We start from the raw sequence: 71,909 nt of genomic DNA on the forward strand, positions 1-71,909 counted from the left end.
GCGGGGAGCGCCCGCGCGCACTGCATATTTGTTTGAAGCCTAAAAATGCAACATAAAAATGTTAATGTCCGTGCTCACAAAAACCCGTAAAAAATGGAGCGAGTGTTAGAGGTTGCAGCCTTAAACCATTTTCGTCCCGCGAAAAAAGTGTGGGCGAAATAGATGCTAGACGAACTGTACCCGTTTTGCCACCCTAATGGAATTTTTAAATTTTAAAACATCTTTTTGTGTCAAGCTTTATTTTATGAACCAAAAGAAGCCCAACAAAGAAGGTTTTTTTGGGAAGCCATTTTCTCCAAATTTGATGAAACTGCTTTTCTTGTGAGCACTAATCAAGTTAGAGTCAACTCATTACTTCAACCATAGTGTAGAATTTTTAAAGTTCAAATAGCATTGTTAATGGTATACATCATACTCCATGGAAAAATCAATGAGAGTCTTCCACACGACAACATACACTCATCATCAAAGATTCAAAATGCATGAGTGCATGTCTCACCTTGCGTTCAAAGTGAGGGGCAATTGAATCCTTTTGGGTCAATAATGAATACTATATAGTTGGTTATGTTGGAGGATAATATCATAAAAAGAGAGAGAAAGAGGGAGAGAGAGAGAGAGATTTGAATAATGAAAAGGTGAAACTAAAATAGAAAAAGTGAAGGTGAGTGTGTGTGTGAGATTTGAAAACAACAGAATCATGAGTGTTGCATACAACAAAGGCAAAGGCATGCTAAAAAGTATTCCAACTCATCACTCATCAACCACACTTCAGTTCAATCTTCATCACTCTCTTAAATCAACGGTTCGAAATGGTTTATGTTATATTCCATTCATCTCTATATATAGGTTACACTCTTCCTTCTTTTTCTTCCTTCCTTCCTTAGTGAAGTGAACATGACTGGAGAAGGAGCTCTATACGAGAAACTCGCGACGATGATGACCTCAGACCACGCTTCCGTAGTGTCGCTAAACATATTTGTCGCTCTTCTTTGTACTTGCATCGTCATTGGTCATTTGTTAGAGGAGAATCGTTGGATTAATGAATCCATCACTGCTCTTCTCATTGTAAGTACTAAGTACTATATTGTTGTTAATGTTCTTTCTGTTATTTCCTTTCGTTTCGTTGTATGATATATTATCGATGGCGTGTGATCGTGTGATCGCAGGGTTTGTGTACTGGAGTGTTAATATTGTTTACGACCGGAGGAAGAAGCTCGCATATAATGGTGTTCAGTGAAGATCTTTTCTTTATCTACCTTCTCCCCCCCATCATTTTCAATGCCGGGTCCGTCTCTTTTTCTACTACTTTAAACTCTAACCGTAATCTTTTAAGAGATTGCATGCTTCTTACTTGCTGTTATTCTTTATCTGTCATAGGTTTCAGGTCAAGAAGAAACAATTTTTCCGCAATTTTATGACTATAATGCTTTTCGGGGCAATTGGTACACTCATATCATTCTGCATCATATCATTAGGTAACTTACTCTATGCCTCCACTTTCTACTGTCAACCGATTTTTGAAATCGAGAAATAATAATTCATTTATCATCTCTTATTTTGTTCGCCTAGGTGCCATACACTTCTTTGAAAAATTAAATATCGGCTCCCTCAAGATCGGAGATTATCTCGGTATATATATATGTCCTTATGTCCTTATGTTAAATAGTGTTATGCTGAACTTATGTACAAATATGAACACTTGCATGATTCTGCTGAATACAGCAATTGGAGCAATATTTTCAGCAACAGATTCTGTTTGCACATTGCAGGTATAATAAATTTCAACACATTTTGCATCTCTTTTTACGCGACGTTTCTTTAATATTATCGATACATTTGCATCAGGTTCTTAACCAGGACGAGACGCCTTTACTATACAGTTTAGTGTTTGGAGAAGGAGTAGTAAATGATGCAACTTCTGTAGTACTCTTCAAAGCAATTCAGAATTTCGACCTCTCCCACATTGATTTAACCACTGCTTTAGACTTAATCGGAAACTTTTTGTATCTATTCATAGCGAGCACTGTGTTAGGAATCTTTGTAAGTGTTTCTATCGAATCTCTAATTCTGTCTTTTCTGATATTTGCTTGGGACTCAAGTAATTTTCTTGTCTAATGTTTTTCAGGTTGGATTGCTTAGTGCATATATCATTAAAAAGCTCTACTTTGGAAAGTTGATAAGGTTGACTAAGCATATTCAAACATATTTCAGAAATTGTTAATCATAGTGATTTTCTAATTCATTTTTATGACACGTGTCAGACACTCTACCGATCGCGAGGTTGCTCTGATGATACTAATGGCTTACCTTTCCTATATGCTAGCTGAAGTAAGATCTTTTTTTCTTGAATTTGAGCCTAAGTGATGATTCTAGTACTGATCATTTTAAGTATCTATTTGGCAGTTATTTTCGTTAAGTGCGATTTTGACTGTGTTCTTCTGCGGCATTCTTATGTCGCATTATACCTGGCATAATGTGACAGAAAGTTCAAGAGTAACAACAAAGTAAGTGAAATTTCTCAACATTTTTTATACTTGTATGAAGATTACTACTAATTACACTGTTGCAGGCATACTTTTGCGACTATGTCATTCATTGCTGAAATCTTTATCTTCCTTTATGTTGGGATGGATGCACTAGATATCGAGAAATGGCGTTTTGTAAGTCAGAGGTAAAAAGATTCTTAGATGGATAAAGTTGTTCAACTATATTGAAGTTACTGTCAATGTGAAATTAACATTGCGATGATTTCATTAGTCCGGGAAAATCAATTGGAGTCAGTTCGTTGTTGTTGGCGCTTATTCTAGTGGGAAGAGCTGCATTTGTTTTCCCTCTTTCCTTCATATCCAACTTGACTAAGAAGTCTCAATCTGAGAAAATTGAGTTTAAGCAACAAGTATGTATTTTTCTCATTTCCATTTCAAGATCTTCACAGCTGAATAAATTGATGTGTTACATTCCGCTGACAATTTGTTTCACAGGTGACGATTTGGTGGGCTGGTCTGATGCGTGGCGCTGTTTCCATTGCACTTGCTTACAATCAGGTGAAATATCAAACTTCATAGCTTCCAATTCAACATCCTGGAATTCTTTGTACTAATAAATACTTTTTTGCATGCAGTTTACTAGGCTCGGACATACGAAATTGCGTGAAAATGCGATCATGATCACTAGTACTATTAGTGTTGTACTCTTCAGCACAATGGTTAGACTCTACTCTACTCTACTAAAACAAAATGGCACATTAGTAGAGATTAGGAGAAGTGTCATTTTCAAATATTATTTTGAACATCTGAAATGTGCAGGTGTTTGGGTTATTGACGAAGCCACTTGTGAGGTTGTTGCTTCCTTCATCTAAACACAATATAATCAGCATACAGTCAACACCATCGAGCCCCAAATCATTCAGTGTGCCACTTCTTGGCAATGAAGAGGATGATGTAGGGGGCAATGATGGGACACAGAGACCAAACAGATTGCGTTTGCTCCTTCGGATTCCAAGCCATGGGGTGCATCACTACTGGCGCAAATTCGACAATTGTTTCATGCGACCTGTCTTTGGTGGCCGGGGTTTTGTACCATATGTTCCTGGTTCTCCCATTTAACAAAGTGTCCATCAATGGCATTAACATACTAATCATGTGTGATAAATGGTGTGGTGTGGGTATGGCTTGAATTTGGCTTTGATTGTGTAGTTTTGTCAATTGTTAGAAGATTTCAACTTTCTATATGATGCCAATTGGGAAAAGAGAAGAAAAAAAATGAAAGATACAAAGAAAGAAAGGATTTGTAGGAGGATACTTACAGACATAAAGAGAGGAGTTGTTTGCTTGTGAACTCAAATTTTTGGTTTGTACATGTTGTGGGGGAAAACACCGAGCGTCACGACAGATATAGATTTTAGATTTGCTTGATTGTGTAATAAGAATTTCTACGTTACTGTTATGAAAATATCATAAGGCTGCTTATTATGCTTTCTATTGATAGTTGTAGTTCACTTTACACACATTTTCATGTCACATATTAACACATCGCTCAAGTAAAACTATCATAATAAACAATTATAGAGAAACCATAGATGTCAGAACGTCTGCTATCTTACGCAAGCAATTCTATGCCTTATGGCTGAATATAGTATCCAACTGCCACACCGACAATAGCAACCATGCAGACAAACAGTAATGGAAAGCCTTGTTGAACTTTTGTGTTACTTCTCCTCTTCAGTGCCTCCTAACAAAACAAAGAAAATATGATATCAAGTATTGAGAAAAAAAACCATTGATCAATCATCTTCGTCAATAAAAAATGTATCGCAGCTCAAAACATAACTTCACTGCTTTAAAGAATCAGAAGATATGAACATTGAAACATTCAACAGACAGAAATCAAGTGCAGTCAATTAGAAAACTTCTAATGGTTATTTGAATAAAAGAATCACAACGTTGTAGACGTCAGGAAAATGTAAATCTTCCCCTCCCTCAAAGCTTTAAACTGCAGTAGCAGTTATGATGTTACCCTTAATATTGAGAAAAAAAAGCAGATAAATCGACTATGGTCACGATGCAATTGTGGAAGCCACAAATACATTTACATTGCACGCGCAATTACAACTGAAAACCTCAATTTAAAACTATGTCCCTACTGTTGGATATGAGAAGCAAAACTCATGCAATGATAACATCAACATAACATTAAAAATGACTAACAAACCTACCAATTCTTTCTTTAGCATGTCTTTTTCTTTATTGTATGTGCGTTTCTCCTCATTCAACTTCATCACTGCTACCTCAGCCTACAAAGATCAAAACTGAACATTATACTTGCTTCCATCTTTTTCAAAACTTAAAGAGTTGACTCCAGCCTCCAGGTCTTGGACCATACATAAGCTGAGATAACATCTTTATAAACCACACTGGCATAGAATAAGCATATTTCAACCTTTTAAGGCAACTTATGGCACTAGGGAATAATCATTACACAAACAAAAATGTGTTAACTTCAAATGAACTGTAGAATATTTGTGCATGTTTGATTTCACGGTGGGTTTGTCGAAATCATGGTGACTCGCCGTGATTTTACAATTCCACCGTGATACCTAACATGCATTAGTTGATGATAAAGTATCTTTTTATGGCTCATAGAGAACTAAACAATATGGCATTATGAAATTACGCGGGTTAATTCATTTTTTCCATCAACTCCCAATCTAGATACTAGCCTAATAACGTCCATGTTACCAACCAACAATTTGAGAAAAACACTTTTTAAGTATGACAGGCACATGGACTAGAAAACTTACATTCATAATGCTTAATCTAAATTCAGGAGCTCTAACCTCTCTTAACTTTGTATCCATCAAGCAAAGCCTTGATTTCAACTCCTCACAACCCTTTGCTAAATTCAACTGCACATCATCAGCTATTGTTGGCTTCATGTCACTCTCGTTTTCAGCATGCCTTACATCATTATTCCCATCTGTTTTATTCTCTCCCATATCCATGACCGGTTCCAAACCCTTAACTTCCACAGAAGCCTGTTAAAAGCAAATAAACAATGAAAGAGTCGTTAATTCATTATTGACCATCCAATGTTTATAACATTATATGCCACCACCATGTTTGAAACTTCGAAGGAGAAGAGCTCACTCTTAGAGGTGGAGGAGGTACATTTTCAATTCCACTGATCACCCTATCTTTAAGCGCATTAATTTGGTACGACGGATCTTGTTTCACATCACCGTTTACAGGAAGCAAAACCGGCGAAGACGGGGGACTAATAAGAACTACCTTCAGTTTCTTCTCCTCAATATACTTTCCACTGTCTTTTACAAACTACAACGCGAAGAAAGAAAACCCGAACGAAACAAGTTAGACTATCAAACAACATCTTCAACCCTCAAAACAGAAAAACAAAATACAAAACAATTAAACAGCATGATCTCATCTCACCATATCAGATGTAATGTCATCATCAGTAGTTCCAAACGGAACAACCGTGCTTAGGATAAGAAACTTATCTTTGCAATTCATATCCGGCGGCGCGGTACGTTGAGCTTGCATAGTAACTAAATCCAACAAACAAACATAAACCAATAGTAATCTATCTTACTTTAATCAAATTAAAAAATGATAAGATACATGAAAAATAGTAAAATACCAGTAAAATCACATTTTTCGTTTGGCTTGATGAGGCCTATATTAGGTCTAACACAATATTTCTTCGGCGACGTCGTTTTAACCTACCAGTGAATTACAACAAAATTGCATAATCATAAACATACTATTCAAGATTCGAGAATGAAGAGATTTTGAGAAGAGTTAGTATTACAGTACCTTGAAAGCGATATAGTGATCGTTATTGTTTCCGAGTTGAATCAAGCATGAACTCTGTTTCTTCAATTCAACTAGACGAAAAGGAAAAGAAAGAGTAACAGCATTGTGAATGAAAGTTTAATCAATGAAGATGATGAGAAGAGAAGAACTTACAGACGAATCGGAGTTCGGAAGGATCGATTTGAAGAAGCTCAGTAGTCGTCATGAGTGTTGTTGTTGAAGAAGAAGATGATGAAGAATGAAGAATTGGAATTTGAAAAATGGAAGGAAAGAAAGGGAAGTTTGGAATGCAAGAGAGAAGAGAGAGTTGTTAGATTGAAGAATGGGATGGTTGGGGTCGGTTACGTTAGAGAGTGAGTGGGTGGGGCTCACATACCCTGCGGTTGTACCAAATCGTTTCAACTTTTTTTTATTTTTAACTTTTAACTTTTTTAGTACTTTATTTATTTCTACTAGCTACCGATGATAAAGGAGTTGAAAAAAAGTTTGAATCTATGACTGTGACTGATATTTTGAAGTTTTAGAAAATGGTGATTTGTGAGAGTACTGTGACTGATATTTTGAAGTTTTAGGTTATGTTTGAGAGTTTGGAGGAGAGGGGAGGGGAAGACTTCCAAAAACAAAATTTTAAAAAAATATAGAAAAATATTTGACATTTTTTGAAAAAATGATTTTGTTTAGAATGATAAAAGAGTCATTATCATTAATATATTTTTAATTTTGAGAATACTATAACAACCTAAAAGATATTTGAAACATTTATGTAAGCCTTTCAAAACCCTCCAAAACCCTCATTCAATACAATTTTTGAGTTCCCCCGTTTTATGGGGTTTTTGGTGTTGTGAATAAACTCAAACCCTCCAAAATCCTTCTACCCAAAATCTTTTTATCCTTTTCACCCAATTCTTCCTATTTTTCAAACTCTCCCCTCCCTTTCTCCCCAAACTCCCAAATATAGCCTTAGGGTTTAATTGATATAAATTGTCATCCAATAAAAACTATCAATATGTTATGTTATTAAAAAAATTAAATAAAAAAATGATTTTATTGAATATACGATGGTAATTGATTGATAGTGTAAAAAATCAATGTATTATCTATTTTATCTTGATTTTAAATTTGATTTATCATTATTTCTCTCTTTAGTAAATAATGTTTATTTAAATATGTAAAAAATTAAAATATTTTTATATTTTTATGAAAATTTGTGAAGTCTTTTATACATAAAAATCCTTTTTAAATAGGTAAAATTCAATACTTATTGTAGTATTTTAATATCTGGACCAAATGGGCCGATTCGATCAGAAATCGGACAGGTTATCGGTGTAATTTGATTGATAAATTGGGTAAATTTTTGAATCAGTGAAAATTTGTCGAAATCGATAAAAATCAATAAATCAACCGCTTTTGAAAATTGGCGGATTAAATGCTTGTTTTTTTCTTAGATAAAATGACGTTTTTCATTTTTTTTAAATAAAAATACTTTGTTCCAAATGTTTTGGTACAATTTTCTCTTTTTAAAATTATATTTACTAGACACTAATTTTATTATTCAATATACGTTAAAATTTATTTGAATTTGAAAGTAAAGGAAATATTGAGTTTGATTTTTAGTGGGAATAATATTTGACTAGTGCTATGACCTCTCGGCACGAATTCTAGATTATTAAGGTCCCATTTCCCTAGGAATCAGAGTGCGTAAAACAAAAAAAAATTAATTATTTGAATCTATTTTTTGATGATCGTATAACATAAACATACATTATTGAAGACCAAAACTTGGTCAAAATCGCAATTTTTTAAAAAAGTTGTGTTTCAAAAATAATTTTATATGAAAATATATTTGAAATAGCTTCAAAATTAAGTGATTTTTTGAAATTTTGATATCCAAATTTTTTTCTCATAAATAGATGAAATACATAAAATTATAAAATCATATTTTTTAAAAATAATTATTCAAATAAAAAATTTCTTTGAAGCTTTTATAAAAAAAAAATTCACAATATACTATAAAAATTATTTTTTTAAAAAAACCAAAACAAACTGGTCATAAGTATACTAATGATTTTTTTTTTTTTGTCTACTTTGCATTAATAGGAGGGATTTTAAAATTTAGTGGTTGTGTATTTAATCCAATAAAATAAATATAAATCATATTTAATTATAATCTATTTTAAAATTTTATTTAACTTAAAACCGTAATAGATTTTTGGCTTTGTATTGTAGTCTAAGGTAGACATCTTAAAACGTATACTTCTAAAGTTACTCGGTTTTTTTCAAGAGGAATATTAATAGATTTCATGCTACGGAAAAGGATGTATCACTATCCTTATTAGTTGAACCAACTTTTAAAGGGATTGTTATTTCCTTAACAGAGAAATTGAGTCAAACAAAATGCAATTTATCATTTATATAAACCTCTTATTAGTTGAACCAACTTTTAAAGGGATTTTTATTTCCTTAACAGAAAAATTGAGTCAAACAAAATTCAATTTATGATTTATATAAACCTGATAGAAAGGTAAATTTTAGTTTCATTTTTTATAAAATATATTTATATTTTTCGTATGTTCGTGAGTTTTATTTAGAAAGTTTTAGAAAGGAGAACTTTAGAGAATTATATTTAAAATTAAATTAAAAAATAATTATTAATATATTATATTAGAGGTGTTCCCGGACTGGTTTGCTTCGATTTTAAAAGAATCTGATATTTAAACCGATTATAATTAAATGAATTGGTTTCGATTGGATTTGTAAATTTTTGCGATAAAGTCCAAATCGAAAAACTACGAATTGATTTTGTTGGATTGATCGGATAGATAAAAAAACAAAAATATTTTTAAAAGTAACTTAAAAAAATAATTTTTTATAATAAATTAAAAATATAATATTTATAGTGTTTAATTGTAAATATTAGACTAGCAATTTTTTTAATAGATTCAAAAAAAACTCTAATAAGAAAAATATCTAATATAAAAAATTTTGAATCTATAATTAGTCACTTTAGTTAGTCTGTGTTTGGTTTCACGTTTGAGGCATCTATAATTGATTATGGACGTCTAGAATTGATTTTGACGTGTTTGGTTGATGTCGAGCAGAATTGATTATGTTTTCGAGGTAGTTTTTGATCAAACGTGATTTTTACACTAGAATTTATTGTTCAACTCACTTTTGTAAAAATTTCTTCAAACATAAACCACTTTATCTTTAACTCACTTTTATCCAAAATCAATTCATCCAAAATTAATTTTTTCCACTGCAGAACCAAACAAACGCTTTGTATGATAATGAATATGTTTTATAGCTTCATGTTCAGTTACCACATTACATTAAGAATTTTTTAATAACAAATAAAAATAATATACCTTGTCACATACGACATTTCTTTTTATTGAAGTTGAATATTTGATATGAATTTTATTTTTTTTAAGAAATGATGAAATGATTGTGTTTAACACGAAAAAATAATGAGAAAGTATGCACAAATGAATAATATCTTATCATAGTCGGGCTTATTTGTGGCTGATGACACACATAAAGAGTGAAATCAAAGTAAAAATAAAATAATCAGAATCAAAACTTACTCACTCTTTTGTCCAGAGCACATGAACTTCCACTGACTGTCTCCAAACTTCATTTACAATGCACTTGTTTGGTCAAGAATATAAGTCATTTTAAATCAAAAATATAAATATTAGAACATGTTAGGGAGACAAACATGGCAAAGACAAAAGAATAATTAATACAATGCTTTCCATTATATTTTGTACATTAAGTGCAAATTGTAATTCTGTCACCAGTAACCATCCATGATTTCTAATTTTCTAGCACAGGTAAAAGTACCTAACTATAAGTTCTTTCTCCTTTTTGATAGAAATTCACAAATGAGCATCTTGAAAGAAAAAAATGCTTATAGTAATCACTAATAAGAGTTCATCTACAGTCTACATTATCTAAAATGCAAACAATGATTTGTTTTATAGTAAAAGGCTACTTAGATTTTAGTGTAGTAGTTGCTAAACAGGATTGTGCCCTTTAAGACTATGTACAATGGTTACATTATTCAACACCATGCTTTTTCACTTTTTATCTTCCACATCATCTTCTCTCTCTTCCACCTAATAATTCAACACCTATTCAATTTTTTTCACTACAATGGTTTTGTTTGATAAAATTCAACACCCTACCCCACATCATATTCTTATTTTCTTTTAAAGTTTTGTTTTTATGATTATATATTAATATCTATTATCAATTAAAATTAAATTAAAATAATTAATATTTAAACTTTTTTTTTAAATTTAATAATTTATTTATTTTTTCTAATTTTCTATTCTTAATTTTTTTTCTTGCAAGTAATAAATAAGAGATGTAAAAATAGTTATTTTTTAAAAAAATAAAATTATAAAAAAACTTAAAAATGCAATAAATACACTAAACACACAACACACTAAAAAAGAAACACACAAAAAATGAAACACACATAATTTAATTAGTACAATAGACTCGGCTCACCAACAATTTATTTAATTATGAAATATTCCGAACTTTTCCCATATGTGTTTGACTAGATCTGCTTGCAATTCGTGATGTACATTTGAATCACGCATCACAGATCTAGCACGCACGTGATTCGCAAATGCAGGTAGCACCTCGGTCGAGAATGACTCCGGTGTACTAGACTCACTTGCCTCAGGGTGTTAAAAGGGTTATTGTTGGGATCCATTTCACTACAAAGATGTTTAGAGCTACAAACAATGATTTTTTTAAGGCTAAATGAAAAAAAAATTGAGAGAAAAAAGTGAATTTTTTTTTATGAGTCCAAATCAAATTAACCAAGTCTCTATTTATAGAGGAAAAAAATAATGAATTTTGATAAAAATAAAAATAAATAAAAAATTTATTTACTATATGAAATAATTAATTTTAAATGATTAAAAGAAAATAAAATCTAAATAATCACAACAACCAATAAAATTGTGTAAAGTGTTGCATGTGGCCCCACTTTTTTCTCATTCAACATGTTGAATCTTTTCAACACCAATTAATCCACATCACATTAAACACCTCATTCAACAAACCATTGTAGACATTCAACTATTGAATAATTTTTTCAACATCCCCATTGTAAATGGTCTAACAAAAGCTGGAATACATGGGATTTGGTGGGTTGCAGCTTCGCACAAATTCTAAACGAGCAAATCATTGAGAGGTGAAATACAAAGTGTTGTCATTACCATAGTTTAGCTGAAAAAGTATAATGGAAGTATATTTTGAATTTAGTCCAGAAATATACTTCTGAACTATTTTTTGGAAAAATGGAATGGGGGTTTCACATACGAAATGTTATGGTGTATTTTAGATGTGTTGTGAGTAGAGATGGCAACGAATCGGGTCGGGTGCGGATTTCATACTATCGAATCCGCATTTGAAATTGGCATCCGAACCCAAACTCAAACCCAAATGTTGTTCGAGTGGCAAAATAACATTTTCACCCAAACCCGAACCTGCAGTAAAGTACATAAAATACATTTTCCTACAACTTTCCACAAAATATATATATATATATATATATATATATATATATATATATATATATATATATATATATATATATATATATATATATATATATATATAGGAGGGATCAAATTACACCCGAAGAGTTACACCACGAGTTACACTCGTTCAATAACTACATCTCGAAATAATATTTTTTAAATTCAACCGTTGGATTGAAACATAATATCATATAGATCATTCCTATAAAGTTTGAGCTTAATCTATAATGATTTACTATGTCATTGAATAACATCAAAATTAACGTTATATGAAAGCTCATTTTGACGTTAATCTTTGGATATCTTGATGATATAGTAAATCATTATAGATTAAGCTCAAACTTTATAGGTATGATCTATATGATATTATGTTTCAATCCAACGGTTGAATTTAAAAAATATTATTTTGAGATGTAGTTATTGAACGAGTGTAACTCGTGGTGTAACTCTTCGGGTGTAATTTGATCCCTCCTCATATATATATATATATATATATATATATATATATATATATATATATATATATATATATATATATATATATATATATATATATATATATATATATATATATATATATATATATATATATATATATATATATATATATATATAAGGGCATATCATATGAGAATGACTTATCTATATGAGAATGAATCCGAACCATTGGATTTTAAAATAAATGGTGGAGATTATGAGTGAATCTTTTTTTTCTCTCTCCTACTTCATTTATTTCAAGATACAGGAGAGAGAGAAAAAAGATTCACTCATAATCTCCACCATTTATTTTAAAATCCAATGGTTCAGATTCATTCTCACATTCTCATATAAATATATCATTCTCATATGGTTCAGATTCATTCTCACATTCTCATATAAATATATCATTCTCATATGATATGCCTTATATATATATAAATAGATGTGGTTTCGGGTTTCGGGTATGGGTTTCATACTACCCAAACCCGCACCCGAAATATCGGGTGACACCCAAATCCAGTCAACGCGGGTGCGGGTACGTTTGTCATCCCTAGTTGTGAGGCAAATAATACTAATAGTAGCAACCAAAATAAATGTTCTAAATAGTATTCACAGTTCCCAAAGAACAAACCATATTTTCTACACAAGTGTTTACCAACCTCTTCAACTCTTAATATAAGAATCACTCAAACTCAAGGTGTTTAGAAGTATTTTCCAATTCTCTTAGATAACTCTAAAAGTTTCCCAAAAACTTTTGTCTTTCTAAGTTTCTCTTGAAATCCCGTAAACCGTTATTCTCCCTTGTTGCTATAAGCTCTGAGATTGTCACATTATAATAACAAAAGAGATACATATTTATAATAGCCAAAATCCAACAAATTCATAACAAATCTCAAACCATATCTCCTTGTTAGAATAAAAAATATTATTATATCTCTCAAACATTATAAATATCTTATAATATCTCTTAAACTATTATAAATATATATCTTATAATATCTTTTTATATTAGTTTATATGATCTCCAAATTAATATAAAATATTCTAACATTAATTAATGGATCAATGAATCGAACCGAACCGAACCGACCGAACCCGATACCCGTAACTCGCTTGAACTTGATTACTTTTCGGTTTTTTGATTTTTGGGAATTTCAAAATATATTTTATTTCTCTTCATCAACAAAGGTTTTAAGGCATACTTCAACAATCTCCACCTTGATTTCAAACTGTGTTGAAACCAATTTAACAATCATCAACATTGCTGCTCTCTATCAAGTTGAAACTTTAATCAATAACCTTGATCGAATTCAAGCAACCCTTAAATCTTAATCTTGCCACTTACATCCACTTGTTTCCAATTACCATTTTCTTCTTATGTAATTTAACAAGATTACAAGTATGATTTTTCAACCACCCTTGACTCCGTCTGTTTTCAAATGTCTCCCTGGAAGTTTTTCTTCTTTTATTTTGCAGTCCTTCAGCCACATTAAGAACATAATAGTCAACAAACAAATGTGCTTTCAACGTCTTTTTCAATTCAAAGAAGACATTCAAAATCAAACATTTTGATAGACTATTTTTTTAGCCAGCCAACAAGATCTGGAAGGTGCAATATTTGTTTCAGGGATAAGTTCGTCCGAACAGCTATAGAATATGCTAGGAAATACCTCATTGACTTTATGGATGTAATTACTAGTGGTAGGGTTTCCCTTTTGATTTTTTGGTAACACGTCTCTTGCCCGGCCAATTCCTTGGAGATGAATTACATCGAACTTTGTGAGGAATTTGGCTTCCTCATTAATATATAGTTGGCTACTTATTCAGATATGGCGAGGTAATGGTATAATATTTCTCCATTGGTCAGTTGTGTAAGGACCAGTATAATGGATAAATAGGTATTCAATGACCTGAAAGTCTTCTCGCATTCTGGTGACCACTTGAAATGTGCTTCCTTAGTAACTTGTAAGAGAGTAATGTTTGTTAAGTAAATTTTAAGATGAATCGGTTCAGAGTCGTTGGCAAGATGTTGAGCTTCATAACCTTTTTTTTGTTGATGGTGCATTCATCTTGATAATTGTCTCACATTTGTCGGGGTTAGCCTTGACCCATCTTTCTATCAGGTATTGTTTTAAACACTTGCTTGCTCATACTTTGAAAGTTCATTTTTTTGGGTTGAGCCTCATGTTATTCTGTCAGACTCTCCATAATACTCCATCGAGGCATTGGTTGCGTAAGCCCTCATCGATGGACTTTACAATCATATCATCCATGTAACCCTTAATGTTTCCCCTATTTCTTCCTATAAGATCATGTTCATCATCTTCTGGTAAGTGGCCTAATGTTTTTTAGCTCGAGGGGCATCATGTTATACTGATAGTTTTCCCATTTGGTCATGAAGGTAATTTTTTGTCTTTTTGGTTCATACACGAGTTTTTTATTGTAACCATTTCATTCATCCATAAACAACATTACTTTACAGCCAATTGAGTTGTCTACCAATTTTTATGTTCAATATAGGGTGAGAATATTTAGGGCACACCCAATTAAGATTCGTGTAATCTACACATGTTATTCACTTCCTTTAAGCTTTCTTTAGTAGTACGATGTTGGAGAGCTATTCAGTGTATTTTGCTTTAGAGATGAAATTGACATCTAACAGTCCTTGAAACATTGTAGTTATTGTGTTAAACGTCTGAGGGGATTGCGCCTTCTTTGTTAGGAGACGTATCGAGTTCTCAGATCAAAATTCAGCTTGTGGCATGCCACACTCAGGTTAATAACAGGCATTTCATGTAGTGAAATGGCGAAAAGATAAGCGGGCATTTTCAAGCATCAGATAAACTTTTCTCTTACTTCGTCTAGGAGGTCAACACTTATTTTTAGCGACCCAGAAGGATTTGTATAGAGCTGGATAACTTCAAATTCTACCTCTCACATTAACTTCACAACCTTTGCCCTAGTAAGTGAAACAAGTTCGTCTAGACTGGCATCGTCTTCTTGAGTGTTAAGGTCAACCACATTGACTTTCTATGGGGTTTTCTCCACGACTGCCAAAGTGGTGCTGAGTCTTGTGAGGATTACCTCGTGAATGCGACAAGCACCATGCAGGTCGACAACAATTGTAATCGGCTTATCGTCAGCAACATGGTATTTCATCTTGAGGTAGACCTGGGGGGGGCATCGGGTCCAATGATGCCAAGAAGGGCCTCCCAAGGATGAAGTTAAAGAAACCTTCACATGGAACTACGAAAGAAGTACATGCTTGTGCTTATTTCGCATTCTCATTCCTTGTGTGGCAGTTATGACCAACAACGTAGTATTGGGGATTCTATCTATCTTTTCATGGTCCCATAAATCTTATATATATATATATATATAGTCTTATAGCTATTCGATATGAATCACATGTTGGGTGAAGTTTAACACGAGTAGGTCTCATTGCCTCTATACATATCTTTGATCTCATCGACCTCATAGATTTAGAACAATGTTGGAGCATGTTCTTCGGAGGAAGGAAAAAGGTCAAAATCGTGAGTCGCTTTCTTTATGGAAAGGTTTAACTACAATGATTTAGATTTGGATCAACGACAATCTGATTGTGGAATTTCACGAGAATCAATAATCGATTTCCACAGACAGCGCCATTGTCCCGCATCAGAACAAGAACTATATTTATTGTGGTGTTGGACTCCTAATATTAAAAGTATGGATATACTTTTTTTCCTTTACACGTAAATTTATTTATATAGTTGGATCTAATAGTTGTTGAGCTCATTTGAAGTAATAAAAAACAATTATTCATTAAAAATATTTATAAGAAAACTCCTCTCAATCAAAGTTGGGTGATCAAACCACTAAATCCGCTATCAATGACTACAACATTTTATTAAATAGTAAAAATAATAAAAATGTTTTTACAAATACCTTTATTTTAATTAATAAAAATCTGGGTATGCTATTATGCACCGACTAGAAGGTTAGTTGGGGGTAACGGACGTTACGAGTTACACAAAAAAACGAAACGGAGAGAAAACGACGATATTTGACATAAGAAAAAATGTGTAAGAAAAAAAACTCTCTTCGAAAATAACGAAGCCAACTCTCAACAAACCACACCTCCCCTATAAAAGCCACACTTCTCTTTCTCTTTCCAACCACAACTCACACTCTTCGTCGCCTCCGTCCTTTTTTCCTCTCTTTCAAACTCCAGATCTCTCTATCTCTCTACAATGGCCTCCGTCACAGGAACTTCATTTTCCGTCACCGCATTCAAACAATCACCGGTAACTATTCTATTCAGTATTCACCTCTTCGATTCAATTAACTCTTTCATCACTTGCAAATCACTGGAATTTACGGTTTTTTTATGGATAATGATTTGAAACAGGTACTCGGTGTTGGTGCTAGATTCTCTAACGCGAATTCAGTTTCTCTTTCGATTAAAGGAAGAGCGTTTCCTTCACTTACATTGCAATCTAGGGTACATCGATTTCAAGTTACATGTGCAGTAAGTCTAAAACCCTTCAATTGCACTATCTTTTCTTTATTTTTTTATTGAATTGTATTTTTGGTACTCGTAAATCTATTATTTTATTTTTAGTCCTGTAATTTGATTTAATTTCATTTTCGTCCTTGCAAAAATACAAATTTTTATTTTGATTTTTGTTGTTTTGTTTTAGTGCTTCAGATAAGAGATTTTGATTACTTCTGATAAAAATGGATTTACTAAATAATCTACGTGATGAAAGCTATTGGTATTGTTGTAATTTATTGGAAAATAGATTTTCTGTTGGAATAACAGGGATTGCTTGTACTTGTAATTCTTGATTTTGGGTAGTGCTTATTTGGACTATATTTTGTATTATTTGTTATGATGTAACAGTGATTTTTTTTAACTATTTTTTATCAGGCCAAACCAGAAACTGTAACTAAGGTCAGTGACATTGTTAAAAAACAATTGGCCTTGGCAGATGGGACCGAGGTTAATGGAGAGTCCAAATTTTCTGCCCTTGGAGCTGATTCTCTCGACACGGTATGTCATATTGATAATTATTGTCTAGGTGTAAATTGTAACTCAAACATTCATTCACCCGACACATCTCAAATTGTATCTATTGTTGTTTAAATTTCTTATTAAAATGTGCGCTGTGCGATCAAGCACTTCTTGTTTTATAGACTCAAATGCCTGTCTGTAAAGCGCATACACTCCACACAACATTGACATGAACACGTTGGTAAAAATTTGTAAAAATGAATTAATTGATCGCAATTGGATGTGTTGGTGTCATGTCGGACAGCAGCACATATTAGAAACCAGACACACCTTCCATCAGAAGTGTTGGTGCTATAGGGTCAAATGCTATTTTCTAAAACGGAAAGCTTTCTTAGACAACAGTTTTGAAGAATATATTTTGTAGGCTATTAATTGTCTATTAATAGCCCGAAAAGAAAGGGTGCTACTACTGTGGTGACTGCATATGCATATTAACACGGCTGACCTATTAAAGTCCCTTCCCTTCTCTGGTTAGAGTAACATTTTGACATATGTATTCTTTAATCTACGTGGAAAATTGTAATGAAAATGTATCGAGTCCTTTCTTGCACTTATCACGTTGCCTGACGTACCACTTAAGCTGCCTAATTTGAATCTTAGGCATGATTCTGCATGTGAGAATAATGAGAACAAAGCATCTGTTATTTATCTTTTATGATACTATTCTCTGGATTATTTAGACTTGCTTGTCAAATTTTATGTAGGTTGAGATTGTGATGGGACTTGAGGAGGAGTTTGGTATCAGTGTTGAAGAAGAAAGTGCCCAGGCCATTACCACTGTCCAAGAGGCAGCAGATATGATTGAGAAGCTTCTTGAAAGCAAGACTGCTTAATTTAAGCCAAGAACAAGGGTCTACATGCATTTGGGAGTTTTTGTATTTTTGTGTGAGGATGGTTTTAATTTTATCTTAGGTATTTCAGTTTGATTGCTCTTCAAGTAACTGCCAGATATTTTATGAACTCCTTTAGAACTACTGCACGAATAGTTTTATTTTTTTAGACTTTGTGGCTCTCTTCAAAAAGTGAAATGAAATTTATATGTGAAGTGTTTCGTGTGCTCTTTATCCTCCCATATGATATTTCTGTTAAATGCCGAGGGGAATGAGGAGGTTTATATGGGAGAATATAAGGCTATGTTTGGGAGTTTGGAGGGGAGGGAAGGGGAAGACTTCCAAAAACAAAATTTTAAAAAAATGTAGGAAAATATTTGATATTTTTTGAAAAAATGAATTTGTTTAGAATGATAAAAGAGTTATTATCATTACTAAATTTTTAATTTTCAAAATAGTATAACAACCTAAAAGATATATCGAAAATTTATGTAAGCCCTTCAAAATCCTCCAAAACCCTCATTTGATACAATTTTTGAGTTCCCTCATTTTATGGGGTTTTTGGTGTTATGAATAAACTCAAATCCTCCAAAACCCTCCTACCCAAAATCTATTTATCCTTTTCACCCAATTCCTCCTATTTTTCAAAGCCCTCCCCTCCCTTCTCCTCCAAACTCCCAAACATAGCCTAAGGATCGGTGGAGTAATTTAATTGGTGTGTGTGGCATCACATGAGTTAGATGAGTGTACCTAGAGCTATCAATTTACGGGCCTTTTAAAAAAGTTGCTCTTTGTGTTCTTAGTGGTGAAAGAGTCATCCTAATGAAACACAAATTTTCTTTCATAATTCAGGAATTACTTTTCCGAACGGGCACATATTCCACACCAAAACACATTTAAAGTGAAAGGCATCTCTATTTTAAAAAAAATTAGTCTGCAAGTATATCTTCAAATCACTCATATAATGTTTTTTTTTATTTCACAAATCAATTACTTTTCTAAAAGTGTATTTTCAAATTTGTCTAAAGAAAAATTTAATAAAAGACTACCTTGCATGAATATTTAATCCATGATAATACTCGTTTCTTCTTCAAACCCTACCAAAATTTTATTCCACACTCAATCAAGTTTTCTATTTTATAACATTTTTTTTTCACATCAAAATAAACAAAAGTTGTAATTTAAAGCAATATACACATATTTCATTCTTCATTAATTAATAGAATTTAGTTTTTCCTCATAAAAATGAATGTTGCGCCTGAAATTGTATTTCTGGATTGTTGAATGAAATACGAAAGTGTATTTTCGGATTAGTCCAATGTTGAATTTGTTGAGTTTTTTAATTTTTAGTGTTATGATTGGCCTTAGATATGGTGCACCTATTTACCCTGGATTTTGGTAAACAAGTGCTAGTCTTCCAAATCTAATTCTTTTGGTTGCTCGCGGAGCGACTAGATTGATCCTAGGCCATACATGTATAGAGTGTGTTTGTTATTCTTTGCTTCTTAAATACTAATGTATTATGATAAACGTAAAGGCAATGCTAATGAATGTAAAAGACTTGTTTGTAAATATAAAAGACAAAGAAAGATAAATTTGCCTTCGATTGAAAATGTTAAGGAAATGGAAATGGTTCTGAATGCGAATAAACTAATTTTAAAGATAAAAAGGTGTTTCAAATGTACATTTCTCAGAGACTCGTTTCTCAATACGCTCAGATACTTTGAGTAATTTGAGTATAGTACAATGTTAAACACACAGAAAATCTATTTATTAAGACTCACACACACACACACACACACACACACACACACACACACACACACACACACACACACACACACACACACACACACACACACACACACACACACACACACACACACACACACACACACACACACACACACACACACACACACACACACACACACACACACACACACACACACACACACACACACACACACACACACACACACACACACACATATATATATATATATATATATATATATATATATATATATATATATATATATATATATATATATCGACTACAACGGTCTTCTACTCTAAATATGACACGTTTCCGTTTGCATGCGTTTCGTCTCTTACAAGCTCATATGCATCCTTCTCAAAGAATGGATAAGGTCAAAATCCGTTATTGTCTTGTTTTAAATTCTTCCTCGTCGAACTACAAGTCCGATTGACTTTAAAATATTTATAAGTCCCAATTTAGAACACAAACCTATCAATGTGATCAGCTCTTCACCAAAATATCTTTGTTGAAAAACATCTTCAAGCTTCGTTGAAGTTGACCTTCCTTTACAAAATAAATCCTTTGTTTTCTTATAATTCTCTTCTTTGTGAGCGTCGAATTTGCAGCTAACAAATTGCCCCCAAAATATCTTTTTTGACTGAATAAAGAAATGGACATTTTTGATAATTTTCGACGCGACTGTTCACTTATTACTGTGATGTCATGATCATTATGACCGTCTTTTCAAACGTCTTATCGAGACGTGCAATTTTGCAACCATGATCATTAACCATATTTTCTAGAGGTGGTGGCTAGGGATGTACGCGGGTTGGGTTTGACCGGGTTTACCTTACTCCGTTACCCAACTCGTTCAACTTTCAATGGGTTAGGTTCATCATCAAAATCGTAATTTTATTATAAAAACCAACCCGTTCATTCACGGGCTGGGTTGGGTTGGGTTCACGGGTTGTGTATAAAGTAAATATTTTTTTAATTTGAAAAATCTATAACACAATTCAATATAATTTTTCACATTTTTAACAATTAAATTATGAAAAACGTCATACTATATCTAATAAAATGACATCACTTCACTTAGTCTTAAAATGACATAAATATATTACTCTAATATTTATCTAATAACACCAAAATGTAAAATTTAAAAGGTAATAACATAGAAAAAGTTAACAATAGCAACAACAAAAGATAATTAAGCAACACCAGTTAAAGGTTCTAGCAACAACAACAATAAAAAGATCCAACAATAGCAACTGTAAAAGATTCCAGCAACAGTTGTGAAAGGTTCCAGCAACAACAGTTAAAAATTCTAGCGACAGCAACAATAAAAGGATCCAGCAACAACAGCTGTAAAGGTTCGAGCAACAGCAGTGAAAGGCTCCAGCAACAGCAGTAGTAAAAAATCCAGCAACAACAACGGTAGATTATATAGGAACGAACAAGAGTAGAAAGTTCAACAATATCAGTAAAATGTTTAGGTACAACAACATACAAAAGTCTATTAGCGAATAATAGAAAACAAAAACAACACTAGCAAATACCTTAAAATCTAGTAGTAGCGGTTGTATTGAGTTCAGCTGCAATAATGCCAACATCAATAGAAACTAATCCTGCTAACTCTGTATATGTAAACACAAACTAATATGAATAATGAAATTTAATATTATAATCAAATAGATTTTAAAACTGAAATAAAGAATTTATACCTGACTCAATTTTTTCCAATTCAATCAACTCTTTTTCTAAATCAATGACCTTAGGAGATTTGATCCAATTTTAAGTACAAATCAAAGCTTCAACGGTAGAGGGATTTAAGGAACTACAAAATGAATCAAGGACACGATCTCCGGTACTAAAAGCTGATTCAGAAGATACAATGAATACAGGGATAACAATATATCTCTAGCTATGCAGGAAAGTACATGATACTTATTTGTTTTTCCTTTCCACCAAGTGAGAATGTTAAAAGTAGGAGAATCATCATCAACACCATCCTCCAAATACCTTTCCAACTCCCTTATTTGCACTTCACGTTGTTTTTTCTTCATATTCATTCTAAACAAAATTTCCCAATCTTCATCTTCACCATTTTCAGTTCTAGAATGAGAGATAATATTTGAAAACGAGGCACTAGAACCACCATCATGAGAAACAATATACAAAACTGAATAGTGTTCAAACAATTTAGCAATGAGATTTTTCAATTTCTCTAACATCTCCTTTGAAGTATCAACACCGTACATTCGAGTAAAACAAAATTCAATATAGTCAAGTTTATAACGAGGATCAAGATAAATAGCAACAAAAAGAAGATAATTTATGGCACTGCTTTCCCAATACTTGTTGTACTTCACTTGCATATTTGCAGTCATGGTTTTCAAAATTGGATCACTAACATTGTGCCTCCATTTATTCAACATTTTTTGAATATCCATCAACTGCTTGAAAAAAGAGTTCGCAGTAGCATGCAATGAACTAGAAAATGAAAGTGTGGCATCATAAAAAGTTTTCAAAAACTTCACAAAAATACGAGCTCGTTCCCAATCAGCTCGATTAGGACATCCTTTTGACTCAATACGAAGATTAGTAAAAAATGCAACGTCAACATGTTCTAAGCGGTAAAATGCATGTTCATACTTTTCAACAATATTCAACATTAAGTAAGCAGAGTTCCACCTGGTTTCTACATCTAGTGTTACCAATGTTTTAGAACATACACCAACAGCTTCTGCACACTTCTTGAAAGTAGCCAACCTACTGGGAGAAGCCTTGACAAACTTACATGCAGCCCTAATTCTTTCAACAGATTCATCAATATCCTTGATTCCTTCTTTGACAATCAAGTTCAATATGTGAACACTACATCTCATATGCAAGTACTCCTCATTAAACAGAGTACGCCCGTTCCATAATCTCATGCCTCGATTTAAATAATCAATTGCCAGATTGTTAGCACTTGCATTATCAACAATCACACAATAAATAGACTTAATACTCCATTCCTTCGTGCCATTTTCTAATGTTATCCCTATAGATTCACCTTTATGGTCAGCAATTAAACCAAAGCTTAATATCTTCTTCTTTAAATTCCACTCGTCATCAATATAGTGAGCTGTTACACACATGTAATTCATATTCTGAATTGATGTCCAAGTATCAGTGGTAAGAGACATCATTTGATTATTAGCCGACAACATATATTTCAATTTCTCTTTCTCATCAAAGTATAATCTTAAACAATTTCTAGCAATAGTAACATAGGATGGAATTTTGAATCTTTTTCATGAACATATTAAACCCTTCATTTTCAACATATTTAAAAGGGAGCTCATCAATGATTATCATCCTTTCAAGTGTTACGTTTGTCCTCTCTTGATTAAGATCAACAAGTTTCAAGTTAACGCTGTTAGGATCATCCTCATTTTCTTTTTCAATAGCTATAGTTTTTTGTTTCTTATCAACTACCCTATTTGGATTTTTTGGGCACACTTTCAAATGTTTATGCATGTTAGTGGTGCCATGACTACTATTTGCTGCATATTTTACCCCACAATACCTACATATAGCCTTATCATTAACCCTTTTAAAATCTTTCCAAACTTTAGAAGGTTTTCTAACGGGTTTTCTTTTGCTTACCTCTGCTAGTGCATTTGGTGGCAATGATGACAACCATTTTCCTTGTATTTGTTGAGCTTCTTACCCTTGTTCAAGGGGATGAGCAACATCTTCATTGACAATTTGTGTTTGTTCCACTTCCATTTTCTATAAACAATTTTTAACATAAATTATTATTAAAACAACATTAATATATATATATATATATATATATATATATATATATATATATATATATATATATATATATATATATATATATATATATAACTTCACACAAAAGTGCTAATGCAAGCAAGAAATACAAAACTACTGTAACGCAAATTTATAAGCAACTTCAAATATGCATAAATCAACTTTTGAATATGTATAAAACCTGATTCAAAAGGGAGATGAAACTATGAGAGTTAAAGTAGACTGCAGATTCCGAAGGGAGATGAAACTATGAGAGAGTTAAAGTACATACTGTAATGACTGTAGTTTAGTTTACTAATATATTATATATACTCAATACTCAATTAATTAGGTAGTGGATTGGGAAGTGCAAACGTTATAGTAGTACCGCTTATCAAAAAAAAGTGCAAACCTTAACTTATAGTACCACTTAGAGCATCTTTAGTGGGAGCAACTAAAATTAATGGGTAAACTAAAGTACTTTTTACGGGCCCAAAGTGATTTGTAGGATTTAAAAAATTTATATTTGATTTGAGTAGTTTTTACTCTAATGGTGGTTGTTTATAAAGAACCAAAACTTGATTCCACATTTTCAATTTTTTTATTTGTGGGCCTAAAGTTGTAAATATTATGACCACTTTTTATGACTATTTTTTTACTATGACCACTTTTTATGCAATATAATAATAATATTATATGTTTCAAATTCAATAGTTAACGTTGGTTCTGTAGATAACGGTTACTAAATTTTAACTTACTATATGCCATGTCATTATTACTCTAATGCAAGTTGTCTATTGCTTACGTAAACTATAATAAATTTTGCAATAATAAGCCTGCAATATAGATGCTCTTATGAAAAAAAAGTAACGTTATAGTACCTTTCAAACTTAAAAGATACTCCTATTGAATAATAATAATAATAATGATGATAATGCCATGTCAATGAGTTGAGTCAACGGATTCACGGGTTTAAAAACTTAAACCCAATATCCAAACCAAATCTATATGGGTTGTTATTGGTTGCGTTGGGTATACCCGTAAATGAACGGGTCTGGGTAATCAGTGAGTTGGTTCGGTTTGGGTAGGTGGGTTCGCGGGTCAACCCGCACCCATGAACACCCCTAGTGGTGGCAGCTAAACTGTCAACTACCTTTTTAACCATTTACCTTCATACACGTGTCCCACTAACCCGCCTTCTTGTTTCAAAAATAATAACAGGAACGCCATTTCCTTCCTTATAAATAGCCTTCTTCTTCTTCACTCTTGCAAGATTTTTCCACACGTTGAACTTCATCTTCCTCTATTTTTTATGCCTACATGGATCCTCTACTCAACCCTAATGTTGAGATTGAAAAATTTAGAGTTTTTTCCTGTATATTTGACCATCATAACACCTCGATTGAAGAAGTTTCTGATGAGGAACACACCGCCTTCTTAGCGCTCTGGTTGTCAAAGTGCATATTCTGCTCAAAGTCACTTCAGATAGCAAAGAGGTTTTTAACTTTGGCGAACCAACTTCATGTACGACATAGGATAAACATGAGTCAACTGATCTTAGGTTCACTTTATGAGTTTTTAGGAGAGTCTGTCGAAACCCTAAAGACTTACCAAATGGGAAAAAACATTATGTTCCCTGATCCCTTTTGGTTAATGTAGTTGTGGTTAAATGCCACCTTCAAACCATCTTTCCCTACCAGGAACATCGTCAATGAAGAAGACGAGACAATCAAGAATAGGACAATCGAAGGGACTCGATTGGTCATTTTAACTCCCAGTGACGAAGGTTCCACCCTGAAGGATTCTTTCACCAGCTACGTGATGTATGCAAAACGCTACAATTTCACTCCTTCGATGACTCCTTTTGCCAATAGGACTTATGGCCCCGAGTGGTTTACTAGAGACTTTTCTGACTCTTCAACTGATCTAGATGGCAAAACTATGACAACCTGAGAGGCATTATTTACTCAAAAAATGATTGCCACCAGATTGAGGCCTTCGAAAAACCATGTTATTTTGGTTAACTACCATCCTAACCTTGTCTCTCGATAATTTGGTTTAATCAAACTATTATCGAAACCCCTTTATGCCAATAAGGGTTATCTCTGTCTTTATAACATGATTTTTACAAAAGATGAGTGCGGAAAATATTTGTCCCGATATGCAAATGTGGTTGAACTTACTCCATTCTCTATCCGCCCCCCATACTATTGTACCCAAGAATTTAATACTCGGTGGAAGAATTATTATATTAAGGAGATGTTCGATGTTGATGCCTTTACTTGATACTTGGCAATTTCTTTTGCTTCAATACAGGAACGCTTCAAGAAAAGTAGATCTATTCACATCAAAGAGATCCAAGCATTTCATAAGTACTTTGAAACTATCTATAGACTTGATGATATTGGTTGAACCATATACGAGGCTGCAAATACTTTGAAGGAGAATATTTTGAAGAAACTCCCTGATTTAAAAATCCCTTTGTACGTTAAGTACGAAGACAAGTATGAGTTCGCTTTAAAATTTTACACTCCGAAGTTTCCTCGTTTGCCGAGTGTTGATTTAGCTTTGGCACTCCGACCTCCTTTCCCAAAGTAGTTCGTTTATGGCTCCCATTTGAAACTTCTTAAACAAGATTCTCAAAAGCATGCCAAATAGGTGGTTCTGAGTAAGCATACTCTGGATAGTTTCAAAGATCACCTTCATGTTGGTATATAACACATTTGTGTTCTCTCTTCAATATATGAAGGTGTGGAATGAGAGGATCTTTCGATTTCACCTTTAAAATACTTTTTTAAATGTTTAGTTCTTATTTTAACTGTGTGGTTCATCTATTCCCTCTTTAGTTGTTGATCGAAAACAAGAAATCTAGGACAAAGTTGTCGCTGCAATGAAGAAGGTTGCTTCCTCAGCAAAGGGTGATGAAGAAGATACTACCCTTGCGAAGTCCACAACTAAGGTATCATTCTAATTTCGTCATTTCCATGTAGAACTTAAATTGTACTTATACCTTTGTTGTTTTCAAGATATTCGAAAACCTCCCCCAACTCCTAAAAAAAGGAAAAAAAGTGACCCTCAACCCACACCAGTTGAGTCGAACTCTGACGATCTTTCTCCCGACACTTCGAAGCCTGCTCAGAAGAAGAAGTCAACAACTTTTGACTCTGCTACTCCCCTAAAGCTTAACCCAAGGCTCAAGCAAATGAATATGAAAGTCAAGAGGGTGATCAAAATTGATCCTGAGCCAATCAATGTAACATTTGAGCCCGTCGAAAGTGACAATTCTAGTCCTGGCGATAACAGACTTAAGGTAATTTTCGATCTACAATTTCTTTATTTATGATGCTTTGTGTATTATTAGCAACATATAATTTTCTTTTTTATAGGGCAATTGAATCGGCACTGCGACTTCCAGCATAAAGTATGTTGTTCCTGTGAACACCAGTTCTCCCTTTGCTCACCCTTTATCCAACAAAGGATCCAATAAAGTCAACCAACTAGCCGACGTCCAACAACATGTTGTTCCAACCAATGCAATATCTCTCCTCATTCCTCTGAAACCATTGAAACTGATAGCGATGATGACCAAATGAAGCATGTAGACACTGCAATCCTTGAAACTGGAGAACGACCAACTGAAAAGGCTGATGATTCGTCACCTAAGATTTTTGAACATGGCGAAGGGGAACAAAAAGATGAAGATAGACACATGTCCAATGCTCATGAAGAGCTTGGAAACGAAGGAGGATCTAGAAAGGACAACCCTCAGCCTAATGATGTTCAACACAATTGACTATGGCCATAAGAATTGATTTAAATAGTCAAATTTTTATTCACCAAGGACTTAGGAATAAATAACTTTAAGAATTAGTAATATGTAGAAATAGAATAAGTTGTTATAAGATCAATTTAGAATATCAAACGAACTCAAGTTCAAACTCTCATTCCTAACATGTTTTTCTCATATGGTTTTCTACTAAATTAAATTTATTTTATTTTTACCTTTTGCAAACATTCAATCTCAAACCCCCTAAATACTTTTTGTGCAACTGAATTAAAATACGAACACTAAATATCACATAGTCCTTTAGATCAACATTTTGGGATTTTTCGATGTTACTACAATGGAATATTAATACACATGCTAATTTACCGTTTAGTTTCCCCCATAAACCATGTAGAAGATTGAGCGGGCCTTTAGAGTTTAAAGAGTTACCAAAAGAAAGCTCTTTTAAGTTCTTTCAACTGTCCATGTAAATGCCAAACATCTTGGGTGCCTGATAAAATGAATGCATTCCTCTGAGGCGGGGATCCTTGGAAGTATGTGACACGAAAAACAAATTAAAAAAAAATCAAAGGACAACTCTTTACCTCAATACTCGCACCAATATTGGAATACTTTAGCAAATGCCCATGCAGATGGGTGTAACTGGAAGGGTTTAATGCTCATGCACCTCAAAACCTCTCCCCAACCCCACTAAAGGGCAACCACCTCCATGAAATCCAGATTGCTGGAGTTCCCTCCTCCATCTTATTTAGAAGAGTCGCTAGTACTTTCCATAGTAGATGCATTGATGGGTGTGTCACCACTATCCACATAACCCCTTGCAAATCTAAAGTTATCGCTAAGCACAATGAAATTAGTACTGAGACCATTAACTTATAAGGTACCAACATTTAGAGCATCAAGATTCTCGTATATCTCTTATGCGGGAAAATCCCCGCCATTCTACGTTTTCCATAGTAAATTCGAGAAAAATAAACAACAAATGTTAGGGAAAATGTACTAGAAATGGTACCGGACTGAGAAGTGAATAAAATGAACAACAAAGAGAAAAATGAAATTGGTAATCGAAATGAACTAGTGACAATGGACCCCGAACGACAGAGAAATATGGAAAAATAAAAAACCACGAGAACTTAAGAAAAGAAGAAGAAAAAGTTCGCAAAGGAATGCGAGGTTCAGTTATGAGAGGGAGCAAAAATTGTTTAAAAGGTCAAGGCAACCTTTAAGTAATGGAGTCAGAGGAAGCGAATCAACATTGCATTATGAAAGAAAAGGGACGATGAAAAATATATGGTCTATATGACACCTCGGAATGTAACGACACTTGAGTGCACTCGAGTACCCTAAGGGGAAGCACTACACCCTAACCTAAGAAACTAGGGCCACATGCGAAGAAAATATGCGAAACGTCTCAATGATGAAACTAACAATGAATGCAACAGTCTCCAAATCTTTTCTACTTCTTAACACAAGATCTCGGTCAGGACTACCCGACCTAATTCGTTGAATGACTTTCCGTACATCACACCACTACAAGCCTTAGGGGGCAACTATTATAGACGAACTGCATGCCCAATATGATGTAGGCCCAACAACCGCCCATTTCATATATACCATAACATGAGCAACAAATATGCTTCTATTCCTAATCCAATATACTCTCTTTTATTTATTAAACGTTTGAATGTTAACCCTGCATGTTTACCTAACACAAACGAAACCGAATCAAAATCTTGCACCACCACATCAAAAATCCGACTGATGAATTCATCAATAATTTTGATTCCATAACGGAATACATTTCATATTTATTTATTTATTTATTTTTATAAACTTCTTCGATTATTTTCACATTAATCTAAAAGAATTATCCTTTTCATTTTTCAAGCGAAAGCAAAGTAAGTTTTGTGAAAAAAAAGAAAAGAAAATTGTTTTGTGAAAAAAAAAAGAAAAGAAAATCGTTTTGTGAAAGAAGAAATAAAAACCTAAGAAACATTACAAGTTCACACGAAAAGAGCTGGTACTCGTGCGAGACTTTGGGCTGTGTTTGGGGTTTTCTTATTTTCATTCACACCAAAAAAACCAAAGCTTTGTTTGGTTTGGTTTCATCTTCACAGCGTAAGCTAAAAATCAGATTTTTAGACTTCTCTCGGTAAAGACGCTACCTTTCAGCTCTGATCCGGTAATCCTCTCAATCGACGTCACGTCCACACACCATTTCACCTTTCAAAACTCGACCCACTTTTCAATTTCTTGCGAATTTATATTGGGTCTTGTTTTGATCCGCCGATTTCAGCTCCTTCATCTGCAATTTCTTCAAAATTTCCAACATTCACAAAGGTTTTAGGTGTTTTTTCGTGATTTACAGTGTTAATCACATAATGTTATTTTAGGATGTTTGTAAAAAGGAAGGGTTTTTCTTTTTGGGGTTTGTTTTTTATTATGAGAGGAAAAATAGGGTTATTCTATATATTAGAGTACTAGGAAGAAGATAGAAAGTTTATGCATTTGTGTTGAATTTGGCCATATGATCATTATAAGCTGGTTCCTTTTTTATTTGTTTTAAAGTTACAAATTGGGACTATCCTGAAATTTTCAGCTGATTTGGAGTTTGCATTACAATACTTTGCTTTTGCAGTTAAAAGGAGATGGCAACTCCACAGAGTGTCGAGATGGAGGCTGCCAAGTTTCTGCATAAACTTATTCAAGATTCTAAAGATGAGCCAGCCAAGCTGGCTACTAAACTATACGTGGTGTGTGTTGTTTTCTCTTAAATGAATTTCGTAAACTATTTTTTGAACCATTGTAACGATTAGACATACTTGCAATTAATATGGTGAGTGTTTCAGATACTACAACATATGAAATCGAGCGGGAAGGAAAATTCAATGCCATATCAAGTTATATCTAGGTAAAATAACTGCAACTTAGCAGTCGAACTTGTTTGTATATAGGAATTCAGTTATTTATTAGGCCTCTTTTGTAGTGAGGTAAGATAGTAAAATTGAGAATCTAATACAGATTGTGTTTAAGGACGCACAGTTGCTTCTGAAATTATCCTTTCACAGAAGTTAAGATATCTATTATCGGTGTGATGGAAAATGAAATAACTATGGTAAAGTTTTGTTGAATTGCATTTTATGGTGTTGGTGAACGAAGAGCAATGGGTGTTTGTTGGGCTTTGGAGCCTTTTTCAAAACAGAAGAGTGGTTGAATTTGTTTACCTATATTATGTAGTCCAGACTGAGTAATATACTTGAAGTTAGCGGCTTATTCCACGGGAACACCTTTATTTGTTTGAGTTTGCGAATAAATCACAAACTTTATTATTAAAGCAACCTGTGGGTTTAATTTTCTCTGTAGTGTCTTGGTGATTGCAGTGAAGCTCAATACTCATCATTCTTAGCACTAAACCATATTTTGTCTGTATTACTACTTTGATCCGATTTTTTTGATTTCATGCGTATCACTGTTTCTTCTTACGTAATACTGCCTGTCTGTTATAGGGCAATGGAGACTGTCATCAACCAACATGGTCTTGATATTGAAGCATTAAAGTCATCACGTCTTCCTTTGACCGGTGGTCCTCAGATAGGTAATTATGCTTGTTTTAATATTGCTTAAAAGAGTGTTTGTGATATTTTTTCAGTTAATTTAATTTAATTTTTGATTTATACAGGATCTTCTTCACAAGCAGTGGGTGGTGCAAATGACTCGAGAGCAGGCTTGGCTGAAAATGAGGCTCCCAAAATGGAACCCTTTGCTGCTGGTCGACCACCAATTGCCCCAACTGGCGGAGCTCCTGATTATTATCAAGGAACTGTAGCTCAGAGAAGTAATCAGTCATTTGATCAAGGAAGTCCAACTAGTATGGATTCTAGGTCTGCTAACTCACAGTCACAAGACAGACAGGTGAATCAAAAGGATGGTAAGAAAGCTATCCCAAAAAGAAAGAGGGGAGATTCAACATCACCTGGGGAAATGCATGTTGACAGCTCTTCTCCAATAGAACCTCACAATGCTGGTGTTAAAACAAGGAAGGGGAAAATGACCAAGGCCGAACCATCAGATGGTATTCAAGCTAAAAGTGGTGAAGTGACAAACTTCCACGTGGCTCCAAATAATAGTCAAATGGATAATGTTCCGACTTTTTCTGGTAACATGAAAACAATGCTTAGGGCAAACCCAGAAGGTCATCTTTTATTAGCGAAACAAACCGATTTGACAAAGATTGGCAATCCAATGGCGCGGCCTCCAAATTCTAAGTATCCAGATGATGTGGAAGTTTCCTCTGCACATATTACTCCAGGGAAGCAGCAAGGTGATTCGTTATCTTTTACACATGTGATTATAGATGCATGAATCAAAATAAAGATGGATAACCTTTTGAAAAGCCACAGGTTCCCTTGTTTTCTCTAATGTTCTTTCTGGTAATATGATGGAAATAATTTCAATGCAGGGGTTCTCACCTCCATTCTTTGGTGTTCTAGTAAGAAATTGGTAAAATTTGCAAGTATCATTCACGATTCAACTTGATCAAACTACCATCCTCCCGGATTTAAGAACGGAAAATAATCTATTATATTTATACTTAAATACCAATGGCTACTACTACTTTTGGTGAAATTTGAGAGAAGACTTTCTTAAAGAGTTTATTTTATATCTTAATATAATCAATTGATTGAAGAATTTATTTGAGTGAAGGTTATTTCACCATTGGGTCTTATACCAATAATGGCTGTTCTGAAAGTATTTGAATGTCATATGCATGAGTGTTGTTCTTAAGTTAATTTCGAATGCTAAGGGATACTTTTCTTTCCATATTTGAATGTTTCTATTTATGTTAAATCATGCAGAGAATGATGGAATCAATTTTACTAGAAAAAATTGTAATTTAGAATTTTGCGTTCATAATTATTCATCGAAAAACGTATGGAATTTCAGGTGCTTATGCTAGGGTTCATGGAGGGATGGCGGTTCCTGCGAATGTATCTGCAATGAACGAACCGGTTATCTCAGGTTCAATGCAATATGGTGGTCCTCTTGATCGTGATGGGGGGAGTTCAACTACTTTATCTGATGGACATAAAATATCTCAGGTACTTGGTATTTATTAATATTTGCTTCTAGGTACTTGGTATTCATAAAATATCTCTACTTTCTTTCATCTTGCTTAACTCATTTTATTTAGTTTAAACATATTTACTTTTGTTGTTCTTTTTAGCTATGGCTTGTATATGATTGCTTGATTAGATAATTTTATTGGCAGACTGGCAGGCAAAATAGTGGCTCAGAAATGACTATGCTTAGACAAGGTGTTCACCCTAGAGATACAGGAAAGTCCCCAGTTCCCGCAGCAGCTGCACCATCTGCCATGCCTTTCAAAGAAAACCAGTTGAAACAGCTTCGAGCTCAGTGCCTTGTTTTTCTAGCATTTAGGTAGATATTATTCTGCTATCTCCTTTTTTATTTGGAAAGATGGACAGAATTTTATTTTGAGCTATATTGTGAAACATTATTGTTTTATGTGCAGAAATGGTTTACCGCCAAAGAAACTACATCTTGACGTTGCATTTGGAACATTCTTTTCTAGAGAAGGTGACTGATGTTTATATTTTACTTAACATATCAAAGATCTTCACTGGCTAACCGGTATATGCAATGTGATGTTAATGCAGATGGTTCTAATAAAGATCTGAATGAACCCAAAGGAAAATCACAGTCTTTTAATGAACCTGGTAACACACCAGGGGTCATAGTGCCGTTCGGAAGTTCAAGCAATCTGAGACAGACTGATAAGAATCCTTCAGGGTCCTCATCTGCTGGAAAGTTTCTAGAGGCTGAATCTTTGTCGAAGGGAACTGAGAGCCCAAGATTGTTAGAAGATAAAGGTAACCTTCATTCTGACACCCAGACACCTTCAGAAGACAGGAAATATCTAGCCGCAAAAAGAGATGTTGAAAGACGAAACCAAGAAAGAATGGCTGCACAATCTTCTTCAGCCACTCCATACCAGCAGAAAGATTCTTCAAATACAAGGGGTATTATTGTTGGTAACAGTCATTTGAATGATAGTGACAATGGTATCCCGATAGCTGGAAGGGCTAACCAACATTCCGCTCTAGGCCCAAATAACTGGGTTGGTTCAAATCCACATATCTCTCCTATTCAACATGAGTTGCCTATAGAAAGAAGAGAAAACATTCCTAGTCAGTTTCAGAATGTTAGTAACAATTCTGGTGCATGGAATCACAATTCTATTAATCAATTGACTTCTTATCCTTTAAAAGAGCATTGGAAACCAGTTCCTGGGATTGACAGCAATTCCCATGGAGTAACCATGATGAAGGATGGAAATGTATTGGGCAAAAACATTTCTGCAGGTGAAAGCCATAGTCAATTATGTCATGTTTTTCGTTTGTTGAAGAAGATCATTTATGTCATGTTGTTGCAATCAGTTTGTTGATGCTTATCTTTTTTTGTCACTTCAAGTGTTAATGATCGATGAATTTCTGAATATTAACAGCAATTTGTTAGACTTCGTATTATGGAAGTTATGGGTAGTTATTTTTATTGATGTAAGTTATGTGTAGCAGTTATGGGTTATGTGTGTTTCTGTTTTAAAATTAATAGAGAAAGGAAAGGAGAAACTGATTATGGAATATTTTTGGAACGGTTTTGGGAGGGAGAGACCAAACTTTTGAATTCTTGGAGGGAGAGACCAAGACTTTTGAATTTCTTGGATTAGTTTATGTGTGAATCATGTATTCTCTGCAGTGTTTGTAGTTACGTGTCTGTTATATTCTGCCTTTAATAAAATTCAGTTTCTACAATTAATTTGTATTTTGGTACTAGTTTTCTATCGTAAATCAAAACTGTTCCAGTTGATTATGCATCTAAACATGACATCTCTTATGCTACAGAGCAAGGAGGGAATGAGAGGTTAGTATCAGCTGATTTTCCATCTTCTAAAAGATTTACAATGTCGGAGAGATGGATTATGGATCGTCAGAAAAAGAGGCTTCTAGATGGCCAAAATTGGGTGCAAAAGCAGCAGAAAGCAAAGGAAAGAATGACTAAATGCTATCACAAGTTAAAGGTTTGTTTTAATTTTAACTTTAGTTTTTCTAGTTCAGTGATTTATATGTTCTTCTTGCTCATTCAATTTATTTTGTACCCCTAACCTACACACACTATATGGTTGGCAATAATTTGAATGTTGCATAAACATTATGGTATACGATGCATTCCTTGTGATATAGGAAAATGTGAGCTCATGTGAAGATATTTCTGCCAAAACAAAAAGTGTCATAGAGTTGAAAAAACTTCAACTATTAGAGCTCCAACGCCGACTTCGGAGGTAATTTGCATTCTTATGAGTTTGATATTTTCTTCAACTCACAATTTGACATTATATTTTTCCTTTGTGGTCAGTGATTTTCTGAACGATTTTTCCAAACCAATTACAAATGAGATGGAACATTTGAAATCAATTAAGAAACATAGGCATGGTAGGAGAGTCAAACAACTTGAAAAGTATGAGCAGAAAATGAAGGAAGAGCGACAGAAACGGATTCGTGAGAGACAGAAGGAGTTTTTCAGTGAGATAGAAGTTCACAAGTATGTGCCTTTTCTACCTTTTTCTACACGCGTCTTCCACCTCTTCGATTTTTCCAATGCATTGTAATTGGATAATTATAACTCACTATTATCTGTACTCTTTGCCTCAAATACTTGCATTATTAATTTATTTCTTGAAATGTAGGGAAAAACTTGATGATGTATTCAAAATCAAGAGAGAACGGTCAAAGGGTATCATTAAATATGTAAAGGAGTTCCATAAAAAAAAAGAACGTATTCATCGTGAGAGAATTGATCGAATTCAGCGGGAGAAGATTAATTTGCTAAAAATAAACGATGTCGAAGGTTATCTTCGAATGGTACAGGTAGGTTTATTTTCTTATTATATTAGTAGGCAGGGACCGATCTATAAATATTAACTTGTGGGTGCAAATATATATTTTAAAATTATTGTAGGGATAATTATTTTTCAATGCTTCTACAAATATTTATATTTAGATATGTGATCAAATAATTTACTTTTTACATTGTTGGAAATTTGAGTCTTCACAAAAAATTACTTTTAATTGTCATGTACAAAATCAAAATTTGAGTCATTGAATACAAAATATTTTATACCAGTATTTAAAAAAAAACTAATTTAGGGGCTATATTTTAAATATCTAGGAGAAAAAGTTAAATTAATGAAATATCACTAAACAAATAGTATAAAAAAATTCAATTGCTACACATAAAGTCACGTAAGTGGGGGCAGCAGCCCCAATTGTATAATATGTGCACCTGTCTCTGTTAGTAGATACAAGATATGCATTGATGTCTGCATTCTTAACGTTGAATAACGTTTTCATTGCTACATCAGGATGCAAAATCAGATCGTGTGAAGCAACTTCTTAAAGCAACTGAAAAGTACCTTCAAAAGCTTGGGTCCAAATTACAGGAAGCAAAGAATACTGCAGGACGTTTAGGGCTAGACGTTGATGAGGCAGGAAGTACCAATTTTCTTGAGAATAGTGAAACTACTTTGGTAGACGAGGATGAAAGTGATCAGGCAAAGGCAAGTCCGCTAGACACATCCCATTATTACGTTAAAAGTCTTATTTCTTAAATATGTCGGTGATTTTTTCAAATTCTATTTTACAGCATTATATGGAAAGTAATGAGAAGTATTATAAGATGGCCCACAGGTATCAGTTCTGCTCTTATGTACTCTTTAAAAGGTTTCTTGGTAGTGTAAGATGGTTATCTTGAATTTTTATTATTAAAAGATGAAAAGCTCAGGAGACTGGAGAGTTTCGGTGGTTTATTTTTAGTTTTGAAGATTTTAAGTCGCTAACTGTTCATGGTCTATTGGTTCCATCAGTCCGGAAATATATTTTTGAATTACATGCTAAGCAATTTTTTTCTTCCTGCAGTGTAAAGGAGAGCATAGCAGAGCAGCCATCTATTCTGCATGGTGGAAAATTAAGGGAGTATGTCAAAACTGTTTTTTTTTTTTTTTTTATTTCATATAATTTACAATGCATATTTGTGTCTTACATTGGAGATCCAAGTTTTTATTTTATTGCATTTAGTTGAATTGTCGGATTACTTTTGTAATTTAGCGTCCTCTATGTCGGGGGGATTCTGTCCTTCTCATTTTACAATTGTTTGATAGTTTTCTTAGATAATCCAGTTTCATGAGCTAAGACCCTGAGCTTACATTCCTTTTTTGCTTGCTTGGTCTGTTGACTTATATTCCTTGTGATTTCAAATTTTGTCTTCAGATATCAAATGAATGGTCTGAGGTGGTTGGTTTCACTATATAACAATCATTTGAATGGAATCCTTGCTGATGAAATGGGCCTGGGTAAAACAGTTCAGGTAACCAATTTTTTTAAGGAATAGGCTTTATATACATACTTAACTGGGATTGTATTTGTTCCTTTTGTCCTTTTTCCATTATTAGCATTTTTGAGTATGTCATTTACGATGAATCACTTTTGGATAATTTGTTGGTGTTTTTTTGGAGTTCTATGATTATGTTACAGTGCATGCATATATGCTAAAATATCATGATGTATATTCTGTCCTAGAAAGTTTGGAAGAACATTTGTGACTTGTATAGATAAAATCTTACTGTCCTTTTATTTTTTTAGGTGATTTCTCTAATTTGCTACCTGATGGAAACCAAAAATGATAGAGGACCATTCCTTGTTGTTGTACCCTCTTCAGTTCTACCCGGTTGGGAGTCAGAGATAAACTTTTGGGCTCCTAGTATTCACAAAATTGTCTATGCTGGACCGCCGGATGAGAGACGTCGGTTATTCAAGTAATTGAATTTTATGATATTGACCCCCTTCATCTGTTCGATACTGATTCTTGTGTGTGTTCTTTATTAATTCTTTCATATTTTAGGGAAAGGATTATTCACCAGAAATTCAATGTTCTTTTGACAACATATGAATATCTGATGAACAAGCATGATAGACCAAAGCTAAGCAAAGTACATTGGCACTATATAATAATTGATGAAGGCCACCGCATAAAGAACGCCTCTTGCAAGTTGAATGCCGACTTGAAGCACTACCAGAGCTCTCACAGATTGTTGTTAACTGGAACACCATTGCAGGTTTTTCTTATTTCTGTTTTTACCATTTGAATTTTTCTATAATCTTCTTCAAAAATATGCCATGCTTTATCTTGGGAATGACAGTTTTTGCTCCGCTCTTCTTCCAGGCTCATATAATGCCCCTCTGTTTCATTTTTATCCTTTTTATGTAACATTTATAGTCTGTAACTGCTGGTTTCTTTATGAGCAGAACAATCTTGAAGAACTATGGGCACTTCTTAACTTCTTGTTGCCTAACATATTCAATTCATCAGAGGACTTCTCTCAATGGTTTAATAAGCCATTTGAGAGTACTGGAGATAACTCACCCGATGAAGTAAGTTATGGACCAATCCCGTCAATATAGAACTTGACCAGAATTTTTGTTCTAATTTAAGCTTCCTTGTTTTTTGTATGCTTATTTTGTTGTTTTCTGTTTGTAACTAGGCTTTACTGTCTGAGGAGGAGAATCTCTTGATCATAAATCGTCTGCACCAAGTTTTGAGACCATTTGTACTTCGGAGGCTTAAACACAAGGTCATTAATACTTATCTTAAAACTTAATTCACACAACACACACATATACTTGTGTATCTTATGAGTTATGATTCTTTTAATCGGCTTTTCATTTTAGTAGTACTTGAAATGAAATTATTAATAATTGTATATCATTAAGCTTATCCTGGTGTATGTTTTTTCATTCTTATATTCATTTTTTTTCTATTTGGGGTTGAGGCCTTAATTTCTGTATTTTGTATTCGTTAGCATTCCCAAAACATTTTATGGGTAAAAATCTTTAGCATTCGGTAGCCTGTGCTGCTCTAATATTTTAAATGCTCAGTCAGATAACATCAACAATTTCTGAACATATTTTTTTTTTGCAGTTATTTGAGTTTTGTTCCATTTCTAGTGTAATATAGAATTTGATGCATGGTATCTGTAAGATTGAATGGTTTTATATATGTGGAAAATGTATTCTCCATATTTAAACCTTCTGATGCAATTGTTTCTGTTATGTGTTATCCCACCGTGATCACCATCTTGACTTTTCATCACTTAGGATGACTTGGAAATATGATATTGAAAACGGCAATATAGCTTGTCTGCCTTACTGATATTAGCTTTTGAAATCGTCCTCACGTGTTACTGTTCTTGTGTTTCCAATGTTTCTTTTAGGTTGAAAATCAGCTTCCTTCGAAGATTGAGAGACTTATAAGATGTGAGGCTTCTTCATATCAAAAGCTTTTGATGAAGAGAGTGGAAGATAATCTTGGTGCTATCGGCACTTTAAAGGTGTCCTTTATAGTACTTTTTGTTAAATGATGTAATTGACATTTGATAGTGGACTAAGAATTTATTTCCCTCTTTTTTCTTTTCTTTTTGTTTATAATATCTTTCCACACACATGTAAAAATACTTTAATTGTCTAATTTACATCCCCAATTGTCAGGCTCGGTCAGTACACAACTCTGTCATGGAGCTTCGAAATATATGCAATCATCCGTATCTCAGTCAGCTTCACACAGAGGAGGTATGTTCATATCCTACATATTATTCTTCTCTGACACTACTGTAGTTATTGGTGATTGGATTATGTTATTGGAGACAGCATCTTCATGATCATTTTTGTGAATTTGATTGGATAATGCTTCTGTTCTTCCTGTGAATTTTAGAGTTCGAAAAACACTTCGTTCTGGTATTTAAATTTTGAGATAGCATCTTCAAGATCATTTTATAAATGGGCCAAACCTGACAACAAGAAATATCCTAAAAAATAAAGCAAAGTATGGTGTTATAAACTATAAACTGGTTTGTGTTTTATTTTTCCTTTGCCCTAACATGTGACCCAACCGAAAAAGCTCCCGTGGGGATATGACAGGGAATGAGGACATCTGTGTTGAGCAGTACTCCTTGTAATTCACTGATCTTAGTGAGTTGTGTTGTGTGAATACTGGCCATTAGTTTGGCGCTGCAAAAACAACATTATGTTTCATCTCTTCCTTTTTTTTTTGTTTACATTTATTTGACTACCGCAGCAAGAGGTTAAGTTTTGTGTGATTCTATATTTGTGGCTATTTTGAAGGAGGGAGGAGGCAGGGTATGCTAAAATGTATGTACAATATAACTTTTTCTTTTCTTTCCATTTACAGGTAGATAACTATATACCTAAGCATTATCTGCCACCAATTATTAGACTCTGTGGGAAGCTTGAGATGTTGGACCGTTTATTACCGAAATTGAAGGCAACAGATCACCGGGTATGCAAAATCCTATATGTTTGTTGCTGGATTACTACATCTAACTTCTTACACATCGCCATCGGTATTGACACGTGATGTTATAACTTTTGATGAAAGATATTTTGTAAACTTATTCTAGTCTCTTTCCTTTGGATGCGGAATGTGTATGACAGTTTATGCCCCCTCTTCAAAGTCTATGAAATAGAACTGATTCTTATCTTCCAGTGTATCTTTTGAAAATTTAATCCTTATTGTTTAACATTATACTGCTAATGCTTTTACAGGTTCTTTTCTTTTCGACGATGACTAGGCTTCTGGATGTTATGGAAGAATACTTAACTTCTAAACAATATAGATACCTCCGGTTGGACGGGCATACATCAGGAGGTGATCGTGGTGCTCTAATTGACCTATTTAACAAACCCGATTCCCCATATTTTATCTTCTTACTCAGGTAATTTTAAATTCTATCAAGTACTAGGTATGGCTGTGAAATAGTCAATTGAAATATTAAATTGGGGAAGGAAAATTAACTTTTGGGGATTTTATTTCCAAGAAATTTGATAGTAATTATAGTTAATTGAAACATTCAAACCTTAATCTGTATGCTGTATCTGGAATCACACAATGGAAAGTAGTTTTTCGTTGATTAATTTAACCTTGTACTTATTTTAGGATTAATCTATCTTCATCTTTTTTTTTTTGCACATTAACCGACAGAATAAACATTTTTCTGATATAAGATCAACTAAATATTGATGAACTCAAAGATTTTATTGCAGTGCTAAGAGGGGAGGTAATATGGGAACTCTTGCCAAACTGAAACTTTTATATTTAAATGATTTATGACTGAAGGATTTTGATTTAAAATGTATCTGACTAGTTAACATTTAAGAAGTCCATTGATATTTCCTCATATTTTGTTTCATGATTTTAAGATATACTCTTAAGTACATACATAACGAACATGCCTATTTCATCTTTTTTTTCGATTACCTATTTTTCACATCACTGACATTCATCTATTGTTATTAGCATTCGAGCTGGTGGTGTTGGAGTGAATCTTCAAGCTGCTGACACAGTGATTTTATTTGACACTGATTGGAATCCCCAGGTAATGAATTTTTTAAAAGTGATTTCTTTATGTTTTATTTGCTTTTATTGCTTATTATTAGTGTTATTATGTCGTTGTTGGTATTTTTCAGGTTGATCTACAAGCCCAGGCAAGAGCTCATAGAATTGGTCAAAAGAGGGATGTTCTTGTTCTCCGCTTTGAAACAGTTAGTACTATTCGCTCTGAGTTACTGTTTGTTATTATTGGGATTGATATATTTGCATAAGTTATGCTACACCGCAGCCGCACAAATACTTTCTTGATAATTATTGTTAGAGTCTAAGTTTAAATTAAGTCTTAGAATTTGGGCTTGGGCAACACAACCCCCCACGATCAGCTTATAAGGTGAGGAATGCCCAAGACTTGTAAGCACGACGTGGGCTATGTCTCTAGTCAATGTGAGATTTTCAACATTACGTGTACTTTGGAAATCTGATTTCAGGTATTATAAACAATTGGGTTTTAAAACAATTCACCATATTTAGGATATCTATGCTTCTTACTCCATAGTGAGAATTAATAATTAATTAAAAAAATATCAAGTCACATCTCTTGTTGAATATGACCTAAATACCTGTTGTGTCGTGATCATTGTTTCGTATGTGCTTGATACTGGCTTAGAGCACGTAGAAATTCATAATTTCAAGTCTTATATGAAACTATTTGATAATAATTAAATACTTAGAGTTATTTGGGCCAGTAGAAGTCAGTAGGTCTGTAACCGTATTAGGTGTAGCTGGTTGAGTGTTTTTTGTATAAGGAAGTGAAGTGAAGAGAGGTCACAGATTCATGGTTCTCAAATTCACTGGGAACGATTGTATTCATCCCAATCCTGTCATCTTTATAATTACTGTAAATATAGTGTCGTATTATCACACATGCTAAAGTTTCTTCTGCTTACAATTTAACAAGGTTCAAACTGTTGAAGAACAAGTTAGAGCTTCAGCTGAGCACAAACTTGGCGTCGCTAATCAGAGCATTACTGCTGGATTTTTTGATAATAATACAAGGTTGGTAATGCGGTGATGTATTTCACCTTTAATTTATTACAAAGATTTAAAGTCAGCTCTGAATTTTCTTGTCTATATTTATTGCAGTGCTGAAGATCGAAGGGAATACTTGGAATCCCTTCTGCGTGAGTGTAAGAAAGAAGAAGATGCCCCTGTTTTGGATGATGATGCTCTAAATGATGTCTTAGCCCGCAGGTGCACCACTGTTTTATGCTTTTACGTTCTGCTTCTATCTGTGGTTTAATATGTCTAGTTATTTTCTAATGTGGGATTTCCTTTCTCTACTTCCATTGATATTTGAACTTATGCCAATTTTTGACAATGACAAATTATTAGGAATTGATAGTAATTGTGGTAAGATATGCATGCGACTCTTACCTACCTTATTTTAATTATAGGGAAGGATTCCTGATGTATTACTGTCATTTAAGCATGCCACTCTTTCCTGATGTATTTTTATAAGCCTGTTATCTCTTTAACTGCATGGTCTATTGTATTGGTTGTGATGGTTGATCTTCTAGCATCTCAACTGTTGGTCTGTTACTTTTGTAACTGTATTCATAGCTTCATTTGTTATGTCAGTCTATGTTGTGGCAAAGATATTAGAATTTCTTCAATACCCAACCCACCCAAATTTTGTGTCAAAAAGAGAAGGAAGAAAAAAGAAACGTGACTAAAATCTTTTCTCTGTTGGCAGTGAATCAGAGTTAGACGTGTTTGAGTCTGTTGACAGAGACAGGAAGGAGCACGAGCTGGTATGCTGTATATTATTTGCACAGGCTTTTCTCTTTCGCATAAATATAGCATTTACCTTCTGTTTCTGTTAGAAGAATCTTACTGGAGCTCCCAAAAAATACGTTGCAGGTTACATGGAAGAAATTGGTGCTTGAACATGCAACTGATGGCTCCGATGTTATTCCTCCCCTTCCTTCTCGACTTGTCACTGAAGAAGACTTGAAACAGTTCAATGAAGCAATGAAGATATATGATGACGTGCCTAAGGGTGAGGTAGATTCTAATGGAGTAAAACGAAAGAGAGGAGGCCTTGGGGGCCCTGATACTCAACACTATGGCAGGGGAAAACGAGCAAGAGAGGTTGTCTTTTTTATTTTATTCAGTTGGATTGTTCTGACAGTTGTATTTCTTGTCTGTGTTTTGCTCTTTGCATGTTATGCTACGTGTCATCATCATACCTACATATCATCTGAGATTTCCTACGGGTAGTAGTCTTGCATAATAGTGATATGTATAACTTCACCTCCACCTCCCCGTAACTTTATTGGAAAAGAAAAGTAATTGAAAACACTCATGTGTGTTAAGTATACTATGTAATTTCTTCCCGGGTTGTAATTGTTGTTTTTCTTTTATTTATTTTTCACATAAAACATGTTAAATGCACTAAGTTACTTGTCTTTCCCTCCAAAAAGTCACTAATCCCTATCAACCATCTTACATACATTTTATAGGTACGTTCCTATGAAGAGCAATGGACAGAGGAGGAATTTGAGAAGATGTGTCAGACAGAAACATCAGATTCACCCAAAGTAAAAGAGGAAGAGATGAGCCATCAAACCAATGCTTCCAGCTCTGTTGTATCTGCTACTATCTCACAACCTTCTTCTACTGTTCCACAGCCTGCTGCTACTGTCCCACAACCTGCTGCTACTGTCCCACCACCTGCCGGTACTGTCACACAACCTGCTGCTTTGCCTCCACTGGCCCCGAAATTGCCATCTGTTGAGACTTTGCCGGTACATCATGTTAAAGAGATAGCACCACCAGCAAAACGTGGCCGTGGACGACCAAAAAGAAATGCTCCAGTTAAGTCACCAGCTGCATTAGTCTCTCCAGTAACTTCTGGAATTGTTGAAGTAGATATGCAGTTACAGAAGGGAAATAAGTCTGGACATTTAACATCTTCTGCTCCTGATTCTGTTGGTCATTCGGCTGAAGTTACAGGCGTGAGTAGACTTATGCCGCAGTCTACCACAGGAGTGACTGCTAACGCAGCTCCTGCCACTCCTTTGCCTACTATTCCACCCAATTCTCTGTCGACTGCAACTCCTTCGCCCACTAATAAAGAATCTATTCACCAGTCTAATACAGAAGTGGCTGCTAACACACTGCCTGCCATTCCTTTGCCTTCTCAGTCAGCTACTGCGTCTGTTCCTGTACCTATTCAAGCAAAAGGACGTGGGCAGAAAACTCAGAGCGGTCGTGAATTGCCTAGACGTAGAGGGAAGAAGCAGGTTGTGATGTCGCCTCCTGTGCCTGATAGTTCTGTTGGTCCTGAAGTCAAGGTCAATGAGCAATTAGAAAATAAATTAGTGAGTCCTTCTTCAGGTCAGGGTATTCCCCAGAGTGAAACTGTTCCTACCGTTGCTGCTGTACACCCTCCAACTATCATTTCAGGTTCCGCTTCTTCAAACAGTGGAAACAATAATTTGGGTGCTGGGGTTGTTTTGAATTCACAGGTACCGCCTCCTTTGCCCTCTGTTACTACTTTGGCTCAAACTGCTCCCAGTTATCCATCTGTACAGATGCAAAGTAAAGGGCAAATTGGAAAATCACAAATTGGAGCTGGAACTTCTCGGCGTAGGGGAAAGAAACAGGCAACAATGTCATCTCCTGTTCCAGTTGTTTTAGGTCTTCTGGGCAGGGATCCAACTTCTAATTTACCGACTTCATCTGGCGTTGTATCAGGCGATAAAGCCAGTGAATTAACAAACTTGCAGGAGAACAATGTTCAAGAATCAAAATGTATTATCCAAGATCAGGCATCTCAGAGTAATCAGGATATAAAATCATTGGAAGGATCAGATGATTTAGCCAAGCAGGCAGAGATCCTGCCTTCATGTAAAGATAGTACAGTCAATTCTCCAGGTATATTGTGCATTTCTGTTTTATGATTTTAACATGACATTTATCTTTATAAATGCCTTTGGTAAACTAAGGAGTTCTTTTGCAGGGCAAGATTTAGAGAAGGTTAAGAATGCTGATGATCACGGTTCTTCTGTGAAGATTAAATCTTCTGAAATGAACCCTTCTCAAGTTGAAGTTTGCACTAATTCAGGGAATGAAAATTTATTGGTCACATCATTGCCTATCGTCGAGGTTATAAAAGATCAATATTCAGATAATAAAGCTCATCAAACAGTTGTAGGTTCAATAACTTCCTCTTTGGTTGTCGATACTCCAACCAATTCCTCGACTGGTAGTGCAACTACAGAAAGCATTAGTCAATCTGTAGATCCTGTGACCGCCAAGATTGTTCCCAGTACGTTAAGCACTGCTTTTCCTTCAACACCAGGCTCTGAACCCAATCCAAGCTCATATGAATCTGTGTCGGGCAAAAGGCAAGGTCGTAAAACTCAAAACAGACTGGAGCCACCACGGCGTCGGGGAAAAAGAACAACTCCAGTTTTACCCGTTACTCCTGTTGCTCTTATTGACCCAGATCCAAAATTAAGTCATCATGCTCAGATTTCACCAGTGAATTCATTGGTGGGTATAGCCACTTCAAATGTTACTCAAGCTCAGGCATCTGAGATCCTTTTGCCCGGTGGAGTAGCTAATGATTCAAAGAGAAAAGAGAGAACCACCAATCCTGCCCAAAATAAGCAACAGAAAGTTGCATCAACAAGGATTGACAGTGCACCTGTATCCTCAGATAAGATTGCCACTTTAGGCCGAATACATAACGTCAATGATGTTGCAAGGGTAATGAAGGAAGTTTTCTCTGGAACTTGTTTGCCAAAGCCTAAAGCTACCGTGGATGCCTCTGGTAGCCAGAGCGTGGAGGATAAGGCATGCTCTGCTACTGAAACTGCTGGGACAGCGTGTCATACTGGTAGTGTTGCAGTACACCTTCATGAAAAACAATCAGAAGTGGCATCCGATATGCCGAATCCGGAAGAAAACCCAAGTTTAGAATCGCCAGCTACTGGAGCACTGAGCCTGACACCAACCATGCCAGGGAGTGGGAATAAACAACAACCTGGCATTGCGTCTGATGAAAAAATAATTCTTGAGAATGCGGCTTTGCCGATTGTCAGTAAGTCTGAAGCTGATCAGACACAACATTATATTGAACACTCAACTTCTAAGAGTGAAATGGAGGCTCTTGATATAACTCCTCTTAATAATGACCTAAAGGTTGATGGATCTTCTGAGAAACCTCCTACTGGTTGTGGCTCTACTGAGTTGAGTACAGAGACGCCTCCCCATCACATAGGTTCACCTGTGGTTTCTCCTGATGTTGAACGTCCTTTAGTGAATGATCATAATCTTGAAAGCCAATCTGATTCTATAGAGAAATGTTCAAGATCTTCTCCCGTTGATATTGATAGCCAAGGAGGCCCAACAATTCCTTTGGCACCTGAAATTTGTAGTAATAATCCCGAGTCTAGTCAGGCTGATATCTGCATTCAGAGTCATTCATCCACAAACAAAGCTCTTGATATTACAGAGAACATTTCAAATAAAAAATTGGAGGATTCTGAGCCATCTTCATCTCTTGCTTGTGCTGGTCAGGCTGAAATTTTGAGTGATCAACCACAGGTGACATCTGCTGAACATGATAGAAATAATAACGCGCCTGTGAATTTGAGCTTGGATCCTGCATCACCTTCTGAACCATCATCCAAAGCATTAGAACCTTCCATGAAACAGTATTCAGAGTCAGCTTCTGAAAAGGAAGATCCCGTAAGCCCCAAAGCTGTTCAAGCTCAGAAGCATCCAGATACATTAGAACCTGTTGATCTGCGTGAGACTTCGGAGGTTGAGAGCTTTTCAGAGTCACCCTCCCAGGAAAGAAAGGATATAGGTGATTCCTCAAGTGAAACTATTGTGACCAATATAGTGGGTGTTTCTGGGATTTATAGTCTCGGGGGAGGAACTACTTCTGAAACTGCAGTTCTGCCCCCATCAACCTTGGTAAAAGAGAAAAATAAGGTCTCAGTCCCTCTTGAGGTGTCAATGGAGAAGGCCGTGGCTAACTGCTCTGAAGTCCAGGAGGAAGCAAAAGTTGATAAAGTGGAAAGTGATGATCAAATGGATTCATCCACAAGGGGAGCATATACCAGTTCATCTTCACCGGATGAATTGAAAGATTCTAAAATTGAGCGGGGTGATACTGTGCTGCCTTCATTATCCCAATTGAAAGTGGTAGAAACTATTGGTGTATCATCTGATGATAAATTAATTGCGAAGTCTGCATCCCAGAATGACATGGAAGGATCTAATACCAATCAGAGTAGTTGTTCTGATAGGTTGCAATCTAGCCCAGTGACTGAAGATTGCCCAGTGACTGTCGGTCAAGTAGATGCTACTCAGGTTTCTGAACCCGGGGATGATCCAGAAAGGCTTACTTCTGAAAACATGGATGTGCTTCCTTCTTGCTCGCTGGTGAAGGAAGATAATGTTGATGTTCAAGATGAACAAAGAGCTTTGATTCCAGAGGATAGTTCTAGGGATGGTACCAAGGAATTACCTTCATCGGTGATGGAGGAAGATAAAGTTGATGTATCATCCGAAAGGGATATCCTCAGCAACCCACTTGCTGCTACAAAACCAGAAGATAATCAAATGGATGATAACAACCAACTTACTGCTACAAAACCAGAAGATAATCAAATGGATGATAACAAGGTACTTTATAGCATTGTAGTATCCTTTCAATTTTCATGAATTCTATTTTTCTGGGACTAATTACATAAAATCTATCATTTCAGGAATCAAAGCCTTTAGAAGCTGAGATTGGTCATCAAATTGAGGCATCTACGGACATTTCTGAAAGCAGTGCTGCTGAGATTGCAAATGCATCTCAAGTCCCAATTTCCTCGGCGCCTGAGAAAGAGGAAGACTTGTCTGAGAAAGATATAGATGGAAGCACAGCTAAAATGCAGGCTGCTGTAGGAGATGGAATTGAATCAATTGACAACTCTGAAACTAGCGAGACTAAACAGAAAGATCAAGTCGAGCAAGAAGAAAATGCACAGAAAGACTGAGAAATACACGAGCAATCATAAGTGTCTGAAGTTCAGGATCAAAGTAACACTGTTCAAAAATCATATTGTAAATGGAAGTTCCCTTAAGAAGAGCAGAGTTTGTATGAGAAGGGAGAAATCCCAGAATCTGAAACTAAGTAATGAAATATGTTCTTGTATATATATAAGTTAAGTAGGGGTTATTTTGTACATATATATGTTGTAATTTAACATCTATATCCCACTGATTTTGCAACACTCGTCTAGTCTGTTATTTTTGTCATTTCTTGAAACACTATCACAACAACTAATTGAATGAAGTTATTCCAAGGTTAATTCTTATCAAAGAAATGATATTAACTAAATTGTCAATTCAATTTATTTAGTTCAGGTCTGTAAGATTATGAATATTTTTAAAAAAGTTTTTCATTCTGTTAACTATCAAGTTTGGCTTATATTTACCAATTTACTATCAAGTAGATCTCTATATTTTGCCAGCTTATTATCAATTTAGTTTTTATATCTAACCACTTACTATCAAATTAGTCTTGTCCAGGTAAATCTCACTGTTACCATCTCACTTCTCTTCGATTGTCCAATACTTCATCATTTGAATTTGTTTCTTGTGAACTGATTCATACACCTTTCACGTCCACATCTGAATTCTCATGCTACGTCATATTTATGATGCATAAATCAGGTTCACCTTGATTTATCGATTAAAAACCCTGATGCTCCCACCACGATCCAATGGTTCATAATCATGGTTGAAACTCAATGCCCATACAAGCCGGATGAGGTGGGGAACTCAACCCCTTTACTTAATTTTTAACTCAAGAAAGTCTCTTTCATCTCATTATATTTCTTCACACACCACTAAAATGAGGTAATTAAGAGTCATCAACATGCTCTTTACTATTGATCTTAACCAAGGTCTTTTATACACTAATTTTTTTCAACAACCACCAGACTACTACTTTCTCAAAACTTTTGGCTTTTCAATATCTTTTTAATCAAATCATACAAGAATGACAAGCTATAATACAGGTCCCAAGAATGCTTATTTATTGGCTACTCCACCTCCGACAAGGGTTACTAATGCCTTTCTCCTAATAGCCTCCTTTACATTTCCAAAGATGTTATATGTAATGAGAATAAACTCCTAAACTCCTATCCATTGTCACACGATCATTTACACCTTTTAGTGACTTAAATCACATCTTACACTCATCTCCACCCACTACCTCTTATACAAGTCCATCTTGACCAATCTTTTCTTCTCCCTCCTATCAACTATTGTACTTGTTGTGAGTACAGTAGTGTAAACCCTGACGACGACGATGTACCAAGTGTTCAACAAGAACAATTTATTATTCTCTGTTTTAGAGGCATAAAATGACTCTATCTTCTTCCATAATATTTTTGCATGTGTCTTGTTAGCAATATGATTATAAACATTGTCTTCTAAATATTGCAGAATAAAATCACATGCTTGCAAATATTCAAACTCTCATTTTTCATTAGACACAAAATCTAACTTTGTAGAACTAAAAACGGGTAAATGCAATTTCTTTACAAATAACAAGTTTTTATCTTGCTCTTCGACAAATGGTAATTAAAACATTCAATAATACCATCTTCATATTTGTATTTGGCTCCATTATTCAAACAAGTAAAATAGCTTAAGTAGACTCTACTACCACTCTGATGAAAAGTTATCACACAATAACAAACCAATGCACAGTGAAAATAAAATTTCTCGAACTTGTAAGAACCTATAAGGATCAACAACATATATATGGTAGCAAATCAAACAAATAAAGACATAAGAGAACACCAATATTTTAACATGAAAAACTTTCAATGTAAAAGTAAAAAATCACGGATCGTCCATTACCAAAAAATAGTTTTTAACATGAAAAACTTTCAATGTAAAAGTAAAAAATCACGGATCGTCCATTACCAAAAAATAGTTCCATTATAATCAAATATGAGTTCAAGAGAGTCTCAAAATAATTCACAAACTAATGCTAACACCAACAAAATTACAAAGCAAACTTGCTTACAAATAGAAAATAAGAAGTTGAAAATATTCAAATATGCTTCAATGTAAAGGCAATATCTCTTGGCTCAGAATTCGTTTTAACACATTCAAACACTTAAAAGAATGACACAGATGTTGCGAACCTGTATTCAAAATTACAATTTTACTGAGACTGGTCGCAAGAAAAACGAGAATTTGATTTCTCTCCTTTTTTTTCTCTCTCTTTTGAAGTTGTTTTTTCTATTTTCTTTTTTCTTTCACAATCCTAAAAAGATCATTTCCACTTAAAATAAGTGAGACCTAACATATTTAAGTCTTTCTCCGCATATGAGGAAAGCTGAAACCCAACCGTTATTTTCAGCTTTAGTGAAAGAGAAGAATCCAAGCTATATTCATATTCTAATTGATGTGCAGGCATAATTGATAGAAGGAGCAAATTAGAATATGTGTTGAAGTACAATGATGCAATCGTCTCTATAGTGGTGAGATACCAAAATTGACCAACAAAGCCTGAAACAATGCAATGCGTCCTTATTTATTCCGCGTTACATCTGAAATTGTCTCATTATCACGTTCAGGCAGAATCATCCATGCACGCAAACTATTCGATGAAATGCCTGAACGAGATTCAGTGGCTTGGAATGCTATGTTGACTGCCTATTCCCGCCTTGGACTTTACCATCAAACTCTCACTCTCTTCGGTAGCATGAGAGTCTCTGATTGCAAACCCGATAACTTCTCCTACTCCGCAGCCATAAACTCGTGCGCCGGTGCATCTGATCTTCGTTTTGGAACTAAACTTCATGCTTTGGTTGTTGTTTCAGGGTACCGGTCGTCTCTTCCTGTCGCGAACTCCCTTGTAGATATGTATGGCAAGTGTTTGAATCCAAATGATGCAAGAAAAGTGTTTGATGAGATGAGTTATAGTAATGAAGTGACATGGTGTTCGCTTCTGTTTGCTTATGCAAACTCTTGTAGATTTGATATGGCTTTTGAAATTTTTGGTGGCATGCCTGAAAAGGTTGAAATTGCTTGGAATATAGTTATTGCGGCTCATGCTCGTTGTGGTGAAGTGGAGGCGTGTTTGCGTTTGTTTAAAGATATGTGCGAGAGTTTGTATCAGCCAGACCAATGGACTTTCAGTGCTCTTATGAATGCTTGTGCTGAGTCGATGGAATTGTTATACGGATGCATGGTTCATTGTTTTGTGATTAAATCTGGTTGGAGCACTGCTATGGAAATAAATAATTCAATTGTGAGTTTTTATGCTAAGTTAGAATGTCATGGTGATGCTGTGAAAGTTTTTAACTCTGGTGGAGCTTTTAATCAAGTTTCTTGGAATGCAATCATTGATGCCCATATGAAAGTGGGGGATACCCAGAAAGCTCTTCTTGCTTTCCAGCAAGCCCCTGAGAAAAATATTGTATCTTGGACTTCTATGATTGTTGGGTATACGAGAAACGGGAATGGAGATTTAGCTTTAAGTTTGTTTTTAGACATGAAAAGGAACTCTTTCCAGCTTGATGATTTAGTAGCTGGAGCGGTTCTTCATGCTTGTGCTAGCTTGGCAATTTTAGTTCATGGAAAAATGGTCCACAGCTGTATTATTCATCTTGGTTTAGACAAGTATTTATTTGTTGGCAATAGCCTGATTAACATGTATGCTAAATGTGGAGACGTAGAAGGTTCGAGGCTCGCATTTCATGACGTTATCGAGAAGGACCCAGTTTCTTGGAATTCAATGTTGTTTGCATTCGGACTAAACGGAAGGGGTAATGAAGCTATATGTATGTTCAGAGAAATGGTGGAATCTGGTGTAAGACCCGATGAAGTAACCTTCACAGGACTGCTAATGACTTGTAGCCATTTGGGGCTAATAGATGAGGGCTTTGCTTTGTTTCAATCAATGAGTTTGGAATTTGGACTTACTCAAAGAATGGATCATGTGGCATGCATGGTTGATATGCTCGGTCGAGGTGGGTATGTAGCCGAAGCGCGGAGTTTAGCTAAGAAATATTCAAAGACAAGTAAAGATAGGAGCAATTCATGCGAGGTTCTACTTGGAGCATGTTATACACATGGAGATTTAAGAACAGGGAGCTCCATGGGAGAAAATCTAAAGAACTTAGAACCTAAAAAAGAGGCTGGTTATGTGTTGTTGTCGAATATGTATTGTGCAAGTGGAAAATGGGAGGAAGCAGAGATAGTAAGAAAGGAAATGATAGATCAAGGGGTCAAGAAAGTTCCTGGTTGTAGTTGGATTGAGATAAGAAACGTGGTGACTGCATTTGTATCAGGAAACAATTCATATTCTTGCATGGATGATATATCTAAGATACTATACATCCTTGAATTAGAGATGAGACACACATGGCCCATTAATTTTGATACTGAATGATCTTTTATAAACCAGTTAAGCATATGTGAAATAACTTGATGAGCAGTTTTTCTATGGTTTATACAAAAGATTTAAAAAGAGCAAAGTAAATACAAAAGGAAAAATGCTAAATGTTTTTCTAAATACTCAGGTGTTTGGTTCAAGGATTAAAAATAGTTTAATATTCTTTTTTCTCTCTTATCTTTGAGTTACGATTCATTTTGATTTTATGATTTTTTTTAAAATCAATTTGATTTCTGAATTTATTATAAAGGGGCATGTATGTCGTTGCTGTCTAATTTCCACAAAGGAAATTTATTTTAGTCTACGTGATATCCTAGTTAGCGTATGTGTCATCACCATCATCTTTTTTTAAATTTCTTTTCCATACATATGAACGCATTTAACCCTAAATTGAATTAGGGCAAAAACAAGCTCCATATTTCTCTTTGTAATTATCATAGCCTCTACCCCAGTGGTCTGACTTTTGTACATCTTCTCTACAACTTTTGTTCATCTCCTCTTCGTCTTCTTATCTGACCTGGAAAACAAAAATGAGTTCAGCAAAATCTCCTGTCATTGCGAAATAGTATGGTAAACACGAAAACTATAGTAATAGTTCTGTTTCGAAGGTATATTCAAGATCAAAAATGCGATGGAGACTCAATTGTTATTGTGGGAATATCGTCGTGCTTTGAAGGGTAACAACAATTATCAATTATGAAAAACAATTATGGGAATGTCCACACTATAGGGTAAATATTCTAAAATCCTTCACCAAATTGTATATTTTCTTATTATCACATAACATGTTTTGTAACTTTGGATTGTGGGTGATTTTTTTCTTGAATTAACGCATGGTTCTACTCAAATTGGGTGTGGTTATTTTGATTGATTCTACGAAGAAGTGAAAAATGAGAAGGATTGTTTTATGATGAAGCAAAAAAGGAGATTGGAATTTTTAACTAAAGAAAATAAAGATCAAAGGAATAAACTTGTTCACTGCGGAGGAAAAAATTGTTGAGAAAAAAAAGTGAGTTGTGTGGAGAAATAGGTGCGAGTTCTAAGTTCCACATTGTTTAGAAAAGTGGAGGTTGAACACTTTATAAATGAGAGGACCTATACACCTTAAAGTTTTGGGTTGAGATGTGGTCTCTCTCTCTCTCTCTTGTGGTCCTGGAGCATTGGTCCCGTTGGTACCCCCGACTCTCCCGGACTCCCCAACAGTGGTATCAGAGCCTGGTTCGAGAAAGGGACTGACTCCTTATATCGAAAGTCCTCCTGACATGGTGGTCAGTCGATGTGTCTCGTTGAAGTGCTCATGACGAGATAAGAGTTTCTCTCAACGGCGGTACAAGCATGTGGATGAAAGAGTTTCCGCTTGAGGGGGAATATAATGGATGAACTTGAACTTACACTTGAGGGGGAGATTGTTGAGAAAAAGAAGTGAGTTTTATGGAGAAACAAGTGTGAGTTCTAAGTCCCACATTACTTAGAAAAATGGAGGTTGAGCACTTTATAAATGAGAGGACCCATACACCTATCACCTTAAGATTTTGGATAATTATATGGTGTCTCTCTCATTTGTTTGAGTGAGTCTTTGATCTTTAGTTGAGTGTTTGACCCAATGTGAATACTCCCCCCCCCCCCCCCTCAATGATGACCCAACAAAATTGAAACTCAAAAGGTTACCATTAAATGTAAGAACCCTATGAAATGAAAGAAGATTTGGAAGAATTTATGTTTTGTTGTTTTTACTATTTAAATGTAAAAGTTGTTAATGTTACTCTTGTACTTGAATTAATTGAATTAACAAAAAAGAATTTATGAATTATACATTTGATTGAAAAATTATTAGTTATTTTATTGTCAAATAAGGTGCTATTGTCAAATTAGCCAAAAAGAGTGTTTCATGTCAAAATTGTGTACATGTTAGTTATATGAGAATTGATTAAAAAACTGAGTAAATGTTTGATTCATAATTATCCAACATTCATTATCCAAAAAAAATACAAAATATGTTCAACAACATAGTAAATCATAAACTAACTTTCCTAAACTAAGTTGTCTTCTTTCTTGAAGTATTTCTCTTTGTTTGAGATGAACCAAGCCTTTTAGTATGTCTTGTTATATTCTTTGTGTTGCACCCTCAAATTTTACCTCACCTATTCAAGACAATTTGTTTCAAGATGATCTCCCAATCTCATAGGGTTCTCAACTGTTCAAGAAGACTCAAGGTTTCTTAAAGCAAAACCTCTCCTAAGCAATAGGACTCAAACTAGGGTTTTGATTTGGTCAAAGGAAATTGAACTTCTAAGGCTTCAAGTGGACTTAATAGCATCTCATATGTCCTAAAGTATCTCCATGCCAAGTTTCAAGACTTTCAATGCAAGACTGCTCAGTCAATTGCTCAGATGATCAATAGTCGACTATGTTGACCTAAAAATCAACTGTGGTCAAGATACAGTCAAACTTCAAGGTTTTTGGTCAACATCAAGGAATTGAAGTTAAATTCATCATTTGATCAAGGATTGATCATGATTCATCAAGAAAAATATCAAAGATCATCAAAAGTCAAAGTTGCTAAATTAGGGTTTTCTAAAGAAAAATCAACTGAACTTTGACTAGTCATAACATTTACATGCTTCATCAGAAATTGTCCAACCAAAGCTCATTTTGAAGGAAATTTCATTCTCTAAATCTTTGTCGCACCAAGGACTTGGCAAAAAATGCTTCATTTGAGAGATATGGGCCAAAACATTACAGGTCCTTTTGAAAGTCAACAAAAAGCCATTTTTTTCTCAAAGAGTGGTACATGAACATGGTAGACTCAATTGAGATGAAACCAAAAGGAGCTTGTAGAGGACATCTTAAGATTTGCAAAAAGTCCTAAAACACCTTCATATGATCAAAATTGAGGAAGTTATGGATTGCAGAAGTTGCACAAAATTTGAGAAATGCTTGAAAGTCACTTTGGATAATTTTGGATATTTTGACTAATGGACCCAAGTTTTGGACTTCAAACATGAATATGACCTAAATAAAGACCCATAGTGTCATTCATTTATTTTTATAACATTTATTTACTTTATTTGGATTTTATTCATTTAAAATCTAAATAAATCAAGTAAAATATAAAAATATTTGAATTAATTCATGGGGATTTATTTTTTAGTCATACAAAGGCCCAAATAATACGATGGGAGAGTCCAATTTTGTTTGGCATGGTTATGTAGAGAGATTGGTCCAAAAAAGAAGAATATATGATTTTTTTAATCAAATTTTATCTTTCCAATTAGATGATTTCCTTCCAAAGATACTTGACCTAATTCATCTCCTATATATACTAAACACATTCGGCATTAGGGGAGGATGAATTTGGAGAGCAAGAGGTAGGGTTTGGAAGTTCCAAAAATCAAAGAAAAGTGAGAAATTTGTATCCCTTGTTGCAGCCCTTTTCGAAGTCCAAGCAACCATTCCAAATCGTTTCTAAGGTAATATAGGGTAAGAAGGGACCATTAGACAAGCCATGTAACATCTGGAACGTGTGCATCATGTTCACCATATTCCTTCATATTCAGAGTTTTCGTATGTTGTGTTTAATCATGTCTCATTAGAACGATGCTTTGACCACACTAAATCACAAATAAAAAAAACAATTAGTTTCTTTTTAGATTTTAATTAATTAATTTTACTTAATATTTTAATTAATTTACTAATTAGGTATTAGTAATCTTAAAATTAATTAGACATAGGTTTTTTTATCAATTAATTTTAATATCTAATTTAATTAGGATTTAACTTGCTAACCAATTTAGAATTGAGTTTAATTTAATAATTAATTAACTTAGGTTTTCACTTTAAACACTAACCCTAATTTATTTTCAAACCCTAATTTCCTTTCGTCTCCTCTCCTCCCATATTTTCTCGACTTTTCGAATCGACCGCTATTTATTTATTCGCGCATTTGTTAAATATTATGTAGTTGCTTCTGGCTTGTAATAGTTTTAATTAGGATTTTTAATTTCCGCACCTTTATTTTCCCGCAATTTTTCAATATTATGTAACTGCCCATGGTTTGTAATAGTAATTAGGGTTTTATTTTTTCGCACCTCCTATTATGTATCTCTCCCAAGACCATGTAATAGGTTAGGGTTTTATTTTTTCGCTCTTACTTTCTGTACCATATAAACTGCTTAGATGAATGTTTAATAGGATTGTATGACAAGAAAACGACTAAACATAGCTCACTAACTTCAAGACAAATATCTGAATACAACACACTTCTCACACACTTACATTTAGGGTATCCCCTATTCGTTGCCTTTCGATTATAATAGTCAAGTCCCTCGAGCGTAAGGGTACATTTAGAAAATGTTGCCTAGGATTCAAATCATCATAGTCCCTTCGATATAAAGATCATAGACCCTTCGAGTTGCCTACGATAAAATGATCTTGTCCCTCGATGACGCTACGATAAATGATGATAGTCCATTCGAATTGCTAAGGTATCCTTACATGTTGCCTTCTATGACCATTCGATGACCCTTCGATGTCCCTTCACATCCAATAGATATGACTACCTACCCACTAATGGTAAGGATAGTACTTTCTATCAAGAAAAGACATAGAATATGAAAGACAATCCTTAATAGGTAGGTCCTCTTGATTGCTTACTCACAATGCTCTTTACACCTCACATTTCTCAATACAACTTCAAACAATGATTCGTATATATCCGTACAAGGATCATTACAAAGTGAAAGCTTTTTCAAGCATCTTTCTCTAAATATTTTCAAGATAAATACTTACTATATATTCGAATGAGGAACCGTTACAAAGTTAATTCTTTTATAAAATATTTTCAAGCACACACACACATAAGTCAAACAAAAACAAAGTGATCTAAACAATTAAGAGCCCATGGATAACCATGGATACAAAGGGTGCTAACACCTTCCCTTTATATAACCTACCCCCTGAACTCAAAATCTTTAAAAAAGGTCTATCATGTTCTTTTTGCCTTTCCAAATTGGATAAAATAAAAGTCAGTGGCGACTCTTGCTTATCGCAACATGTTTTGCGAAATAACAAAATAAAAACTAAAAAGTCAGTTCTCCCACCGTATTAAACTTTGCAACACTTAATCTGGTAGTAGGACCTATGGGTACATCACTTGTTGAATGCCTATTAATAATCAGTTTGGCAACTTCTTTGTCTTTTTCTGACACGACTTAGTGGCATGAATGGTCTGAGTTGTTTTATTGGTTTGAGTTGCATAAGTGGTATAACTTGGATGAGTGACACATGTTGGTTGAAATGCACGAGTGACCCGACTTAGCTGAGTTGCACCTAACATGCATTCATATCCTCCTTATTTTACAATCTGATTCATCAATTTCACCATGCCCAAGGTTCCTTTTCTTTTTTTATATTCTTGGTATCTTTGTGTAGAGTAATGATTACACATCAAGGTAATCATTTGTCTTGACCCACGTATTAGATCCATTGATGTGATAAATGATAGGGTTCAAGACTGCGTGATGCTTGGACTTTTTTGTAAATTTCAAGAATGCATTAGTTTATTTTAAGGTTCCCGCTCTTCATAGAAACAACTCCATGTACACAAGGCAACAATGTGAGCTTTCATTTTTGGGATAAGCATACAAATTCATTCAAGTTGACTGAAAATTTGTCTCCTTAATTTTCAATGCGTCCAACATCAATATTATGCTCAACTGACATCCTACAACTAGAGGTGACAAAATGGGCCCGACCTGCGAGGAAAGTCCATTTTACCGCACTTTTTTGTAGGGCGAGGCAAGGTTTTAGGTTTGCTCTCTTTAACGTGTCCGCCCCGTTTTTTGCGAGTTTTTGCAGGCATGAGTTTTTTCATACAATTTTACTATTTTTAGGCCTAAAAGTTCAATGCCTGCGGGCCTTCCCTACACCGTCCTCACTTTATTGTGGAGCGGAGCAATGTTTTAGACCCGCACTCTCAAATATGCCCGTTCTTCCCCGCCCCGTTTTTTCGCGAGCTTTTGTGGGGCGGGTCTAAACGGGCGGGCATGCCCGTTTGCCACCCCTACCTACAACATGAACCAAAAGTAGTCTCAGATAGCAGTACCAAATGAAACTACAAATAAATTCCTTATATTCCACATGTTGATTTAGGTGGTTATTCTCTAAATCTAAATAGAAATTAAGGAATAAGTTAGTAATATATAATTAAACACACAAAAATTAACATTGTCTACAAATTATATTACCTCCTTTTAATGTTTGGAAAAACATCCTCATAACCATTGTTTGTAGATCTCATCATATTAGTTACCCACCTCTTTATACTGTATGTTCTAATTTATTCTAACATAGTAACTATGGGCTTAACCCTTACTTCAATAATCACACTGTTAAATTCTTCTGACACGTTGTTAAGAAATGTGTCACATTTTTTGTATTTGTCTTAAACTGTTGCTTACTCCATAATCTAGGTGGAGTATTCATCATATTTTAAAATATTCCTCATTTAAAACCCAACATTTCTATTATTTCATTTATCCAAGCCTTTTGGTAAGTTTATTTTATTGCCTACCAAATAATTTACTTCAACTTCTTTCCTAGATATGTCTTCCTAAAATATGTTTTTTAGCGTGTTAGAAATGATAAAGGAGCACTCTATTTATAAGGTTAATGGTGGCTTAAATATGGAAATAGTTCATGGGCTTTTTAAAGCTTATAATCAATTATCACAAGTACACAAACAATTATAGAACCCCAAAATAGAAGATTTTAATTTCTAGTCGTATTCAATCTTTAAGGGACTTATCTAATCAATTTTAGTAATTACATAGTGAAGTAATCGACTATCCCAGAGGTCTAATTAATTATCCCTTTGTAAAACATGATTTTTAATTGATCAAACGATATGGTTCCCTAATCAATTGGCTAAGCTTTTAAAATATTTTTAGGTGATTTTCATATAAGAGGGGATTTTCAAAGGGTTTAAAGTGTGTGTGCGTGTGCGTGTGATTTTCCTTAACACACAATTGAGAGTTTAATCTTATACCTTTTGCAGACACTTTTCACTAAACCTAGACTTAATGAGAATTCTCACTTTCTCTCTTTCACAACTCTTAAGCTTCTGATTCCTTGTCATATTATCGTTGACTTTAGCATTTAAATGAAACCTTGAATATTCTTATGACGAGGCTTGAGATAACTCTTCATGATAACATCCATTATCAGCCAAATCGATATATCAGAGATATTCACTCACATCATTGAGCGCTGCTTGACATAAAGTGTTGTCTCTATAGATATCCATTTATAGATAAATCTCGAGTCACTTGATCACCATAACTTAATCAACTTCATTTGATCTACACAATTTGATCAACTCATGTAAATATTCATGTGAATCTAAATGCTCCCAAATATATTAAAGAAGTGATCCAAGATGGTGAAGCTTATGGATAACAAAGATGCAAGTTAAATAGTAGTTGTTTAGTTTTGATGATGAAAACACTTGAAGTCAAGCAATCACTGAAATAGCTCAAGAGGTCAAAGATGCACAAAAAGTCTGATCAAGTTATCCTCTCAAATCAAGCTAAGAACATATGTACTGTTGTAGGTGTCCTTCGTGGGTCAACCTTTCAAGATATATGCATTGTTAATTTCTGTGATGGTACTCATAATATATCTTTATGTCACTGTCAGGCTTAAACTACTATTCTTGAGGTAGGTTGATGAGGTTGGAGTAGTATGTATCTCAGAATATCATGCGAGGTTTCTCCATGAGTGAAGTAAAGTTGGAGTAATACTTTATTCTCTTCTACTTTCCTTGGTTGTTTTGTCTCCCACTTTGATCATAAGAATTGTGAAGGAAGCTTTTGTAGTTTCCTTGCTTCATTGCAGTTATTTCCTTCATAGCTATGTAGTCTCTTCTTTTTTTATGATCATTTCTAGCATATCAGATTCCCTATGTGATACATAGACAAAATATGGACCTAGCTATCACAAATGCGTAAAAGGCCACGTCTGGGCTAAGGTTTTTGATATGGAATGTCTTGTCGTTAAAATGATTCATGAATGAGCAGATGAGTTCCTCTTATATTTTTAAAATCTGACAAAGCACATTGAACTTTGATGTGTTATCCTACTAGTAGTAAACCTCAAGATGAACTTATCAGATAGCTTATTCCTTGAATGGGTGTACCTCATTCAGATGTGGGAGAACCATATGACTATTAATCCCTTGAGAGTGAAATGGTAAATGAGACAATTGAAGGTGTCCGAAGCTATTTGGATTTTCATTATGGAGTTAAAGGACCATTTCAGTATCAACTATTTGTTGTTATTGCCATTATGGAGTTAAATAATGTTCTTATTCACTCTCTTTCTCCTCGGTGCAACCAAATATGAGGTTTTGCTCCTTGACACTAAGCTAGCAATGTTACCTTGAGGGGCGTTTACGTGAGGTGTATGACTTTGGGTCTACCATTGTTCTTGTTCAAATATACCTTACTCTTAAGTCTCATATTTTGGCGGAGTCAAACTTCTAGTTAATGTTATATAAGTTGATCTTTGATGTTGGGGAAACCTTTTACTTAGGCCCGTAATAGGTGTCAATGTTTTTCTATGACCTTATTATACAGATCACCCGAGCAAGTGAGGTGGGATTTGCTTCAATTGTCACATCTCTTCAATCTAATTTCTCACTTTCTAGATACACTATTTCTCTAGTTGCGATGAGGGTGTTTCTGCAAAACATACTCAGATACTCCAGTTAGACAATGCCATTATAAGTAAAAGGTGACTGAATTGATTATATGATAATATTTGGGAAGTGATGCCACTATTTCTAGAGTGACTAGACTTTACTATGATTTTTATAGTAATAGTATTTATTGAGGCGAGTGAGCCTCTTAGCGTAACACCTCAATGCTTCAGGATACTTATAAATAAACATGTTAATTAATAAGGATGACTTCATATATAAAAAACTTTGTCTTGTCATCCAATAATATGTGAACTCATCACATAATGACTTTGAGCATCGCTATTAGATATATTTTATACTTTAAATGTAAAAAGAAAAATAGATGAATCACGATATATTTTAGGTTGAGTTGTTTGGTTCATATTATTATAATACATAAGTACAAATATATATATATATATATATATATATATATATATATATATATATATATATATATATATATATATATATATATATATATATATATATATATATATAATATTAGGGGTGGCAAAACGGGTCCGGCCCGCGGGGAAAGTCTGTTTTACCCGCATTTTTTCGCGGGGCGGGGCAAGGTTTTAAGCCCGCTCCCTTTCATGTGCCCGCCCCGCCCCGTTTTTTTGCGGGCTTTTGCGGGCATGAGCTTTTTCACACAATTTTACTATTTTTAGGCCTAAAAGGTTCAATGCCCGCGGGCTTTCCCCGCTCCGCCCTCACTTTTTTGCGGGGCGGGGCAAGGTTTTATACCCGCACTCTTCAATATTCCCGCCCCGCCCGCCCCGTTTTTTCGCGGGCTTTTGCGGGGCGGGCATGCCCATTTGCCACCCCTAAATAATATTATAAAAGATTTTTTTTAAATGCTTATTTTTAATTGGTCAAAATATTGACTACTTATTTCAATTTATTGATACCCATATGTTTTAATGATACTTATAATTATCTATAATGCTGAAATTGGTAAAAAAAAAAAAAGACTACTTAACCGTAGGGTGACAAAACGGGCCGTGGCCAGCCGGACTGATCCGCGCACCCGCCAAAAAATAATGGGTTGGGTTGATATTTTGGGTCCACTGTCTGCCATAGTCCGCTCCGCCAAAACCCGCCGCCCGCCCCACCAAAGTCTGCCGCCCGTCAAAACCCGCCGCTCCGTCAAAATCCACTATTTTTTAAGTTAATTCTACTAATTCTAATTCTTGATGGTTTTATTTTATACATTTATTTGTGAATATATGCAATATTTTTAAGTAAAATTTGTTTAAAAATGCTTTATAAAAAATTGTTCTAAAAACTATGTGAAAAATCTAATTAAAATGTAAAAAAATCTATTACAAAATAAAAAAAATAATAAATAAAAAAATAGGCGGGCAAGCCCACCGCCCGCCAACCCGCCATCTTGGCGGGGTGGGCTAGGTTTTTATGCCCATTTCTATTTGCGGGCTCTTTTTTTTTTGGCGGACATATGACGGGGCAGGGCGGCCCACCCGCCCGCTTCGCTATTCCTAGTGTACCTTGTATCATTAATATAATTCGATTCGATTTGAATTTATATTCACAACTACTTTCTTTTAATTTTACGTCTCAATTTTTTCTCTTATAAAGAAAATAGTAATTTTTCCTTTCTTTTTTTTCATTTTCACTAAGGTTGGAAATAAGTCAGACCAACTAACATGGGCCTACGACCTATCCTACAAAGATAAAGGGCAAGTGAAGCTTTCTTTTTCAAATAGAAAAAGCCTAGGCTATTTTAAAAGTCTATTTAGCTAAAAAGACTAGACCACATGCCATACAAAAATTCTTTTAAGTCTATTAGGCCAACCTATTTAAATATATATGAATAGTTTAATTATTATTATAATATTGTATTGATACTTTGAATTAAAACACAAAAATCAAGCTTTGTCATTTTAAAGAACTGATGAAAATTAACAGTATAAACCTTATGAACAATGTTATAAATTGTTTTCATAAATTCTTTCAAACAAATAAGTAAACTTGAATAATTCAATGCATATAAGTATTTATTGTTGTTGATCTTTTAATTTGTTAGTCTATTTAAATATTAGTTAAATTCTTATTTATAAATGCTCAAATAAAAGAGATTTTTATGTAGGCTCTTAGGTCAAACAAACTTTCATAAAAGCGAGATTTAAGCCTAAAAATAAGTCTTTAATAGACCAGATGTCACACTTAAGTTTTAAATTTTTTGACAGTGAACCTATTCCCACCCTTGATTCTCACGTTGTTCAAACTAATTGGCAAGTTATATTTAAAATTAAGAAAAAATAATTTTATAAATATGATAGAATATACTAAAAATAACTATTAATCAGCTCTAAAATAAAATAAAATAACTATTGATAAAAAGTAAAAAAATGAAATTTATTATTATTTACAAATAAGGGAAGATAAAAGTATAAGAAAAATTATAAAAAGTTAATGGACATATTTTATTTTAATTTTAGAAGAAAAAATATATTTTTACAAAAATATACTGATACATACAGTTGTAAAATATAATAAGAATTTATGATTAAAAAACTATCAACTTTTAATTTATTTGAATGATTTAAATATATTATATTTAGTAAACAATACTTAAAGGAAAAATAATATGAAAATATTTATATGTAATATACACGTAATAATGGTCTAACTTATTGGCAAGTTAAATTTGAAATTAAGAAAAAATAATTTTACAAAATGATAGGATATACTAAAAATAACTATTGCTCGTCTCTAAAATAAATAATATAACTATTGATAAAAAGTAAAAAAATTAAAATTTAAACTTTTAAATTTATTATTATTTACAAATAAGGGAAAATAAAAGTGTAAGAAAAATTATAAAAAGTTGATGGATATATTTTATTTTAATTTTGGAAGAAAAAAAAGATATTTTTAGAAATATACTGATACATACAGTTGTAAAAAAAAAAAGAGAAGAATTTATGATTAAAAAACTATCAAATTTTAATTGATTTGAATGATTTAAATATATTATATTTAGAAAACAATAATTAAAGGAAAAATAATATAAAAATATTGATATGTAATATACACGTAATAATGGTCAAATTCTATTCTAAATTTAAGAAAATTATTCTACAGATATTCTCCTACTTTTATCGAATATAAAAAAAAATTAATAAAAAATTAATTATTATAAAAATATAAAGCCTATCAAATGGTCTTTTATTTGATAGAGACCAATATCTTGAGTCACAGAGAACCGTAATGAATAACAAGTTATTTTTACAGAAAATTTAACATTTATTTGCTCAAAGATGAATTTGAACCCAATTTTTTTAGCTAAATTGAAAAAAAAAACCATTAGAATCTTATCCAAATACTCTTAAAATGGTTATTAGTATTACTCTAGTTAATAAAAAAACCAAATGGATTGAATCTAAATTTTCCCATAATATGATTATTTTTTATTAAATATTTCTTATATTTAACAAATTTGTAGAATATTTGTTGAATATTTTTTCTTTAAATTTAGAATAGAATTTGACCACTATTAAGTGTATATATTTCATATAAATATTTGAAGTATTATTTTCTCTATTAGTTATTATTTTTTAAATATTATTTAGCTAATTAATACAAAGAAGTTAAAATTTGATATTCTTATGGTAAATTTTTATTATATTTGACGGTTGTATATAGTAATATTTTTGTAAAATATGTCTATTAAGTATTAACCTCTTTTTAATCATTTTTTGTATATATTTAGTTTCCTTGTTTATAAGTATTATTTAATTCAATAGTTTGAAAATTTAAAATTTCAACTGTTTATGAATACTATTTTTATTATATTCTATAATTGTAGTATCATATTTGTAAATTATTATGTTTTTCTTAATTTGAAATATAATTTACAAATTAGTTTGTTTAAGATGAGAATGAAAAGTTTGAGAGAAGATTAGACTAAAAAAATTACTACTCGTTAAATAAAAAATATCGAGATGCAAAGTTAAAATAAAGGTGAATTGAATATATAAAAGAATGAATACATATTGAAATAAAATATAACATAAATAAATTATAATAATGACACACCAAATAAAAAAAAATTATGTAGTCATTTTTTTTATCAATTTCAGAGTTAAAGATAATTGTGGGTACCATTTGAGCATATCTATATTTATAAATTTAAATAAAAATAATTAATGTTTTGATCAATTAAAAATACATATTAGAGGTTCGTAAATCTTAAGTTACCTGACAAATTGATATTATTTGGTTGAATGCCAACTTTAAAGTTTGAACTCTTATTATGGCGATTATGCGTATGAGATTAATAATGGTTGATATAAGGATGGATGATTACGATGGATGAATTTGACTTTTCAGTAGGGGTGACAAAACGGGTTCGGTCTGTTGGGCATGTCTGTTTTGCCTAACATTTAGTGCGTGAAAGTCCAAGGGTTTAGCCCGACACACTCTAATGTACCCTCCCTGCCCCTACCATATTTTTGACGGGCTTTTGCTAGCATAAACATTAATATAAATTTTTGCATTTTTAGGTTTAAAAGGTGCAAAGCCCGCAGGCCCGCTCGCCCTCACTTTTAGTGTGGGGCGAGTCAAGGTTTTTGACTCGCACCATTAACAATGCGTGTCCCACTCTGCCCCTTTTTTTGCAAGCTTTTGTGAGATTAGTATGCGTGTTTTCCACCCCTAGTTTTCAGTGTGGTGGGAGGGGTTGACCTAGAAGGTTAACACTCCAACGACTTAGTAAGTATGTGAAAGATAAGAGTGAATTGAAATTGTATTCGAAATTGCGTACCTAAAACAGGCGTTCTTTCCAATATATATATTTATATATATTGTAGAGAGGTCATAACAATCTGTTATGTGTTAGGCGTGAAATGCGGGAATCCGTTGGATGTGTTTGGGACTTGGATCGCCTTTATTCGTCCGCACAGAAGCTCTCATGTGCTGAGAAGGTTCTAGATTAACTGCAACTATTTCTGGATGGTTGACCGAGGATCTTTATGGTCAGTCCAAAACAATTGTCTCCAAATCCTTGTTTCTGCAAGAGTTTTCTCTATTTTCCCCGCCGACTGAATGTTTCTCCTGTTGCGCTTAAAAATCTAGAGAAGGTGTTACGACCTTTAGATTTCAGGCCTTTATTATGTCTCACGCTTCAAACGTCTTTTTGGATGTTCCCTCGTAATGACTCTTGGAAATTGGAATACTTGATTGTTGCGTGTAAATGATTGAAACATTATTATGGCATATTTTCCTTTGCATACTATTATACATTTTTTGAAGAATCAGCTTCACATTCCTTTGAGTTATTTTTCCCAATTTATTGTTACCTCATTTCCTTTGATATTTCATTTTTCTGCGTCTGGAGAAAATAGTATCCATCATGAGCCAAAGGTTAATGGAAGATGTTTGTGCTTTGTGGGAGGATTATGTTTATTCTTCAACCGTTTATGTCTTTACCCGAGAGGATAATCTTGATGGGACTTTTCTTGATGTTGGCCCCTCTTCAAATTTGGGTGTCTTGACCCCTGGTGAAAATGATAGAATGTGCAATGAGTATGGTGATTTCACCGTCCTGTTTTATGAATGCCTTTTCTCGACCTTGGATGTTCTTATGCATTTGATAGCGGCTCTGTCACAACCTCATCCCATGAGTTGTACGTATGTGAAAGTCTTCCAGTATTGGTGCAAATACTTGAATGGTAAGCCTTTCCTGACCCTTTTGTTTCATCTCTTTAGAGTTCACTGTGGCCTTGTGACTCGAACATGGGGTTAAGGCTTAGTTTCTATGGTGTTGACCATTTATGGCTTCGAGGATTTCTTTGAGAACTTGAATCAATTTGAAGATCGACTCTTCCTAGTTACCCATATCTGATCAGAGGCCCATGCAACAGTATGCACTATCAAAGATTGATTGGGGTAAATGTGCTGACTTGTTCTCCAATTATTGGAACGATGGTCATTTCCTGATGGGAAACAGTCTGTATGTCTATAAATAGGAAGACATTTCTCACAAATAGTTGTATCTCAAGAAGCGTATGATGAGCTTTGTCAAGGATCAGGTTATTTTTGGGGTATTACTCCTCATGATGAAACTGCCCGAAAACGCTTGAAACGCCTCATCGATACTCGCTTATTGATGTATGTTCTTACCAGGGATGAAAGGAATATTATTTTACGTAAGTCTTGAAAGATCTTGGCTCATTCTTCTTTATCTTGCTTACTTATGACATATTTATTTTGGTACTGATTGTGTGCAGATCCAATGAAGGACGAGGAAGCGCTGCGACTTTTATGACAGCGAATCTGGCCCGAAAGAACTGTTGCAGGCCCTTCCACCACTTCGGAACCCTCAGAGATATCTAATACTTCAAATGCTCCTTAATGCCCACCATGTGCATTAGGTCCTCTGACTCTTACGCCATTGGAGGGGTCCGACCCATATGCTCATATAGGGAACGCCAGGTTCCTCCTTCAGAGGAGGATTCCTCATATTTAGCCAATCTTTTGGGGCATTCCCCGAAGGAAGAACAAACAACTATGGAATGATATACTCGAAGCACCTCTGTTGCTTTGGCCCTTAGTGGATCCAGTCATTGGTATGCTATTTGGTCTAACCAACAATGTGATACATAATGCTCCAACGGGATACATAATACCTATAAAAATACAAATAACTTTCACTTCTCTAACTAGGATATGTGATGCTTTGTGCCCCTTAATCTTCCTAGATCTCTTATTCACCAAGTGACTATTTTGGTTAAGGGTGTAGTAAGAAATGATAAGTTTATAGCTTCTGCTCGGGCTACCCTGACATCTACTCAGGCGTCTCTTTCGGTGGCTCAAAGATAACTATAAGCTTTACTCCTTGAGAATGCTTCTTTACCTCAACGTTTAACTGACTGTACGACCGCCAACCTTGGGGAAATTTTGCAGTCTTTTGAGAATGCCCTGCAGCACGCGATGCATTTTCACCATCTTATGTGTGTTTCGAGGGAGAAAATTTTCCTGGATCAGATGATCAAGGATGGAAAGGTTGTTTCCCTATTGAGGGTAGCTTCTCCATCCTTTTTTTGCCACATCATGCATGCAAAGTATATTTGCAAAGGATAAATAGATGTGTGTACATTTGTCACGAAATATTTTTACCTGTTTGAGGTATGTATGAATGATCCCTGTAGAGTTTCAGGTTCTGCATGAACTTGTAAGGTTTTTCCTCGAAGTTTATTGAATGTCTCTGAGACCGTTCTCGACCAAAGATTGGTTCCCCCTAAGTGGTGGTTAAATAAATTTAGTTAAATATTAAAATTGAAAGAATTTCAATAAGAATCATAATCGAAACAATATTTTTTTATGATTTTATTTACTTTTTACTAAAATTTAGAATACAAGGGTTGGTTACCTCTAAATTTGAAGGATTAATTTTTTTTACTTGATCCATATAATTACTCATAATTATATAATACCATACACATATTTTAATTTAAAATATAATATATAAAAACTTATGTATTTATCAAATTGATAAATTTATATAGGCACATATCACAAATATAAATAATTCAATGAAAAAATAAAGATATTTTTTGCCCGCACAAAGCACGGGTTGCTACACTAGTATCAGGGTCTCTCTGAGAGGTAGATGGTTGTTATGGTATCAATGTCTTCGATGGAAGTATCGCAGAGGAAGGATGCTAGAGATAATGCGGCGGTCTTTGTTTATTTTCCAATTGCTATTGTTTTTATATAATACATTAGTGGATGATCGAGCTACTGGTCTTTGTTTCTTGTATGTCCATAAGATAGGTTTGCCACCAAAATAATTAAGTATGATGAGGTTGATGTTTTATCATCGATATTACCACCCTAATCTTCATCAACGTTAACAAGTAAGTTAAAAGAGATTGGTTTGATTAGGAATGCAACAACAATACTGAAAGTGCGATTTTCTTTTACTAACACCATAAACATCAGTCATGGGAAATGAATCTTCATTTCTTTTAAGATGACCTATATAGTCAATCAACAAGTTACAAAGATCATCAAATTCAATTGGATCTTCATGAACACGCAGTGGAACAAAATTTATTTGAATTCAAATCCAAGTCCATTTAGTGTATAAAAAATGAGATCAATATTCAACAGAGATTTGATCACAACTAGTTCATCAAACATAGGTTTGATTCCTTGTACGTAGTCAATATATGGTTATGTACTTTTGGTGAAGCGAGATAAGTGTTCCTTAAGATACATGGTGTGAGAGTAATTTTTGCTTGCATACATCCTGTTGCAGTTATCCCATGCTTGTTGAGAAATTTTGACATTTTAAGCATGGTGATGATACTTTGATCTATTGAAGAAAAGTTATTATCTAGTATTAGTTGTTATTGACTCTACATGTATGTGTGATTTTTATGATTATCTGACAGATATGCTTTGGTGCCATAAACGAAGTCTATATGGTCAAAGTCTACCATAAGGGAATCAAATCGAAACCCTGGGGAAGATAGTTGAAGTGAGTAAATTCGATGGACGTTCGAGGAAGAAGAAGTGCTATTGATGTAACCTGGTTGATTTTGATAATGTGGATATAAGGCTTGTTGAAATTCCAGGATTTGATCAATTCTTCGAAGTTATTTGCAACTCAAACCATAAACAAACAAAGAAATACACAAATGTTCTAATGATTTTCAATAACATTAGACGCGTTACATGTATAGAGAAAATAAATCTTACAAATATGGAAGTGATGAATAGAATTAAACATACAATTATTGAAAATCGTTCCATATCAATTGTTGCTATTATCAGAATGACAGGTACCATTTATCCGGATTGCATGGATGCCAGCATGGTTATGTTATCGCCTGACATGATACTCCTATACGCCTAATATTCCACATCGTGTCAGGATTATTTTGGTGTCAGAGATGAGTTACATATAAATGCTAAGGTATTTCTCAGGTATGTTTTTCAATATTGTTGTAAGAATGAAATAAAACATCGAATACTGATTTTTTTGTCCGTAGACAAACAAATTAACTTAAACAAATAGTGTAAAAAAATATTTTCTGACAACATCTTCTTTAACACAGTCTCTTTAGTCATCACTGCATGTCCAGATAAAAATTTACCAGTTTCTCTAAATCAGCGCATTCTATGACCTGATTAACGAATCTTATTTTCAAAACGCGACACAATTACAAATTTCAACCATCTAATCTCAAATCAATAACTGAATCCGTCTAACATTAATTTATCCTTCGTCATAATTTTATTTCAGATAATTCAAATTCATTAAGTGAGTCCCAGAAAAGAAGAGAATGTCTGAGAAACAAACGGGCTTTTATTAATTTTGGGCCAAACGGGCTTGAATGATGAGATCATCAAACCCAAGATGAATGAAATGTTTGAGCAATGTATGAAATCAATAGAATTTGTAATAATATATAAACGATAAAGAACGACGACATTGGTGTTTGCATTGTGTTACTGAGTGTCATTTTCACGAGTCAGAAATTTGGTCTCTTCTTCAAAGTCTCTTCTTCACCACTACCTGTTACTGCCAAGGTCCATTTCAACTTCTTATTTCTCTATCCTCTGTTTTCTCTGCTCTATATTCATATTTTTTTGTGCTTGTTTTATTCTGTTTCGTTGCTTAACAAAATTTAGGGCTTCGTAATTTTTTACTCTGTAGTTCATGCATGTTGAGTTTGTTGTGTACATTCCGTTACATGGTGATGAATCTGATATCTTGTGGTCCATTTATTGTTGTCTCGAGTTTTTTACGTTACGTGTTTTTTTTTTGCTTCATTAAATTTTTTTTAACGTTGTTTATTTTGAAGTAGATTAGGGTTTTTGTTTGGTATTTGATTTGAACTTTGATTGCTTTGGAGTTTGAATTTTGTGCTTTGGTTGCTTTAGGGGAAGTTGAAGTGTGCCATTTTTTGATGATGATGTGAGATAGATTGTGAAATGATCATAGTTTGTTTGATTGATTTTGATTTTGTTGTTGGATTATAGTTTTTTTGGACTATAGTTTTTTTTTTTTTTGGATTTTGTTTGTGGTTTTTTGTTGTTTGATTGAATCATTTTCATAGCATTCAATCTGTGTTTGTGTACTGATTTGAAAAATTGATTTTGGTGGTTGATGTGCTGTCTGAAAGAAAATTAGGTTGTGGAGGAGTGGAATTGGAAAATTTTAGGGTTTGTTTACTTTGTGAAAAATATTGGTTTTTATTTTCTAGATCATGTGTTATATTTTAACAGATTTGGATCCTCTTATTTTTGAATCTAACATGAAGGGTTATGTTCATCGTTCACCATTAAAATATATTGGACCTCTCTTGTATATTTTTGAAGTTGTTAAATCCCATAATTTTTAATGGTGAGATGAACATAATTCTCTTATGTTTCATTCAATTTTTTTAACGTTTCAGTTGTTTATTTTTAAGTAGATTAGGGTTTCTGTTTGTTATTTGATTTGAACTTTGTTTTGCTTTGGAGTTCGAATTTCGTGCTTCAGCTGCTTTAGGGGAAGTTGAAGTGTGCCCTTTTTTGATGATGATGTGAAGTAGATTGTATAATGATCTTAGT

General features: G+C 34.0%; 6 protein-coding genes across 8 annotated transcripts in view; 5 read left to right on the top strand and 1 right to left on the bottom strand.

The window, feature by feature from the left end:
* The first annotated feature begins 825 nt into the window (after positions 1-825).
* LOC131631854 (sodium/hydrogen exchanger 1-like) lies at positions 826-3,971 on the top strand. Its single transcript, XM_058902628.1, has 14 exons — positions 826-1,065; positions 1,167-1,285; positions 1,378-1,475; positions 1,570-1,629; positions 1,723-1,769; positions 1,846-2,040; positions 2,126-2,181; positions 2,262-2,328; positions 2,404-2,504; positions 2,570-2,671; positions 2,758-2,896; positions 2,982-3,044; positions 3,122-3,205; positions 3,306-3,971. Exons 1-14 carry the CDS (start codon positions 895-897, stop codon positions 3,603-3,605), a joined length of 1,602 nt encoding a protein of 533 aa, XP_058758611.1. The 5' UTR covers positions 826-894; the 3' UTR covers positions 3,606-3,971.
* Positions 3,937-6,700, bottom strand: LOC131631857 (vesicle-associated protein 2-2-like). Of its 2 annotated transcripts, none has more exons than XM_058902631.1 (8): positions 6,486-6,700; positions 6,333-6,403; positions 6,157-6,238; positions 5,949-6,064; positions 5,646-5,831; positions 5,300-5,533; positions 4,715-4,792; positions 3,937-4,230 (listed from the first exon to the last, which is right to left on the bottom strand). In XM_058902631.1, exons 1-8 carry the CDS (start codon positions 6,535-6,537, stop codon positions 4,120-4,122), a joined length of 930 nt encoding a protein of 309 aa, XP_058758614.1. In that variant the 5' UTR covers positions 6,538-6,700; the 3' UTR covers positions 3,937-4,119. The 2 variants fall into 2 exon arrangements, with proteins under 2 accessions (XP_058758614.1, XP_058758619.1); XM_058902636.1 differs by having other exon boundaries at positions 5,336-5,533; positions 6,486-6,696.
* Positions 6,701-16,447: 9,747 nt separating this feature from the next.
* On the top strand, positions 16,448-18,481 carry LOC131603270 (acyl carrier protein 1, chloroplastic-like). Its single transcript, XM_058875574.1, has 4 exons — positions 16,448-16,659; positions 16,764-16,883; positions 17,286-17,408; positions 18,134-18,481. The coding sequence occupies exons 1-4, from the start codon at positions 16,606-16,608 to the stop codon at positions 18,260-18,262; spliced, it is 426 nt and encodes a 141-aa protein (XP_058731557.1). The 5' UTR covers positions 16,448-16,605; the 3' UTR covers positions 18,263-18,481.
* Positions 18,482-29,616: 11,135 nt separating this feature from the next.
* LOC131631868 (chromatin structure-remodeling complex protein SYD) lies at positions 29,617-48,499 on the top strand. Of its 2 annotated transcripts, none has more exons than XM_058902642.1 (34): positions 29,617-29,797; positions 30,254-30,368; positions 30,465-30,526; positions 31,122-31,210; positions 31,295-31,936; positions 32,560-32,714; positions 32,885-33,054; positions 33,149-33,213; positions 33,294-33,998; positions 34,539-34,714; positions 34,878-34,975; positions 35,050-35,235; positions 35,381-35,561; positions 36,056-36,250; positions 36,337-36,380; positions 36,609-36,665; positions 36,960-37,056; positions 37,332-37,504; positions 37,591-37,804; positions 37,995-38,120; positions 38,231-38,320; positions 38,960-39,076; positions 39,234-39,314; positions 39,934-40,041; positions 40,308-40,477; positions 41,059-41,137; positions 41,229-41,303; positions 42,050-42,147; positions 42,235-42,342; positions 42,845-42,902; positions 43,012-43,242; positions 43,614-45,030; positions 45,116-47,796; positions 47,880-48,499. In XM_058902642.1, the coding sequence occupies exons 2-34, from the start codon at positions 30,264-30,266 to the stop codon at positions 48,153-48,155; spliced, it is 9,129 nt and encodes a 3,042-aa protein (XP_058758625.1). In that variant the 5' UTR covers positions 29,617-29,797; positions 30,254-30,263; the 3' UTR covers positions 48,156-48,499. The 2 variants fall into 2 exon arrangements, with proteins under 2 accessions (XP_058758625.1, XP_058758627.1); XM_058902644.1 differs by lacking the exon at positions 29,617-29,797 and adding an exon at positions 29,804-29,955.
* Positions 48,500-50,302: 1,803 nt separating this feature from the next.
* On the top strand, positions 50,303-52,661 carry LOC131603280 (pentatricopeptide repeat-containing protein At2g36980, mitochondrial). Its single transcript, XM_058875586.1, has one exon. The coding sequence runs from the start codon at positions 50,702-50,704 to the stop codon at positions 52,574-52,576; it is 1,875 nt and encodes a 624-aa protein (XP_058731569.1). The 5' UTR covers positions 50,303-50,701; the 3' UTR covers positions 52,577-52,661.
* An 18,089-nt stretch (positions 52,662-70,750) lies between these two features.
* LOC131631880 (uncharacterized) overlaps positions 70,751-71,909 on the top strand; it is a 5,132-nt gene continuing 3,973 nt past the window's right edge. The window contains exon 1 of the mRNA XM_058902650.1: positions 70,751-70,883. The gene's annotated coding sequence lies outside the window, so the exon portion shown is untranslated. The remainder of the gene's footprint in view (positions 70,884-71,909) is intronic.

The sequence above is a fragment of the Vicia villosa genome, linkage group LG1, assembly GCF_029867415.1.
Source record: "Vicia villosa cultivar HV-30 ecotype Madison, WI linkage group LG1, Vvil1.0, whole genome shotgun sequence".
NCBI classification, from domain to species: domain Eukaryota; kingdom Viridiplantae; phylum Streptophyta; class Magnoliopsida; order Fabales; family Fabaceae; genus Vicia; species Vicia villosa.

What these genes read in the sequence shown, in the direction of transcription:
- LOC131631854 (XM_058902628.1), top strand. Translation starts at nt 895, where the DNA reads ATGACTGGAGAAGGAGCTCTATACGAGAAACTCGCGACGATGATGACC. An exon ending in GCACTGTGTTAGGAATCTTT is followed by an intron (nt 2,041 to 2,125) that starts GTAAGTGTTTCT and finishes AATGTTTTTCAG; the next exon opens with GTTGGATTGCTTAGTGCATA. An exon ending in TTTCCTATATGCTAGCTGAA is followed by an intron (nt 2,329 to 2,403) that starts GTAAGATCTTTT and finishes TCTATTTGGCAG; the next exon opens with TTATTTTCGTTAAGTGCGAT.
- LOC131631857 (XM_058902631.1), bottom strand. Translation starts at nt 6,537, where the DNA reads ATGACGACTACTGAGCTTCTTCAAATCGATCCTTCCGAACTCCGATTC. An exon ending in ATCACTATATCGCTTTCAAG is followed by an intron (nt 6,239 to 6,332) that starts GTACTGTAATAC and finishes ATTCACTGGTAG; the next exon opens with GTTAAAACGACGTCGCCGAA. An exon ending in CGAAAAATGTGATTTTACTG is followed by an intron (nt 6,065 to 6,156) that starts GTATTTTACTAT and finishes TGTTGGATTTAG; the next exon opens with TTACTATGCAAGCTCAACGT.
- LOC131603270 (XM_058875574.1), top strand. Translation starts at nt 16,606, where the DNA reads ATGGCCTCCGTCACAGGAACTTCATTTTCCGTCACCGCATTCAAACAA. An exon ending in CCGCATTCAAACAATCACCG is followed by an intron (nt 16,660 to 16,763) that starts GTAACTATTCTA and finishes GATTTGAAACAG; the next exon opens with GTACTCGGTGTTGGTGCTAG. An exon ending in GAGCTGATTCTCTCGACACG is followed by an intron (nt 17,409 to 18,133) that starts GTATGTCATATT and finishes AATTTTATGTAG; the next exon opens with GTTGAGATTGTGATGGGACT.
- LOC131631868 (XM_058902642.1), top strand. Translation starts at nt 30,264, where the DNA reads ATGGCAACTCCACAGAGTGTCGAGATGGAGGCTGCCAAGTTTCTGCAT. An exon ending in GTTATCTTCGAATGGTACAG is followed by an intron (nt 35,562 to 36,055) that starts GTAGGTTTATTT and finishes TTGCTACATCAG; the next exon opens with GATGCAAAATCAGATCGTGT. An exon ending in GCCTGGGTAAAACAGTTCAG is followed by an intron (nt 37,057 to 37,331) that starts GTAACCAATTTT and finishes TTATTTTTTTAG; the next exon opens with GTGATTTCTCTAATTTGCTA.
- LOC131603280 (XM_058875586.1), top strand. Translation starts at nt 50,702, where the DNA reads ATGCGTCCTTATTTATTCCGCGTTACATCTGAAATTGTCTCATTATCA.